General features: G+C 38.1%; 3 protein-coding genes across 5 annotated transcripts; 2 read left to right on the forward strand and 1 right to left on the reverse strand.

Moving 5' to 3' along the window:
• Nucleotides 1–7,368: 7,368 nt before the first annotated feature.
• Nucleotides 7,369–15,226, reverse strand: LOC134532981 (mediator of RNA polymerase II transcription subunit 19). Its single transcript, XM_063370079.1, has 2 exons — nt 14,812–15,226; nt 7,369–11,920 (listed from the first exon to the last, which is right to left on the reverse strand). Exons 1-2 carry the CDS (start codon nt 14,993–14,995, stop codon nt 11,385–11,387), a joined length of 720 nt encoding a protein of 239 aa, XP_063226149.1. The 5' UTR covers nt 14,996–15,226; the 3' UTR covers nt 7,369–11,384.
• On the forward strand, nt 15,160–42,430 carry LOC134532980 (pre-rRNA 2'-O-ribose RNA methyltransferase FTSJ3). 2 transcript variants are annotated; one of them, XM_063370077.1, is made up of 13 exons: nt 15,160–15,656; nt 22,657–22,809; nt 24,800–25,110; nt 25,865–26,158; nt 28,687–28,953; nt 30,544–30,705; nt 31,941–32,077; nt 32,890–32,963; nt 34,962–35,125; nt 35,740–36,058; nt 38,240–38,433; nt 39,696–39,883; nt 42,120–42,430. In XM_063370077.1, exons 1-13 carry the CDS (start codon nt 15,590–15,592, stop codon nt 42,358–42,360), a joined length of 2,571 nt encoding a protein of 856 aa, XP_063226147.1. In that variant the 5' UTR covers nt 15,160–15,589; the 3' UTR covers nt 42,361–42,430. The 2 variants fall into 2 exon arrangements, with proteins under 2 accessions (XP_063226147.1, XP_063226148.1); XM_063370078.1 differs by lacking the exon at nt 15,160–15,656 and adding an exon at nt 17,660–17,766 and having other exon boundaries at nt 21,527–22,809.
• A 4,560-nt stretch (nt 42,431–46,990) lies between these two features.
• LOC134533531 (locustin-like) lies at nt 46,991–50,188 on the forward strand. 2 transcript variants are annotated; one of them, XR_010075324.1, is made up of 3 exons: nt 46,991–47,100; nt 49,045–49,197; nt 49,883–50,188. XR_010075324.1 is itself a non-coding variant. In XM_063371055.1 (3 exons), exons 2-3 carry the CDS (start codon nt 48,909–48,911, stop codon nt 49,918–49,920), a joined length of 327 nt encoding a protein of 108 aa, XP_063227125.1. In that variant the 5' UTR covers nt 47,032–47,100; nt 48,903–48,908; the 3' UTR covers nt 49,921–50,188. The 2 variants fall into 2 exon arrangements, 1 of the variants encoding a protein (XP_063227125.1); XM_063371055.1 differs by having other exon boundaries at nt 47,032–47,100; nt 48,903–49,197.
• The last annotated feature ends 21,901 nt before the right edge of the window (nt 50,189–72,089 follow it).

The raw sequence follows: 72,089 nt of genomic DNA on the forward strand, positions 1-72,089 counted from the left end.
GTGTCTTGTTTTGATCTGGGAATTACATATTTTTTTTATGTATACACCCTAAGTAAACTAAAAACTATTACTAATCAATATAAAAAATTGTTCAATACACAGCTTTCATGAAAAGTAAATTTAATTTACTAGGACATACTGCAAAAATCTGGAGCATTAAAGACGAATAATTTTCAACTAAATAGATACCGCGTCCTTATTTGGGAATTTTTTTTTTTAGGTTACATAAGTGTTTTTTTAACATGCATATAGTTTCATGTACCACTAAATTACATATAAATTTACTTAGATTCCCAATTTTTCCCAGTGTAATTAAATTTGATTAAGGGCAATCTTAGACTAACTTCATGATACAGCATTTTTTTAATTTAATTTCTGAGCACATCTTATCAGTAGCCATTCAAACCCACTTAAAAAGGTTAAACAACGCACAATGCACTTAAAGAGAGACTATTTTTGTGATACGCTTTGCTGTACGTCCCTTTTCAACATTTTTCTCTTTTATTTTGGTCGTATAAATGCTGTAGCAAACAAATTTAATAACAAAAAAATTATGAAACAGACTTTAAAATATTACAAAACAAATTATTTAATAAACATATTTAAACTTTTTCCGAACAACACCTTGGCATGATACATTCATGAGCACCTAGTCAGTACCAAGAGTGATTCACAGTCCACAGTAACTCTGGATGTCCCATGGACTTCACCTTGGGCTTGTGTCTGTAACACGCAATGTAAAACACTACTAAAATAACATTCACAGTAAGTTAACTTGCCTCAGAATCTCAGTTCAAAAAACACTGCACAATGGTTTCATACATACCAAATATGATCATAAAAATTATCTTCAACGAAAGATGAACAGTATTATAGAAGAAAACTATTTTTTTCCTAAAATTCCAATATTTGTATTTTGATCTGAACAAAGTTTAAATGCAAATATATTAACACTCACTATAACCAATTTTTATTAAACTAGTAGGCAGAGATATTTCAATAAACACAGTTTTAGATAGTTATAAAAACCACAAAAAAAAATATTTCATAGAATGAAATATTGTATATAAATCTCATAATAAAAATCATCTTAAATAGTACTCATAAATTGTACATATGAACAGTGGTATACACAATGCAGTACTTATGTTCATAACACATTTTACTGCAGTAAAAAACCCAACTCTTTAATAATCACCATTACATGTTTGCATAGTCAACATACCAGGAAACAAAATTTTTAATAACCTAAGCTAATATAATAAAATAAGGGAGCTGCATTTAACAACTAACTACAGTAATCACAAACTTTGTAATGTAAAGAATCCAAAGGATATTTATTACCAACTTGCTTAGCAGTGGGGTGTCATTTCCTGCAAGACACAGTTTCCCTGTGCACAAGGCTATGCAAATGTTTATCCGAATTGCTGGTTAAATGACACGTGCTTATTATTGCATCATTTTTATAAGTGCGTAACTTCAAAGTTTTATTTTTGGCACTTTTACAATGATTTTTTTTTTACAGTTATCCTTTTGGTTAATCAGATTTTAGGACACGCTGAGTTAGGTAAAGACACATTTTAATGTGCATTTTTTTTTTAAGATGCCTGCAATCATAATTGGGTAAACTGATTCTATTTTTGTAATAATTTAGTTTCAATCCAAAACAACAACAAAAAAAGGCACATTATGCATTACAGTTCATGAAAATTGTTACAGTTTCAAAGAGGTTCATAATATGTCATTCAATGGTTGCAGGCAAAAGTGTATTGGTTGCTGACCAGTCAGACAAGCTGACATTGTACGTTCACCCACTATTTACCAACCAACAGTGCTTGTTCAATTGTGGGTACACATCACGGGAAATATATACCCCCTTTTTTTCCCACTTTTCCCAAAATTCCAGTTAAGAAGTACTTTTTGCATTAAAAACTTAATTTTTGGTTATTTGTCGTAGTATACTGTGTGCAAAATACCAGGTTTAAAACTGAAAACAATAAGGTCTAAAATGAACATTAAACACAATTATAAATTTTTGGCAGACAAGGCCAAAAAATTCCTAATGCAAAATGAAAAAAACTAATTATCTACGTCTCTGGTTAACGTTAGTGTCTGTTCAGACAAGTGAGCAGAAATATCAGCAAGTCAGAAGTCACGTAAGTTATGTGAGAAATAGGAATTATAAGAATTCCTTACACGAAGTTGTTAAGTTGCCGTCGTCCGGGGTCTCGGGCTCGAGTCCCGGTGTGGCTCCTAGTGGGAAAAGGCGGTTCTTGCTACGTATTGTCCGGGTGGGCGCCAGACTAGCTCGGTTCTAGTCGTGAGTTTGGGGGTCGTGGATGTATGTGCCCCTGCGTGGCCCACTAGGGCCGGCGGCGGTGTTGCGTGAGATGATTTTAAATAAGAGGCGTGGAGTTAAGGTGGTGGTGTCGTACCTTTTATTCATAGGAACGAGTCGTACACAATACAACACTCTACAGAGGTCCCCGGGGGGGGTTTACTCGTTATTCCGTGGCGCCGTATGGTTTGTGTTCCGCGTTACGTGGCCTCGGACGCTGCTACGTCTCATACGTCTCACTGGTTACACGGGTAACGTAATTTCGTAACACAAAGGCGGGACACAAAATACACTGAATTAAGGGGGTGCGCACAAGTTACGTGGCACTCGTTACTCGGGTAACGTAAGTTAGCAATACAAAGTACGGGACACAAAAATACACTGAATTAAGGGGGCGCGCACAAATTACGTGGCACTCGTTACTCGGGTAACGTAAGTTAGCAATACAAAGTACGAGACACAAAAATACACTGAATTAAGGGGGCGCGCACAAGTTACGTGGCACTCGTTACTCGGGTAACGTAAGTTAGCAATACAAAATACGGGATACAAAAATACACTGAATTAAGGGGGTGGACGATTGGAGACGGCCAATCCCGTATGCAAATGTCTCGGCGCGGGTGTTGTGCCCACTGTGGTGAAACACGCACCGCAATTAAGTTTGTCCAAGTTCCCTTGCGGGTTTGTGGTCAGCGCCGTGCGCGTGACCTTAAATAAAGTTCTGTAAGTTGCGGGAGGCGGCCCGTGCCGTATACTGAAGAGCAGCCCCGTTGACCAAGTGTGGTGCGGGGTGTCTTTAAATTGATGCGGCCGGATTAGGTCCTGGACCGAAAAAAGGGACCGGGTACTCACGGAGAGGTTAAGTAATAAAAGGGGTTCTGTTAATTAGTGACTATATTTACCGGACGTTACTTTCGATGTAGACAAAGGATGTTGCCTCTCCGTGGGACGTAGGTCCGCCCCGGTCCATGAGCTGCGCTGAACTGCCGAACTGGCATGGCGTCCGAGGGAGGCTCGGCCTCTCTCGCGCCAGGCGTGACCTCATTACGCTAGACTCCAAACGGGTGTGTCTGGAAGAGATTTTATTGTCGCTAAAATCCTAATTTAATGTTTTAGGAGGAATGGGTACGGTTCTTCTCTTGTCTACTCAGGTTTCCGCGGCTTTGTCTTTGATTGCTGTTCGGGTCGCCTGACTCGGGTGGGCCATGGCCAGGGGTGTGTTCCGTTAGCGGGAGCGTATACTGGCGGGTGCAGGTCGGGCTCTGGGGTGGTCGTCGGCCAGACGACGTCAAACGCCCCCCCCCTGTGAAGCCCGACCTTGCGCCGCTTATGGTCCCGCTAACATGGGGCCACCCCTAGCTCCGGCCACTCCATCCCGGCGTGGTTCGCGGCTCAGCAGCTGGTTGGCTCCGCGTACTGGACCTGGTGATCAAGGCCGACTGGGCCAACGTGCGCGCCGCCCCGGTTGCCGTCGTGGCAGGCGTGCCGGGGGCGGCGTCGTGGCGCCTGGGTGGGGTCAGCGGCTGATAGGGTCAGCGCACTGGACCTGGTGAACGTGGCCGACTGGGCCAACGTGCGCGCCGCCCCGGTTGCCGTCGTGGCAGACGTGCCGGGGGCGGCGTCGCGGCGCCGGGGCGGGGTCAGCGGCTGATAGGGTCAGCGCACTGGACCTGGTTATCGTGGCCGACTGGGCCAGCGTGCACGCCGCCCCGGTTGCCGTCGTGGCAGGTGTGCCGGGGGCGGCGTCGTGGCGCCTCCTAGCTCCGGCAACAGCCCCACCCGGGTGGTGCTCGCGGTGGCCGCAGTTGGTAGGGCCCGAGCACCTGTCCCGGGTCGTCCCACGCCGAACATCCGGGGGTCGACTCGTCGAGGTGGCCTGTTGACGTTGGCCCTCAGCGTCTGGTACGGCGTGGATGGGTACAGCCTCCTCTCCCGTTCCGGTGTGCCGGGCGGGTTTGGAGTAGAGGCCTCCTCGTCCCCGTCGTCCAGTTCCATCATCATGTGGGTGGTGTCGGCGTGGTCGTTGTGCGGTTGTGCCCTAAGCACCTCCCCGGACTCGTTCTCGGGGGGTGACAGTGGTTCCGAGTGTGGCTGCGGTGTCTTGCAGCGAGCGGCGGTGCGGTGGTGGCCAGGGTGCCGGCCGGCAGGGGCGGCGGCGACCAAGGTCAGGTGGCTCTCGGCAGGCGGGCAGCAAGCGCGGGCGGCGCTCGGCACGGCCCGGCTCAGCCTTGCTGACATGCGGGCGTTTCGCGGCTCGTCTTGCCAGACGGATGACAGGTGTCATCGGCCGAGTGACGGTCACGTGCGGTGGTGGGGCGGTCGGGCGTCCAGGTGCCGTGGCGTCGACCTGCATTGCGTCAGGCAGATGCAGGGAGCTCAGGCGACCCGGTAGCCGCGGTGACGTCACGGTGTTGTGGCGCGGCGCCTGTGGCGACTTGAGCGCGCGTCGCCTCGGCGGCTGCTGTGGCAGGCTGACCGAGGGGCGGCGTCGTGGCGCCTCTGGCGGCTTGAGGGCGCGTCGCCTCGGCGGCTGCTGTGGCAGACTGTCCGAGGGGCGGCGTCGTGGCACCTCTGGAGCACAGAGTGCGCGTCGCCTCGGCGGCTGCTGTGGCAGGCCGGCCGAGGGGCGGCGTCGTGGCGCCTCTGGAGCGCAGAGTGCGCGTCGCCTCGGCGGCTGCTGTGGCAGACTGTCCGAGGGGCGGCGTCGTGGCGCCTCTGGAGCGCAGAGTGCGCGTCGCCTCGGCGGCTGCTGTGGCAGGCCGGCCGAGGGGCGGCGTCGTGGCGCCTGAGCCTCGAAGCCAGGCGGGCACCGCGGGGCGAATCCAGGCGGCGGGGCCTCGCACAGGCGTCTCGGCGTCGTGGCCCTGGGCGTTGCCTTGTCCAGCTGCTGTTTTGAGACCGCGTACTCATGTGGCAGTGAGGCCGGCTGCATGATGTTGAAGCTAGGCGGTGGCGACGGTGTGGCGCGACGTGTCGTTGTCGAGTCTGGTGGCGTCCCGGATGAGGCGTGTGTCGGAGACGATGCGGGTTGCGTCGGAATGGTCCTTCGCGGCACGGTGACGGTGGTCAGGTGCGGTGGCGAGGCCATCCCGGCGTCGTGAGTTGCCTCCGACACGAGGCGGGTTCGTGACGTCGTGACAGACTGCGGTGGGACGGTCGGCGTCATGCGTCGTTCGGTCGGCTTCGGCGGGTCCAGCGTCGTCACAGTCATGTTGAGTGGCGTCTGGTCTGCGAGGGGTGTTGAGGCTGGTGGCTTTGGGCCCGGGGGTGGATGGAGCAGGATTGGCGGCGAGAGGTTGACGAGCGTCGGCGTCGGGACGGAAGGCGTCCTTGGTGAGGCGTAGTGCGTCGGCGTGAGTGGCGTCAGGTTGATGTAGCGTGGTCTCGCTGGTGACGGTGTTTCCGGACTTGGGTCGGGAGGCGTCAGGTCTACGAGGGATGCCGAGGTTGGTGGCTCCGGGACAGGAGGCGACGGGAGCGGGATTGTTGGCGGCATGATGAAGGTCGTCGGCGTCGGGACGGTTGTACGTGACGGTGCGGATGTCGTCGGGGCGTGAGTTCGTGATACGTCTTGCGTCTGCGTGAGTGGCGTCTCGATGTCGTGAATTGTCGCGGCGTATCGTAGGGGAGGAATTAGTAGCGCTGCTCCCGAATACTGCACTTGGGTGGCTCGTCCTGCGGTACATCGCGCGCACGTGAACGTGAAGGACTCGCGCCTCAAAGTACCTTCACGCTCGTTGGTGCAGTCACGATGCCATAGGTCGGTACACTCGTCGCAGTGGTAGCCCATGCTACTTCCTCCAGGACACGACCGGCTTCCACACATCGTCATCCCGTATGTGCGATACTCTTGACAATAGCCACACTCGTACCCCGCGGCGATCCTGCCGTTTAAGTACCATCTCGGGTAGAGGTGGTAACATCCACTGCATTCGTCTGCATCCATCTCTTGTTATCGTGCGTGTTCAGCTGTGTCGAGTCGTGTTTTTCACTCGTGGCTCTGTGCGCGCTGTGCAAGTCTGCGCGCGGGGTCGCGCTCGCCGGCTAGGCAGGTGCCCGGACAGCCGCACAAAACAGAGGCCGAGAATGGCCGCGGCATGGGCGGGGGTGCGGATGGGCGTGTGAGGCGATGGCCGAGAGCGCCCGGACAGCCGCACAAAGAGGAGGTGAAAACGGTCCGCGCGGGGTGGGGGTGGTGACGTCGCTCCGTTGCTCGCCTCGCCGTGATGACGTGTGGAGGTGGGGGTGGTTGGAGTGTCCTTTGTCCGCTCGCCTCGTCGCGCCGGTCTGTCTGGCCTTCGACCCTTCCTGTGTCCAAAATGGCCGTTTCGTGTCTCCGCTGTCGCCTGTTGGTGAATTTATTTCGAAAATGTCCAGAAGTGAGAAAAAACAAATTTTTCACGTTATTTTCTGCCCCACGCAGCGGGCGCCAAATGCCGTCGTCCGGGGTCTCGGGCTCGAGTCCCGGTGTGGCTCCTAGTGGGAAAAGGCGGTTCTTGCTACGTATTGTCCGGGTGGGCGCCAGACTAGCTCGGTTCTAGTCGTGAGTTTGGGGGTCGTGGATGTATGTGCCCCTGCGTGGCCCACTAGGGCCGGCGGCGGTGTTGCGTGAGATGATTTTAAATAAGAGGCGTGGAGTTAAGGTGGTGGTGTCGTACCTTTTATTCATAGGAACGAGTCGTACACAATACAACACTCTACAGAGGTCCCCGGGGGGGGTTTACTCGTTATTCCGTGGCGCCGTATGGTTTGTGTTCCGCGTTACGTGGCCTCGGACGCTGCTACGTCTCATACGTCTCACTGGTTACACGGGTAACGTAATTTCGTAACACAAAGGCGGGACACAAAATACACTGAATTAAGGGGGTGCGCACAAGTTACGTGGCACTCGTTACTCGGGTAACGTAAGTTAGCAATACAAAGTACGGGACACAAAAATACACTGAATTAAGGGGGCGCGCACAAATTACGTGGCACTCGTTACTCGGGTAACGTAAGTTAGCAATACAAAGTACGAGACACAAAAATACACTGAATTAAGGGGGCGCGCACAAGTTACGTGGCACTCGTTACTCGGGTAACGTAAGTTAGCAATACAAAATACGGGATACAAAAATACACTGAATTAAGGGGGTGGACGATTGGAGACGGCCAATCCCGTATGCAAATGTCTCGGCGCGGGTGTTGTGCCCACTGTGGTGAAACACGCACCGCAATTAAGTTTGTCCAAGTTCCCTTGCGGGTTTGTGGTCAGCGCCGTGCGCGTGACCTTAAATAAAGTTCTGTAAGTTGCGGGAGGCGGCCCGTGCCGTATACTGAAGAGCAGCCCCGTTGACCAAGTGTGGTGCGGGGTGTCTTTAAATTGATGCGGCCGGATTAGGTCCTGGACCGAAAAAAGGGACCGGGTACTCACGGAGAGGTTAAGTAATAAAAGGGGTTCTGTTAATTAGTGACTATATTTACCGGACGTTACTTTCGATGTAGACAAAGGATGTTGCCTCTCCGTGGGACGTAGGTCCGCCCCGGTCCATGAGCTGCGCTGAACTGCCGAACTGGCATGGCGTCCGAGGGAGGCTCGGCCTCTCTCGCGCCAGGCGTGACCTCATTACGCTAGACTCCAAACGGGTGTGTCTGGAAGAGATTTTATTGTCGCTAAAATCCTAATTTAATGTTTTAGGAGGAATGGGTACGGTTCTTCTCTTGTCTACTCAGGTTTCCGCGGCTTTGTCTTTGATTGCTGTTCGGGTCGCCTGACTCGGGTGGGCCATGGCCAGGGGTGTGTTCCGTTAGCGGGAGCGTATACTGGCGGGTGCAGGTCGGGCTCTGGGGTGGTCGTCGGCCAGACGACGTCAAAGTTTGTGTCTTTGGATGACCTGTCTACTCCATTACAAGTGTTACTTCGGCAGAGGCAAACGGTAGGCTGTATTGCCAATCCCACAGCTCCTTCCACAGATCTTTGCCACTTATTACAGAAGTGGCTGCATACCCATTAGCCCCACATAAAGCTATCATTTGAAAGTTAGCACAATATGACTGGATGCAATAAAGTCATTAAAAAAATACTGAAACAATACTGTATTTCCTTCCTTAAAGTCAATTTGGTGGCTGCCTACACTGTTAATCCTGGAGCAAGAGTTGCAAATGTGTATTTACGCAAGGCATATCACTCTAACATGAGCCATCATGCTGAGGGGTACTCGGTACAGAAGCAAGACACTTTGTGTCCATAACCACAAATATTAAAGCCTACGTTCTAATAATGGTGTGGTTTCCAATCCTTAAGTGCATTCCTGAAGCATATGCAGAATTTCATTTTGAGGGAAGGGATAACTATATAGCCATTTGGTAGCTTTCAAATTCTTTCCTTTGGTTGGTGGGAATGATACATTTTTAGAAGGTTTTTAGAGTTTCGGGGTATAATGGTGCATATGCCCCTGTACCAGACCACAAGCAATCTTAAAAAACAGCAGTGGACAAAATGTACAAGTGAACCAAGTTCATGGGAAATAAATACCCAATATATAGGGACATATTTTATAACTCTGCTCGTAAGAAATACTTCCTGATACATCATCATTGGGATCAAGATCCATAGCAAAGAACATGAACAATCTCCAATCAGCTACCATTCATTTCTATGCAAACGTGATCACATAAATAGAGCATACAATTTATTTTAGTGATTAAATTTTATTTTAGAATGAAAGCACTGTAAAAACTATGTTAGTGTATTTGGGGAAAATCCAGTCCAGAATTCTCATGTTCTAGCATTCCAGAAAAATTTAACATCTCAAGAATTTTGTCCACCCCTGCTGAAGGGTGGCTATATTTTTAACCTAACCTACCAAACTGCTAGATGTCAAAAAACTGAGAAGCTTAATCAACATTCTCGAACTATGGACAAAGCAATACAACAAAACTACATGGGCATATGCAAATGATAATTAAATGGCTATTCCTCAAGACAGTGTGTTACTGTATTTGATTTTATGTGTCCCAACAACGTAGAGCAGCTCATACAGACCAGGGGTGGCCACAGTCTTTATTGCTCACCTAGAACACCACTTGTATACCCGATGTTAATATTTCTTAACTTCAGCCTCCGAAGATTAAGAACATACCTATACCACCTCCTCCGTGGTGATATAATATATTCCAGCACTCTGTGACACAAGGTGTTAGTAGCAAGTCTAGGAACATCAGATTCATCATAATGTAGTGGATTTCAAATTGGATTTTCATCAACTGTATAGGTATATGAACTTGTTAATTTGTCAAATATGTTTAAATAATGACACAACCCTAAAAATGAGAGATACTTAACTTGGTAAGTTTAAAGACATGGGAGATGTTTTTTGTTATATATACACAAATGGTTTTGTAAAGAGTAACCATCTAGAAGTTACGGAATGAGAGACATGATGAACGAAAATGTAGTCAACTGTAAACAGATTACACAGCCACCGGAAGCACGAGCCTGGTTGCCTAACAAAATGTTTGCGACCAGTAGCGTAACACAACCAGTGACGACAAGTGTGTTTGTCGTGCGCAGCCAGCAGCAGGTGACCTTCAAAAAAACTGAAGAGTCTAAATTAGCCAGTCAGCAGAGCAGAGGAATAGGGGGGCAGTGACATAGGGAGCGACAGAGAAGACCACGAACGAGAGGGAGAAAACAAACACTGAATCAGCGATTGGGAATATTTGAAATTGACACACTGGAAGAGTTCGCGTGGTTGTGATAAATGCAAACTCTGTCAGATAGGGCTTCATAAGCCACTGTAATTATTCTGTCATGGGGTCAGTAGGTGGGAAGCCACGCTTCACCGCCACCAGGAATGACTACAATTGGTTAGTAACCAGAAACAATGGTTCAACGCTAAAGGTTTAGTAATGGCAGTAGGCTGATGTAGGAAGTAGACGAAAGGAATGAGGGACTTCTCCCCTCTGAAAAACTTCTCACCCAGGAAAACATGGGCAAATTTAAAAAAACTCTTTGATATTGTAACTTTTTAAACTGTTTAAGTTTGGTAAAGAAATACATCAATACTTAATTTAAAGTTAACATAAATTCACTCGCTAGAAAAGTATACACGGTAAAGTTGGTAGGGCTCACAAGACGAAACACTATCCACCGAAACAGAGGTGGTTAAGAATACATATACAGAAATGGCAGACAACATGACTCATTTATTTAATGTCTTATTCCTAATAGGGTTAGATATGGCTTTTAAGCAGATTATAGGGTTTAATGATTATATAAATTTTAGTCAGAAAGTTGTGTCAAAAGCCTAATATCCAGAATTATTATAATAAAAACTGTTTGTTGAATTTAAAATCACCCAATTCTTGTTTTAAGTATTAACCGCTTATTTATCATTGAAAAGGGACTCTTCACCTGCGCGCCCACTCTAGCAAACAGATGAGTGGTTGAGAGCCTGCTTTCTAATGTCCACTTAGGACCTTAAGAATATCAAAAATAATTCACTGACAGACAATCCTGGTAAATTAGCTTCCATTCCTCTTCCCCATCACTCTACATATTTATTTCACTATTACCTATTTCATTTCCACTTTTTAGCTTATTCTCATATTTACGGTCGACATAGGTTTTAGGAAGTCGACGGCCGTAAAATATGTATATGGTAGATTGCAACGAGCAAAAAAAAAATGGAAGGGTTTTTTTATATTTGGTCTCACAAAATTACATAACCAGCCAATAAAATGGAAGATAAGTTTTTGGTAAGGACTATATTGTGGACATTATGTAATATGTTCAAATAAAAGACAGCCAAAAAAAGCATCATAATAAGTTAAGAATACCTTATGTATTTATAACTGTTTATGACTATTTTGTATTTACACAGTAAATATGTATTGTGTTGCACTGTATGCTACCAATTCCCTGATTTATACAACACACTGTTCAAGTTATCAAATTGAGAGCAAAATAACTAAATATCATGTATATAGATTCTTTGACATAGTTTCGCAACGAAGCTCAACTTTTGTACTTATCAGAAATCAGTCTGGCAACCAAAGTTTCCCCTCAACCGGTGGAATGCTGACTCGGCGTGAGCCCGCCCGGATGTTCCGGGCTGTGCTTCTGCTTTTTGCGCTTCTTCTCCTTTTTCCTCTTCTTCCGCTCCTTGTCCTCGTCGTGCCTCTTCTGCTTCTTGTGCTTCTTCTCGTGAGTGTCCTGCCCCAGCTCGGCCGCCTGCGCCTCCTGGCCGGGCGTGTCGCCCGCCTTGTGCTTGTGCTTGCTCTTGTGCTTGCTCTTATGCTTGCGCTGCGGCACCTGGTTCACGTAGCGGTACTGCTCGGGCAGCGGCCCCGGGTGCAGGCGGAAGCCGGACAGCTGGAAGCCCGTCAGGGGCAGCAGCTCCTTGCCGCCGATGGGCGGCTTCTCGATGATGGACCGCAGGGAGCTGTTGTCCTGGTGGCCCGGCGTGTCGATCATGCCCGGCAGGTTTGGGAGGAACGAGGAGAGCTGTTCTTTCACCTTCTTGCCACTGAACTTGCTGTAGGAATGCTCCAAGCCATAATATGCCATCAAATTTGTGGCCCCAGTCAAATCGCTTTCCCCTGGAAACAATCATGGACAGGTGTTAAAATTGATGAGCAAAAAATGTTCATAATGCTCAAAGTAAAGTAGGCTACTATTTACATTATTATCCACAAAATGAAGGGTGACAAAAAAGTTAAATGTCAAAAGCTAATGTAAAACATTGTCCATGAACTGAACTTACATCAACAATATCACATCAATGTACATTTTTTAAAGATAATAACAAATATATTTCAGGCACACCCTAAAAATAACAGTTTTTTGATACATACAAATGCTATACACCCACTGTTGCCACCTTGCTGAACTGCCACAAAAGAAAATGTTCCATTAGTTTTTACTTAATAGGGGGGGGTGGGAGACAGGTTGAACAAAGGGGTGTATAGAGGGAGGAGGGATCATGGGTGGATGATTCAGAGAGAGTGGAGAAGAATGGAAAGAGGAAGGCAAGTATTCCTGGTGAGGTCAGAGCAGGAGTGGAATAGGATTGAGGGAAAGATACTGAATGTGAGAAGAGGAAAGGACTTGGAAGAGGCTTCATTAATTGGGAAAATAGAGGAGGGGGACTCCTTGCTGCCGGGCAGAAGCCCAATCGCAAGTCAATCAATCAATCAATTGTTAGATGAAATAATCGTTTGCTGAAAAAATTTGGGATCTCCTGTATATACAGCTAATAAAATTTGTGTGGGCGGTACGGGCAAGTGCACATAGGTGTGTGTGTGTGTGTGTGTGTGTGTATAGACACACTGTTTTTGTAGATACACACACACCACGCAAACTGTGTAAACTAAAATCTAGGTACCTTTATTGCATCCACTATGTATTTTTTGTATGTACAGGTATGTACAAAACTATTGGACAATTAATGTTATAAAATAAAAACAATAATATGACAAACAAATTAATTGTTCATAAAAACAAATATTTTGTATAATCTTTCATCTAAAACCACTACTGGTTCTGCAGCAGTGAGTGTAGCTGATCAGTAATCACTAGAAGTGCAAAAAGATTGACTATACACTAAACATGGCACGTGGTTAAGTTCTGGAATAATGAAGTCCTTTTCAGGATTATTTGGAGGAATGGGTAGATCAGCTAGCTCTACATGTAGATTTCTTATAATTTTTAACAGACAGAGCTGGCAAGTAGATTGCATCATATTTCTCGAAGTCACTGACAGCCATAACAATCCACTAACATGAATGCAACTTACAACTGTTACTAACAAGGCCACCTGTGAGCACACTTGCCCTGATGGTTCTGGATGGGCAGCTGACTGTCTGCACTACCTGTTCACTATTATCAGATCCATGATACTTGCAATACTTTGACAGCACGGTTCACATCTCTTTTGATGAGTTTTGTGCAAGTGATGTAGAGTGCAGTCTGAAATTGCATAATGTTTATACATAGATTGTTCTAGCGACCTTTCGCTGCCCTTTGAATTGGGGTGTTTAGTTTTTTGACACATTTGTGATCGCGGTCCTCAACACGGTAAATGCAATGGGGTTTGAGAGCCAGAACAAAATATACTAAAACTACCTGCAGTACCCAGCGTTGCCCGGGCTGAACACAGGGTGAAGGAGAACTGTTTAGAGATCAGATGTAGTTAGTAATTGTCTTCTTAATTTGAATGTCAAGTGTGCAAAATAATTTATATCACTTTCAGATCCCGATAGACGTTCTGCCAGTTTATAGTTATTTACCTGGTCTGTATGTAATCTAGACTCTATAAAGCAATATAGGAAAAAAACCTGAAAAATAAGGGATTACTAATATTGAAAAGATTCCATTATCTAGCTAATGCTCGGCATACATTGCAATGCCTCATTCAGTTTTGTTTTGTAATATGTTTGAAGTAGTTACACATATACAAATAATCTATCCATGTCTATAAATATATATTTATCTCTATCTACATCTATAGTCCTATATTTCTATGTATCTCTCTATCTGTATTTATCACTTTATATCTACATATATACCTCACACTATCTCTATGTATTCTATATGAGGGTACTGATTGCTTCGTTGTTAATATCACACGGGTGTTTTTTACTTGTATGGGAAAACTAAGAATGATAAGACATCTAGTGCATGGCAACAATGTTAATAGGCAATAGGAAATAAACTTCTAGCGCCTGCGGCATTGTCAACACACAATTCGTACGTGTACTGCATGTTGTATCTAACCCCCTTCAACACATTTGATTCTAAATTGGACTTTTAGTAAGGATCCCTAATGTTATTGATAATATAATATAGCCTATAGCCTTCCTCGATAAATGTACTATCCAACACTGAAAGAACTTTTCAAATTGGACCAGTGGTTCCTGAGATTAGCACGTTCAAACAAACAAACAAACTCTTCAGCTTTATAATATTAGTATAGATAGATACTTTTTTATTTTAAGTCTGCAGTTGAGCCTAGACTCAACCTTAACCAACCTGTTTTGTATTAGTATTTTTGGCGTAAAATTTAATATCCTTAAGTTTTCAATAAGCTCTAAGCAATTTCCAAAAACTAAAACATTTCTAAGGTGATAATGAAATGTGCCGCACCAATGGACATAATTTAGGAAATTCAAGTCTGAATGCTGTGTCTAAAAGTATCTTGAGGTTTATAACATTGGTGGTGGGGTAATTGAAGGCAAAGTGTTTTAAAAATCTTCCCTGTATATGAACCAGAGTCAACAGCAGTATTACAGTAATGTCTATTTAGATACTTCTTGAATCATCTGGCTATACAAAGTAGAACTAGGTTACACAAAGATTGCAGAAAACCATGACAAAAATTCTAATAATGCTGTGAAATGGGTCCAAAAAAAACCAACTGCTTTAAATTCTGGACATTTTCTGGCACAAAAATCAGGTTCTGAAAAGTACATGACAGGTACAGGTATCTTACCTGGGGGCTCCTTCATTAAATAGAAGGGTCCGCTATGGACGATAGACGGATTCTTCCCTAGCGAGATCGTCGTTTTAAGAGTTCCTGTAGAATCCTGACGTGAAACAACAGGGGATCGAGCCCCTCTGGGAGACGATTTTGGCGAATATTGCTCCCCCTTTCGAAACTGATCAGCCATCATCATCTTCCCTCATCGTTTAGTGCCATCCACAAGATGTTTAACGAGCAAGTACAATAAGCTATCAAGCTTTCAGATCAACCAAGTTGTCAGTGTTGTCAGCACTGACTATCAAGTGCTATCTTTTGTGACGCAATGGATCTATAATCAAAAAGCCATGTTGATATAAAAACAAACCCACTGAAACAAAATTGTCCCCCTTGTTATAATTTGAAAAGAAACCATGATTTGTTTAATTTTGTGATATTTTAAGGACACATTAACCAAAGTCTATGGATCATAAAGTTAACAGAAATCAAGTAAAAAAATTATCACAGTAAAAAATAATCATAAAGTCAATATTAAAAGATTTATTAAAACCTAGGAAAAATACTAAACTTTCTAACGTTACGGAAATAAATATATCTCAATATCATATACGTATTGGGTATTATATGAACACACTTAAAAATTAAATTTCTCTCTTTTTTTTGTATAGTTGGTGCTTCAGTTAAACGCATGCATGAGAATGACAGGTTATGTGAGCATGGTGTTGGAAATTTAAGTATTTGTATGCAAGTGTTTCGAATTGTACAGCGTGTGATTTTGTAATAAATAAATATGGGGAAAAAGACTAAAGTTGGAAAGCAGCGTAAAGATAAGTACTACAAACTCGCTAGGGAAACTGGTAAGTTATCAGGTTTATAGTAACTGTTTGTATTGTAAGAATGAATGACACAAATTTATGGTTATTTTAGAGTTTTAGATATTTTCTATAAAAAAAATTCACATATTTCTTCTGTAGTGATGTTAGTAACTGCTAATATCTGCTGTTTATGGATACACAACGGTGATGGAGATGGAACTGGAGCCCCAGTTTGTCGATAGAATCCAGGACTAAGTCATAAGTTTATATTATTTACTGATGGATTATATTCCAGTAATCTGTGATTACTTTCCAGTTGCCCATCTCAAGGATTTTGAGAAATTTTGGATTTGGCAATATTATTGCATTGGTGTTCCTTAGAAGGGGTTACACATGGTAAATGCTCATTTCCTGATGGTGATTGGCTTTTTACCAGTGACACAAACACTAGAAGCAACTATGACACATTTCCAAAGAGACTTTTCGTTAACCCAACACACACTACCAGAATGAAACTATAGGATCATTCCTGTAGAGTAGCAGTTCCTAAAAGGTGTTCCGCGGAACCCTGGGGTTCTACGGCAGGATCACAGGGGTTCAGTAAGTCAGGAGTACGTCATATCAAGCAGGTAGTCGACCCAGGCTGCAACATGCACAAAGTGTGGGAGGTGGAGGAAGTGTATATTTACATGTGTATCTACATAATGCACAGATGTACATACAAACAAGTAGAAGTAAATAATCTCCTAAGCATATATTCCATAACGAAATATGCTACAAACTATTTGAACATTACAACATTCAAACAATTAGGTATCAGGGGTCTGTAACAATGAGTAAATAAAATAAATTTGGTTTAAATGTTCACAATTATTTTAAAGTAACTTTCTTTTGAAGGAGTTAGGGGTTCTGCCTAAAGAAAGTCAATCATGGGTTCTCTGGCCTAAAAAAAATTGGGAACCGCTGCTCTAGAAGAATTATTCAGACCATCAAGAATCTGGATCCCTGTAGGTAGTGCTAGGGTGGTGAAGGGGTGGAGTAAAATGTAAAACCCCCCCCAACAGTGCTAATAATGGAAATGGGGTATGATAGTCTAATCAGTAATCAGTATCCAAGTTTATTCCTTGATCCTGATGGTACCTGTATAATATATTGATCTTGTGGTACATAATGCTGCCTGTTTTAATTTATTAGTCAAAAGATCGTGGACATAAAAAAAATGTGTGATATAACACTGAATTATGATTGTAAGTTAAATTTAAAAAAAAAATAGAAGTCGGACAATGAGCCAATTTTGGCTGAATTGGATATTGAATGGGAGGAAGGATGGGGAAAGCTGGGTCACGGAGTAGAGAAGGAAATCTAGAAACAGGAATGAGAAGTCCTGAAATGTCTTTTGAGAGCAAAGGAGAACGGAATGTGGGGAAAACTCTCTGGTCATAAGAATGATCTCAAATAGAATAATTTATGAATTGAGTGTGTTTACAAGGAATGTGGTACAATTCAAGAGGCCAACAGCAGCAGGCTATAATTCAATTAAATTAATTTCAAATCAGTAAGGGTGTGTTCTTTATTGATGCAGCCTTTTACAAAGCATCCTTTAAATTAAAAACTGTTTTCAGTGAGAACTAGACATGAAAGGATATCCCAATTATTTTGAGGCTAACACAACGTAGTGCACCAATAAAGAAATATTTTTTGACTGTCATTTGTTTGTATTAAAAAATTGTTGGCACTGTATTATAGGTCATATTTCAATTTTTCACAATTAAGTTAATAATTTGACATTAATAGATAGAGATAAAATTATGTGGACAGCAATTGGCTGGCTGAGCAGCAAACTATAGTTATGTACATTTTTACTGTACATTTTTACTAAATGGTAGCGCCACAAGAATGAATGAAAGGATGTGAATGACTCGCCCATTCACGAAAGGCAGCATTGGTGGTTGTGTAACAATCCTTGCAACTATTCAGAAGGTCAACAAAAATGGCTAATATCAGTCATTGTTTAATAATTTTAATAAAAAGTGTCTTTAAATTCTGAGAGATTTTCCCCACTGTTTTTTTTTATTATAAATTTGTGCTACGGTGGTCCCACAGGTTGCTTGGAGAATTCACCCATTTGCGGGCAAAATTGAACCAATTCTATGTTAACCTTCGACAAATCACCTTAGTTTTGTTACATATCTGTGCACTTGGGGCCTTTTGAGACCCCAACTTAAAATGTGGGTAAATGTATATAAGTTGCACATATCTTGTAATGTTACAAATTACCATGTATTTATTATCTATTTTAATGTTACACTACCCAGTGTTCTAATTACACGTTACAACAACATTTTAGGGCACATGGGGTCTTTTAGGACCCCAATAATATTTGAGATTTTATATATGTAATACGCCATGTAGTGATTTACATATTTGTACTCATAATATTTTACGACATTTTAGATGTTTCACTTTGGAAGAATGTGGACAACCACAGAAAGTTTTAATGATTTTTACATTTTTAGTCATATTTCTCAATCATTTGAAATGTCCCTGTCAAAATAACATATTTATGTCATTATAACACACAATGTTGTTGTTCTTGAAAATGTATGCTCACATAATTATATAGTATGTCTAATTTGCAGACATACAAAACGATTTTTATATTCACAATATAATTTTCAATCACTCTCTGCAGCGCAGCTAGAACACTTGACAAAGTTTTCACTATGCGAGCTGCATACATTGTATCCACAGGAGTTGCACACAGATTTAATTTTTTTATCTTTGGTTCTTGGACACAAGTGACATCGTTTTCTCTTGTTACTTGTAGGAATATATTCACTTGATGTTTGCTTTTTGTAGCCAAGTGCAAGAAGGCCACTTTTCACACCCTTCTGAATGCATTTACCATTCTGCAGCCTTTTTTCTATGTATGGATGAACAAGCTGGCGTCCCAGTTGTAACAAAAAATGACGCCTTTTGTGTTTTACATTTCCAAAATCTTCAGGGTTATAAAATACCCAAACAATAAGTGATGCAATACCAGCAACATCCAGGAGATTATAAAATAACAAAAGTGGCCAGCGCCTTGTGTTACGTTTGCAACTATAAGTAGCCACCATTTTGTCCAGTGTATCTACACCTCCTTTCTTTGAATTGTAGTGCATTATTATCTCCGGCTTCTGTTCAGTTCCTTGTACAGTTGTGGAATGGTGCATTGACGAAATAAGTATAACTGAACTGGATTTTTTAGGCACATATGACACCATAGTTAGATTACCAGCAAAACCAAATACAGATGAATGGATTTCTCTACATTTATGAGGCAACATTTCCTTAGGAATTTCCACCTTATTTTTACGCAGTGTCCCCACGAATGTTGTGTTCTCTTTCAATAACTGTTGAACCAAAGGAATACTAGTAAAAAAATTGTCAGCAACAATGTTTCGTCCTTTGTTTTTCCATTTTCTGACTAGTTCATTGACAACCCTAGAGCCTTGGTTTTGGTCTCTCGTACCGTGTGTGGGCTTGCCCAGATATATTTGGCCATTTAGCGGAAAAGATGTATCAGAGTCACATAACCACCAAATTTTGACGCCATATTTTGCTGGTTTGCTCTTCATGTACTGACGGAAAGGACATTTTCCTCTAAACCCAACTAACTGTTCATCAACTGTCATGTCAAAACCAGGTACATATGACTCTGAAAGTTTCTGTACAAATGTATCCCATATTTCACGCAAAGCTGCAAGTTTATCTTCCTGTTGGCGTGCCACACGTGTTGCCTTATTATCAAAACGAATCATCTTTGTTATCTCTTTGAATCTTTTCAAGGGCATAGTAGCTCGGAATATTGGCCTGCCATGTTCCTCATTCCATAGCTCACTGAGCTCTTCTCTGTTAGCACGATACACACCAGCACACAACAATAGTCCAATGTAAGCCTCAATTTCCATTTCGTTTGTATCTTTCCATATTTTATGTTCAGTGTTCGCATCTGATATATTACAATCATTCATAACTCGTTCCGCTTCTCTATTAGTTTCCCTTACAATAGTACTGACCATTTCTGGTGTCACAAATGTCCCAAATGCTTCTTTTACTGAACCCGGGCGATTACACTTCACTCCAGGTTTATCACGAACTATATTGTGCTTCAACGTTTGCCTTTGTGTTGGTGGATCCCTAAACCATTTCATTCCATTTTTAGCTATGTAATACTGGCCAGACAAGTTACTTTCTATTTCCGAGTCATCATCTGATATTTGTAAAGCATCATCTTGATAATCTTCATCTTCAAGTGCATCACTTTCATTTTCAGTTGTTGGATTACTGTCACTTGAACTTGAAATATTTTCACTGTCACTTATCTCTTGCAACATCTTTAGTAATATACTTCTTCCTTCTTCACTGGAGTGGCGTTTGCCTTCAATTCTGAAATAAACAAAAACATTTACCCTTATTTTCAAGGTGAGCGGATGCCCACTGTAGATAGTTACTGTGAACAAAATACAGTATCTTAGTTTTTGCAAGGAAGGAATAAGTGGCATTGTATAATATACCAAAACAAGTTTCTTGTATTTATTACTAATACTCGAATGCAGGGATGGACATTTTTATTGGTCTGTTTATTGCTATTTTTATGCTGTACAATATAAGTGTAATATATATATATATATATAATATAAAATAATTTATTTATATTTTGAATTTTTCCTAGAAACAGCATTGGCGTTATAAAAGAACAACAAATTTATGGGCATGGAATTGGAAATATGGACATTGAGGAACTTCAACTATTTTCTGGAATGATAGTTGCAAAAACCACTATAATGCACACGACCGAGAGCAAACACACAACCTCCAGAGTTTGCATCAGATATTGTAAATAGTGAAGTGTTTGAACGTTATTATTGTAAAAAAATTACTGAACACAATGTAGCTAGAGAATACGATTTTTTATGAACTTCCCATGCCTGTGAAAATTAGTAGGCTATAATAAACAAAAAAGGTATGAAATGTTTCAAACCGTAGAACATCAAAAACGATCCACCGCCCGAGAAAAGCAAATGGCACTTGAAAAAAACATTGTAGAGTGTAAATGGACGCTTTCTCTATGAGTCAAAACAAGCTCACTTTGTTACATCTGCTTTGAACTTTTATAGGGCACGACGACAAAGATGCCCAAAGCGAACACATCCTATTGATAAAATGTATTGAAAGCACTAGTAAACTTTTGCTCGTAAAATAAAAAATATATAAGCAGCCTAGGCCATCATTTTGAATGATAAAATGCGCACTAAAATTGTACTGCTACTTACATAATTTCTTCATCCATATTTTATGTTTTTCTATATTCTTCTTTTACGATTCATGTTTCGTGGAATATATTGTTCCTAAAGAATATGCAATTTTATAATCACGTCTCCACAACTTGTAAAATATAACGCTAAATAATGATAGTTCAAAACTAGTAACACAATCGCTCCACGCAACAAAACTCATGGGTACAAATACAACTGCCGAGCAGTTGCGATAGCTGATGCGCCAAGAGGATACCATTAGCGCTATCTGTTTACTCATTTAGGAACTGCCAGTAGAGTTATTTCTAGCTCCGTTGTCTCAAGCAATAATATAAAGATAAATTTTTTGAAAATTAATTTTATACATTAGATATAAGTTATCTTTGAGTGGGGGTACAAAAGACCCCAAGTGCACTGTGAAAGAGACTTAAAGTTAAAATATTTATTACACAGATATTTTGAAACCAAACATTTCCAGAATTTGAACAAAGCACCTAAAACACATTTTAAAGAAATGTCCTAAAATAACATAAGTCACAGGCTAAACATATGAATGCTACGAAGTGAAACATTTTCGTGGGGTCCAGAAAGACCCCACGTGATGTGTCGAAGGTTAAATTATCTAATCAGTAAGGAGAAAAAAGGGATAACACATATGGTAGATGGATATAGCCTACCTATGCTCACTCCATTTGCGCATCAGGAAGCAGAGTGGCATAGATTTTTGATTGCTATTGGGAAGTAGTGGTATTAGTTTGAATTTGAAAACATGCTTTTTCTGAATACAGTAATACCTTGAACTTACACAATAGTGGGACTGAGTGATAACCGTGTAAGTCGAATTTGCATAAGTAAACCTAATATAAATTATGTTTAATTGGGACCGGAAACTAAAGAAAACAATAATTTAGAAGAAAAAAGTGTAATAAAATCTTAAAAATTACAACAAATTATTATGAATTGCAAAAACGTAAACAGACGTTATTTTGACATAGAATACGTTTAATCTACCAAAGTTGTCTGATGTATCAAGGATTTTTTTTTTCCTCACACAAAATTTCTTTGTAGCATACTAACAGTAAGTAGTGTGGATGGAGTGGAGAATCGAGAGTCACAAGATTTTTAAACAAAAGACAAACAAATTCACAAGATTTAAAATTTGCCTAACTCTGGATTTGCTAAAGACAGGGCAGCATAAGTCGAGGTGTTACTGTACAGTAAAACACTCTTAAGAAAATCCTACTTAAAGATTTCCTGCTTAATAAGTTTAAAAAATTAAGCATTTGAGCTTTTAGGTCAATAATGTTATTTAAAAAACTTAATTTTACAATTGTCAGATAAAGATAAATTGGTTTAGTCATTTTACCCTCAGTACATGTACTAACACCCACTTCTTCCCTGCATTTCTCTTGAATATAATCCTAGAAAAGCTATTATGTTGTTCTCAGAGTCACAATAATTGTGTGATATTTACAATGTATTAGAGTTCTCGACTGATTTCAATCACAACGGCACAATTGTAATGAGTTTAGATTTTTAAGTACCTTGAGAAACTTATTAACTGGGATTTACTGTGTTATTAATAACCTTTATGTCACAATATAATTGTTTTCGGTTAATTTATTTTATAGGGATTCAGTTTCTTCATACTAAAAGCAAAACTTGATAGCTTAGTACATTCAATTAGACTTTTTTTTGCTGAAATTAGGCACTGTACATGATGGACTTGTGCATGTTTTAAGGTTTCAGGTCCAGAGCTGCCTTCAAACTGATACAGCTGAATCGCAAGTTTGAGTTTCTTCAGAAATCACAAGTATGCGTCGATTTGTGTGCTGCACCGGGAGGCTGGATGCAGGTTGCCAAACAAAGCATGCCAGTTTCCAGTATCGTCATAGGTAAACACATTAAATTTTTTTTTTACTAATTAGATCTTTCATTAGTAATTTTGTGTTGTTCCGTGTGCCATTTACACTCGGTCGGAGCTGACGAACAGCATCTTGGGCTCGAATTGGGGCCAGCTGCTCTCTGGGTGAGAGGCTGACCTGACATTCACGACCCACTGATGACTAAACGACTTGAAGTGGGTCTTGGATGTGGAGTTGTCACAACTTATTTGGTGGGGTGGTTAGAAGTACACAGAAAAATCACTAGCCCACATCAACGTCTTCTATATTTCCCATGTTTGAAAAATTCTGCGAGAGACGAGTGGTTATCATGGTGGTGGCGGCCTATTATAATAAGTAGTTCTCTGGATTACTCTAATTTTGTAGTTTTTCACCTTGTTTGGTGAATGCATACAAGTCACTTGACTCTTGAAAATGATATTTTAATATGAGGCCACAGCATACTAAAAGTAAAAACCTAACTTTAAATGGTTGTTTATTTTAATAAGTTAGATGATTTTAGTTTGTGTTAGTTCAAACAATTGTATTGGACAAGTCATGTAATACAAAGATAACATGATAATAATTTAAATAAACACTGTAATGAGTGTAGCTAGTCAATATACTCCACGTGTAAAATGATATAAAATAAGTGTTTAACCTTATTTATTGATATATTATTCATCAATAATTTAAGAAGTGTTTTAATAAGCTCATTAAATATTTCTGTGTTTGATAAACAGGTAAGTTGTAAGTGCCAAGGCATCTTGTTGTGTGGTATGGGCCCAGAATCTTATTAGCTGTTAGTACAGGGGTGAAGAGCATGGGAGAGTAGAGGAAAGGAATTTGTATCAGCATTCTTCCTTTGTGTGCTATTCCCATTCAGAAGATGTTGATGGTAATTGTAGGAAAAGCAACATAATGATTCTCACCAAGAGTGTAATCTGCTATGACAAAGCAAAATAAATAAAGTAACCATGATGACAAGGTAAATACAAATGTATAATGATTCAAAAATGGCTTTTTTTTACCCAGAGGGATTTATACCATAGGTTGGCTAACTTCGGACCTAGGATTAAATATCAGCAGTATTGAATATGTGAAACATTTATTACAAATCTTGTGCATAAAAGAAGCAGTCGTCATTTTTCATTAATTGTAATAATTAGTTTGAGAGATAGTACCAGTATGTTCGCTAGTTTGTTGAGGGAAACTGTAAACTAGTCAGACACTAATCGAGTATGAAACATGGGATTCATGCCCAAATATTCGCATAGAGGAAGCATGGAGAATGACAGTGAAGATGTAATTAGGTACATAAAAATTTACTCAAAAAATTATTGCGGATAAGTTATGCAGGGTCTGACAGAGGATACACTAGTTTTTAAAAAAAACTGCGAACATGTCGGTGGCATTTATTTTAGTCAACCGACATCTTCAACTGCTTCCGGCTAACGGCCGGGTCGGAAAAGTGAAATGCCTCCATTTTCCTCTTTGTCACTTCACTGTTCCTCCTCCTTCGCTCTGTTATGTTCTTCTCATCTCCCCTGTACTTCATCTCTTTTATCATTTTCCTGGTCAGCCTGTCTTTTTTCCTCTGTCTGCATATGGACCATACCCAGTGGCATAGCCAGGATTTGTGTATGGGGGGGGTGTTAAGAAGTATGCCCCCCCCCCCCCCCATATTAAAGCGGGGGGGGGGGGGGGGGTCCGGGGGTCTTCCCCCGGAAAATTTGGATTTTTAAGGTGTAAAATAGTGCTATTTTAGCAGTTTTCGGTACTCTTAAATTTAAATATTGTAAAATTGTAATGGTAAAAATTTTATTAATTTTAATATGAAATTTGTTTGAGTGATGAATAAGAAATTAATTAAAGATTTGGTGCTAAATGGGGGGTTTGAACCCCTAAACACCCCTCCCCCCCCCCCCCCCCCCCCCCCGGCTACGCCCCTGACCATACCAATCTCTTGCCGAGCCTACCTCCCCTTGTTGCGTCGCGCCAGGGGTGGACCTGTACCCCATCAAGCCGGTGCCGGGATGCATCAGCATCCAGGAGGACATCACCACGGACAAGTGCCGCGTGCGGCTGCAGAGGGAGCTGCAGACGTGGAAGGCAGACGTCGTCCTCAACGACGGGGCCCCCAACGTGGGCAAGAACTGGCTGCACGACGCCTACCAGCAGTCCACCCTCGCGCTCGCCGCCCTCAAGCTGGCGACCAGCTTCCTCAGGCCCGGCGGCTGGTTCGTCACCAAGGTGTTCCGCTCCAAGGACTACCACGCCCTGACGTGGGTTTTCAAACAGCTGTTCAAGAAGGTACTGCTACGCTCTCTTCCTTTCTTTAATGTAGACAAAATTTTCTCTGGGTGGTAAAATAATTTTAAAAATTAAAAAAAAAAAAAAATTCAAGTTTATTTTGGGTTGGTTATTAATAGGTCAATAATGTGAAGTAAAAACTTAATTTTACATTAGTCAATTAAAAATAAATTGGCTTGGTCGTGTTATCCTTAGTACCTGTACTAACATCCACTTCTTCCCTGCATTTCTCTTGAATGCGATCCTTGAAAAGCTTTTATGTTGTACTCAGTCACTATAATTGTGTGATGATTCTTACAGTGTGTTAAAATTGTGCCGTTGTGATTGAAATCAGTCGGGAACTTACCACTTTGTCAGCGCTGTTAGTTTTCAATGAGAAACTTAAATTTCAACTTAATTATCTGAATTAAAATCTCAGCATTCTAAACCATGAATTTTACTTGTATAGTTGTTAAAATTTAAAAGTAAAGGCTATGAAAAATTCATTCCTTAATTATTACCATTGCTTTTTTATTATTATTTTTTAATTTTTAACTTGCAATGGTAGAGTATGTCATATTCTTTTGTTAAGAACCTGCATATTGTTGTAGAAGGAAAAAAAAAATATTGAATTTCTTTGGGGAATTGAAATTGATGTGTAATATGTAATTTTTTTTAATTAGAGATATTGTTATTGACTTACTATTATTTTGCTGAACAAAAATAAATCAGTCCCGTATAAATAATGTTCTGAATTTTTATTTTTTACCCTCAGGTGCATGCTACAAAGCCACAAGCATCTCGTTCAGAATCGGCCGAGATATTCGTTGTCTGCCAGTACTACCGAGCTCCTGACAAACTGGATTCCAGGTTCCTGGATCCCAAGTATGTTTTCGAGGAACTGAACGTGGAGTCAAAAAACAAGCTCAGCGTGTTTCACCCTGAGAAACAGAAAAAGGCCAAGGCGGAAGGTTACCCGGATAACATAACGTCGCTGCATCACTCGTTGCCGGCATCTGAGTTCCTGGCGAAGGAAAATGTTGTGGAAGCTTTGCAGGGTGCTTGGGAGGTACGTCACAATAACTTTTGACATGTGCTACTTTGTCAAAAATTTCATGTTTGGATTTTCTCTTTGTATGAATGTAAAAGGTACAGCAAAACCCCTTATTTGCACTTTTCATGGGGACAAAGTAAAAAAGTGTAAAAAGCGGGAAAGTGTAAATAAAGGGAAAAGTATAAAAAGGAGTACAGTTTACCTTATTTAGAATTTTTTTCCTTTTGTTTAATAGTACATACTACAATGCAGGTACAAACACACTAACAACAAATTTTACTTTAGTATTTAATCAATTATTAATTTACCACATTTGACAAAAATAAAAAAAGAATGAAAGCCAAAATGTTTTTCTGATTACTTCCTAAAAAATAAATTTTAAATTTTCTTCTGCTTGCTTTTTTAGCTGTTCAAGGAGATTATTTGCCTCTCCAAATTATAAATACAGTTGCAACCGGCAGGGTTTATAACAAATACGGGCTACATACACATTGCTCACAGTAAAAAATTTTTTAAGAAAAGGCCGCAAATTGATGAATATTTACCGTCAATAGCGCGCCAAACGCGGAGAAAGGTCATTGTACTCGGTCAGCTGCTGTAACGACGCGGCGGCGCATGCGCACTCTATGCTCCGCCCAGACTCATGACGCCATCAGCCGCCAACCAATAGATGCGAGCTTAGCGGAAAAAAATATAAGCTCCACCTCCCGTGTACCAATTTTATCCAGTTCTAATACCAGTTTATTGGTATACGCACCAGTTTTCTCGCTGCCGTGACATGTTCAAGTTTACGTTTATCATGATGTCTTGATACCAATAATTAATTATTTACGATCCCCAGAAATAAATGGTTAGTTTAAAACATATGGCGTCAACTGTACAATACTTCCCAAATTATAAAAGACGTATAAAACAGTTACCAAGAAACCGCTCATTTTATCTTGTGAAGTTTATGTCTCGTACCAGTATTTCGGCTAAGTTGTGACATAAATACAGTATCAGAACTTACAAGCAGCGATGTTTGTACATTCATGTTTACGTTTTTCCCTCGTGCATTTTAGATTGTCTCCTGCTATAATTACTCGTACTTTTACACGCCTAGGCTTAAATTATTACATGTTTAGAAATAAAAGCAACTTTTCATGTTATAAAATATGTATATTTTGCTATTTAAAATGTTCATTGCCTACTAGCTCCACGGTATTTTCTGGTTGTTTATGGTTGTTACGTGACGTAAATAGCGGGATTGATTCGATTTTTGAGACGTAATTCGCGGGAAAGTATTGTATTGGACTATATGAGAACCAAACGGGACCTGAAGAATATAGTGCAAATAACGGGAAAACGTAAATAACGGTAACGTAAATAAGGGGTTTCGCTGTATATACAAATTCAATGATAATTGTTTAATTTGCAAATTGGTTGTTTGATATTAGTGGGTCTCATAGCTTAGTTTTATTAAAATTATATTTAATTGTACGTATACAATTCATTCACATTGATGGAGAATTGGTACAGTCGTGAAACTGAGAGTTGGTTCTGTCGTTATGTTTGTTGAAATGGGCGTGATGTCGTGGAAACAGTAAATTAAAAAAAAAAATTATTAGCTATCTCAAACGTAATTTTTTTTTTAATAAAACAGATAAATAATATATTACTTGAGAAAAAATTTATGAAATGTAAATTTTGCAATTTAAGTATTAAAAGTAAGTTGTGAGGGTCCTCGGTGGCTAATGCATTGCCGCTCGTGGGGCAAGGGTCGTGGGTTCAATCCCAGCAGCCCGGCATGATGCACTGAGTCCACTGTAATCTTGGAGCTTAAGCTTCTGTGTGTAACCCTCCAATGTTATATACTTATACCCAATCAGTAGGGACTATATTACATGGCGAATCACGATAAAACCAAAATAACACAGAAAAGAATGTCAGAACGTTGCATAAAACTGAAATGCACCTAAATGCTAGTTGTATCATGGAATTAAGTAGCACTTAACTAAAATTTAATTCAAGTCGTAAATAATGCGTAAATCTTTTAATGTTTAAAATTCAAGGAATGTCGTTTTTTCCTGACAAAAAATTGTACCAGTGCTTTTATCAGTAAAATTGCTTTATTTTTAATTCTCGATGTGTGTGTGTTTTAGACCAATTTATTAAAAATTATTTTACCGTAAAAATTCAGCATATAAATTTTACTTTTTTTTTTGTAGTATTACAAAACATATTTATAAAAATAAAAGTAATAACACCAAAATCCTCTGATTTAAAAATGAAATTGGACTAAAAGTAAAACCATAAAATCTTGCTACCTATCAAACAAACTAATACATATACATATGTTAGCTTAGCTGTTACTGGGCAGTTGTCAAGTCTGCCCATACATCACATGGGCTTTAATGTTATTTCTTTTAAGGTATTCTGTATGTTTTGGGAGTGATAAAATAATTATATTTTGTGTATGGGAAGCTGTTGGAGAATGCATATCAAGTGTATGAATAAACTACAGGATGTTTAATTAATCCTATGAAATATGTCCTTTCTTTCAGATTGTCTTCGATGACAAGGATATAATAAATCATCCTCTCACGACTCCTGAACTCAAAGAGTGTTGCAAGGACATCAAAGTGCTGGGGAGAAAAGACTTGCGACTGCTGATGAACTGGTGGAAAGCAATGCGGCAGGAAAAAGAAAAAGTGAAGGATGAGAAGCAGGTCTTGTCTGATTCAAACGTAGACAATGAAGAAAAGGAAGAGAAAGTTGATGAAGATGATAAAGAATTGGATGATGTATCAAAACAAATAGAACAGTTGCAAGTAAGTACCTACGTGACAATTTGATTTTTCGTTACCTTTAAATCAGATTTTTAATGTACTTTGTTGCTATAAATTATTAATACACTATATCAACTTATTTATTGCTGTCATAGACACAGAGGGTGGTATTTTCTGTAAAAAAAATGTCTTCCAGTTGTAGCAACCTAGATTACCACCCTTCTCACTATTTAAATCAGTACTGAACATTAATTTGGTTTTTATTATTAGAATTAATACATTGAAAAGATTTTCTATCATTTTGTAAATAACATTTGTTTATTCTTTTGAGATTTATTCATGCAATTGCAACATGTTTTATGAACATACTTCCCATTAATTTGATGCTTTTTAATAATTCTGTTCGTTTACATTATTTTGAAAAAAAGGTGTGAAGATACTTTTACTTAATTTCTCTTACTCATTTAAGTTTTATGTGTGTTCATGTACTTTTCTTTTGTATTTTTTGCTGTGATCCTTGGTTTTGAAAGATGGCTGATGCAATAGTTTTGCCAGTTGCATAAGCATTAGCGAGAGACAGAAGTATTTTGGGCATGGGAAATATAAGGGTCAGTTTTCATAGCCAAAAAGTGTTTTGTCATTGTTCAAAATTTTAGGCTACTCAGTGATTGGTTGTTAATGGCATCACGAGTGTAATGTTTTTGTCCCATTGGAACAAAAAGCTGTGTTCGTTTGTCACCATGTTAGTCATCACTTGGGCAAATGTGAGCAAGTGTGGGTGGTGATTTGTTAAATTAATGTTTTAATGTAGCAAAGAAAATAATTTCACGTCTATGGTCCCGACCTTGCTGAGGGACATAATTTCAGGCAGTTTTGCAATTAGAAGTTTTCAACCACAGGCTGCATCGTAGGCCCAGTTGGAGCCTTTTTGGTAAATCTGTGGCCACACTGAGCAGAAAGTGGTCTCTCGGCCATTTGTACCGTGCGTCGCAAGCGACCATGGGACTTTCTTTAACGAACTGTAAGTTATATTGTGCCCAAGTAATGAACAAATGTTTGAGAAGTTTGTGTGAACATTATTTTTTTATGTAAATGTTACTGCGTTGTAGAATTGCAGCCATGAAAAATATAAATCTACAAACTTTATTTGTAAATTATTTTATTTTTACAAGACCATTTCAAAGTAAACAGACTTAACCCCAAAAAGTAATATTTTGGGGTACTTAAATTGTCCTCTGCACCCTACAAATATGTCTTCAAGTGTTTATATATATATATGACTAGCGTAAGTAAGGGTACTTGTAAGGGTAGTTGTACTGCATTTTGCATTCATTCAACATATTCGAAGTAGCAGTCATCAACTTCATTATGCATGTAAGCTTGCTGTGAAAGTCTGGTTTTGTTCATTATTTAAATTCTTGTTAGAATGCTGCCCATTTATATTGTACAGTAAAACCTTCTTAATATGTTATATTATTGTAGTGTTAAAAGATAAAATACATATATTAGAGAGAACTTATGAGAAAGTTTAAAGTATTTCTTGTTTGCTTTTTCTCCACTGATTTCTTAGTCTTAAATTTACATCTCACAAAACGTGTATTGTACTGACTAGTTTATTTTGTGATTTTTAAGGAGGAAGAAAGAAGGGATTTGAAACGTAAAAGAAAGCTAGTGAATAAGGAGCGAAAGAAGTTACAGGATCGTCTGAATCTGAAGATGGTGCTTCGTGGTGATGAAGGGCCTCAACTTGAAGGAGATGAAATGTTTAGCTTGAGTCAGGTTCCAACCATAAAGGTAATAAGAGTCGTAATGATCTACAAATTCCTTGTTGTCAGTGGTTTGATTCTGAAGTAACCTTTTGAGGTGCTCTACAATATTTTTTGGTACTCTACATATTTAAATAAGTACTGAATAAAATTAAAATGATTTAAGTGGGTTTTAAAATTATGCAAAACTAAAAACTTTTCAATTTTACCACGTTTTTATTAACTCGCTTTCTTGTCTGTCTGTTAGTCTGTTTGGTACCAATTTTTCAGTCAATTTTAAACTAACTTCCCGATGAGCTGGAGATAGCTCAGAACATAGCTCTGAACTGGATAAAAACAGACAGACAATCTATTTAATGTATATAAATAACAGCTCACTAAGAATTTATTTCACTTATTCATTGTCTTGGTCCTCCAACTTGGTTTATTACTTTAAGCTGTAATGATTTGAATTGACTTGAAATGTGCAAAGCTATTTTGATTGCAGATGGCAGACCCAATGAAGATCCTAGCCAATTAAATCTTCATGATGTGTAGCTTTTGATTGAATTGTATCCTATAGTATTGCGCCGACATTTTTCCAGCCTCTAATTAAGATGTTTAAAATTGACTGTGAAATTTCACACACACAAGACTAAAAAGCAGAAAATAACTATTTAAATAAAAAAATGAATATACCACATTTTTAAAATGGTCTAAAAAGTATAAAATAATTTCTCCTAGCACCATACTGATTTATAACACCTGAAAATTTGTGATTGTTATTTTTAAATAAGTATGGAAATACGGTAAGATTTAAAATTAAAAATGTAGGGCACATGCAATAGATGTAGTGATGTAGAACATTCAGAAACAGTACACATAACAGGAATCAATCATTCACATTGATGACACAAATTTGCTGTTCGTTTAAGGTCGCAGAACCCTGTGCATTTTATTTACATTAATTTCCAAGTTGGAGGTGTGAAACAGGAGCCGGGAGGCAAGTCCGTTCAGAGGCAGATCCAAAGACGGGTTTTTGGGGGCTGAAGTCTTCTGATTAAAACTGGATAAAATTGAGTTTTCTCAGAAAAACTTGGAACTTATCATATGCATTCACTGTTATGTTCTCTTTTAGTGTGGAATTTGAGTTGTGGCACAAAATTAAAATTATAATTGTAACTTATAGGATTTTAAATTATGTAATAATATTTCAAAAGAAGCTGTAGCCTGTGATGTGTTTTCACTTCCATGTACTGGTGATCTCCTCTGTTTCCGTGACAGGATTTGGACAAGGTGGTGGAGCAGACCCCGGATGAAGTAGCTGTGTCCGACCCAGAGTCCGACGACGAGGCTGCTCCAAAGAAAAAGTTTGTTCACTTCGAGATAGATGGCGACGATCACTTAGATAGTTCTGGCAAGTGAGTGTCTCCAACCTTCATGGGAGTGTCTGTATTTAACTTAAGCTGCGTACAAATGTTTCGGTCTAATTTAGTGATATGTTAGGAAATTTGATTTTTTTTTGTATTTTTTTTTGTTTTTACCAAAAAATAATGGCTTGGTTGGCATGGTTATAATTGGTAGGCAATATGATAATTTGCTTTTAGTTTGTGTACAACCTTTTAGTCGTACTCAAAGTTGTCAAGCAGACATCATTAGGACTTGACCTTTCCCAATTAGCAATTTTTCCATATTATCAAATGTCAATATAATTTTAACAGGTATACCACATAGGTACATAGTTTAACATTTAGTTTAACAGGTTGGAATATTTGTTATGATTCTTTAGTGATATTATATGGAAACATCGGACCATTTGTTATTCAAATGCAGTATTTATTTCAGATAATATTTAAGAAGGGCATGAACAATGTCTCTCAACACCAAAGGTAGCATGACATTGAGTCGTGCCAAACCTTTGAGCAGCTAGCACGTAATTAGTGATGTTTGTTTGTCCTTAAACATTAAGTTTGGTCATGATTCCCAGAACTCCATTACCTTGCTACTTAACAACCTTCGAGAACTACATCTTCTAACAGGTGACTCGAAATCTTTCTCCACCTTGTACTATCTACTCTGAAAAACACAGCAAAAAAAAAAAATTACTTTGCTGACTTTCCCTACAAAAAAATATTGACTAAGTGTTCTGTATTTAAGCTAAGTATTTTTGTGTGTACACATTAATTACAATTTGTTAATTAACAATGTTTGTATACTTATTGTTGTATTGTAGGTACTACAGATCAGATGAAAGTGATTTAGAGAGTTTGGAATATGAAGACTCTGACAGTGGTGCAGAAGGGCTTGGTAAGATTTTGCACAATTTTTTTTTATTGCTACCTATGTGTAATGTGATGTTTTTAACATTTCTTCCATCGTTTTATATTTGACTGGAATACAAATCAACATTGTACATTATTTGGTGTTTTTATTTATGAATACTTTGTACAAATTTAGCCTGAACCCCCATTCCAGAGGCCAGACTGGCAATCCTAATTAGTCTAATTCCTTTGTATTGGTTACAATCTATTTCTCACCCAGTATCCTTGATATGTGTGGGTTTCCTTCTTTGAGGTCTGTTAGGTCAACAAGACTTAAGCCCTAATAATAACTTCATTTTTCTCCTAATTACTATTTACGGTTTGATATTTAGGCCAATTTAGTTTTTAAAAACAAAGAGATTTTTTATTTTTTATGAACTTTGTTTATTCATAAAGATAGTATGATTTTCAACACTTACTTCAGTGATACTTACTTTTACAATATAATAATTTGTAGTAAGCATGTCTAACTATGGGAACAATAAAAATATCTCAGCAAGTATTTGTGTGTTTGAAAAATGTACCAATGGCAAAATGTAAAAATTAGTTACTAATAACAGTTGCAATATAATTTTCTCTGACCTATTTAGTACATATTTTGGTATTTATTTCATGCTAAATAATTTACATTCATTGAATTCGAGATATTATTAGGTTAGGGTTTTGTAATTTGAGTTGAGTTTTGATTACATATGCTGATTATTTCATGATTTATTTTTCTTTTCATTTTGGTTCTTTTTGGTGTATTAACATACTTTTCACCGTATAATCTTGTCTCTGCTAATTGCCTATTTTCGTTGAAGTTCTGTTCTTTCCCCTGTCACACAAAATGGTAAACAATGGTGCAGTGAAAGGTCTATGTTTGGGCATATTCGGTAACCCAGCGCCAATCAAGCCACTAGTGTTCAGATGTTTTCAGGTGGTTTCCGGATGATAACCTTAGCTGCCGGGGTGCATTACTGCGCTGCCTGCCTGTTTAGTTCACTGAAAGTTTATCCTTACTGTTCATTTTCATTTCAGTATAGAGTTCCTGTTTTCTAGTGGGTTACATTTGATGTTTGGTATTCCCATTGAAACTGTATTGGCATTCGATAATACTCCAGCATGGCTGTAGTCCCGGATATACTGGATTAAAAGACCTTTCACTGTACATCAGTATATTTATTGTTTTTGTACGTGAAAAAAGAAACCATTATCTACAGACTTTGCTGTTAACAGTAATATGTATATAAAAAAATAAATCTGAATCTTATTGAGCTGATTAGACATTAAGATTTAACAGTAAAAATTTAATCAAAAATTCTTTTATTCAAAATAAAATATGTATATGTAAGCTAACGATTTGTTGTGACACTGCAGTATGATGAACGCTGTGCTATCTCTACATTTCAATTTTAACTAAGGGTAATAATGCCAAGATTCTAACATTTTTTAAGTGGTCATTATTTCTTTTTATGACTATAAATTATAACATAAGTATTAAAGCATATTGTACTATTATAAAGTTTTATTTTTTAATACCTATGCGCTGTGTAAATTTTGCTATGTTCACGAAAGCAACATATACGGATGAATCACATGGGTCCACCGTCTTTTCGAGATTTCTGAGACTTTCTCAGATGGCAGCACGTGGTTACACATTTCCATTCATTCTTCCATTCACAAAATAACTCGTATGAAATACTGTGTACCGTGTGAAATGATGTTACACATCAAAAAGGGATTTTGGTTTTTGAATAATCACTTGCATCCTAAATTTTTTAAGAGTTTTATTTAGTTAGTTGTTTTCATGTCCTCGTTTACTGTGACCTTTTTTAGTTGTATACTGCACAGTTATGTGTCTAATTTTGTTTTGAAAAAATAAATTAACTTCCTATCTTTCTGCATTTTTATTTTATGGTGTTAGTTTCTTTGGTGTATTTGTTCATTGGTATGTGGTACCCAGTTATTGAGTAGCATTTTCTCTTATTGGGAATTGTTGTAGGTTTGAGTGATGAGGATGACAGTGAAGTGGAATCCAAGTCTAAAAAGAAGCATCGTGGAGAAACAAACACCACAGCAAATGAAGATCATCCTTTGATAACAGATTTAGATCAGCGTAGCAAGAAAGAAAAGAAATCCCACAAAGCTGAGCTGTGGTTTGAAAAGGTTTGCTTGCTTATCTGTTTTTGGGGGTGATTCCATGTCAAATCAACCAGTGATCTGACTTTGATGTCTCAGATTGCCATGATTTTTGGTTCTTTCATTGTTCATATAAAGTACAGTAATAATATGTATTACCCACATTTTTTGAAAGAACTTTTTTATTATTATTTTTAATGAGAAGCTATTTTTGGTCAACATTGGTTCACAAAAATGGCTTATTTCCCATTTTTTTTTAATTAAAACTTAAAACATGCTGTAAAGCTGATTTCTAGAAAGTGATGTCACAGCACCATCATGTTGAATCAAAGTTTAGGTATAAATTTGAAATTAAAATTTAGTTTTTTTAATAATTACTTATTGTAAGCATAAAAAAATTAAAATAAGTTGTAGAGTTGACAAATCGTTAAAAAAAATTGATACAGGCCCAGTTACACACAGTGTTTAACAGTCTGTGTAAAACTCTATAATCAGCTGGCTTTAGAACGTTATCATACCTAGTATTTCTTCATGTTTAGTATCTGACTGATACTGTATATAATGTAATATAATCTATATAAATTCATATACTTTCAGTCCTTTGTTATTATTTTAAACCAACATTCAATTTTTATTTACAGGATGTTTTCAAAAATTTGGAGGATGAAAAAGATGAAGATTTTGAACTGGACAAAATGGTTGAAGATTGTAAAAGAAAAGGTGTTGAACTTCTGGAAGAGACAACAAGAAAACATGAAGAAAAAGGCAGAGGAAAAGAAAACATTTCCAACAAAAGGAAAGCCAAATCCAGTGACTATGAAAGTGATTCTGATACAGACGAGGATAGTGATTATGATGTAGAGGAACATTTGGGCCAGCATTCCACAGAAGAGAATAATAAAAAGAAAAAAGAAAAAGTTGGTGGCAAAGAAGGATTTGAGGTTGTCCCAAAAAATGAAGGTAAGTGGCTTTTTTTCATCCCTAGAGGATTTAACTGTTAATTGCTTTTGATTTCCCACCAGGCAAGATTACAATAAGAATGCTTGTGTAAATTAAGTAAAACCACCTGGTGACCACTATTTTATTAAATCCTTGAAAAGAAATTGTCCTTGAATTTTATCTGTCCTTGGAAAATCGGGAAATGTGCTTGAATTTTTTGGTTTAATAAAGTTATTTTGTCCCATAGCGTGATTAAATATTATATTCAATCAATGTTTTATTTTGAGCTGTGTGTCTGTGATAAGCAATAACAGAGATATTGATACATGTGTGATGTGCATTTCTTTATTTCAGTATTGGTACATGTATGTGTCCACACATTGCTGTGTTCAAAACAGTGTTAAGGTTAAAGGTTTCTTTTAAAACTTTTAGTGGATGTTAGTATTTTGATATATGTTCATGCTTTAAATTATTTTCATTGTTTTTCTTTTATGTACTGAACCTCAAAAACACAACTTTGATCCTTGCAATGTCCTTGATATTTATAAATAATATTTTTGTGGCCACCTTTTCTTAAAATCCCACTTGAATAAATTTCATAAATATATGTACAAAATTTAGAACTTATCTATTAATACATAAAATTTTACCATTTTAGTTAGTTTTACATTTTAAAAAACAAAATTTTTGTGCTTTGAGAAACTTTATAACAGAATTTTGCTGTATCCATATTCAAATAACTTGGAATTTTAAATGTCATAATTATTTAAAGATTAAGGAGAAATTATTTATGATAATTTTTTTTTCCTTGTTTGGAAAATTCTTTATATTCTCCATTCTCCACACACACCTGTAATGTATTTTTTTTTATACTTTAAACATAATATATAATTAATTTTATTAACATAAGTAGGGGTTTGTTTTCATTTAAAAATAAAGATATAGTAAAGGACTCTCATATGGTATTTAAAGATTATTTAAATTAGTGATGATAATTACAGCTTGTTGTAGGAATTTTTACGGTACCAAGACATTTACCAGGATATTCAGGAGATTCAAGAATATTAGTAGACAGAATCTAAGAATTTCGTAATGCCATTGAAATAATTTCATGGATGTACTATTTATGTATTTATGGAAAAACCATAGTCTTAAAAAGTTCTTTACATCTTTCCTCTGTGGTCAGCAATTTAAAAAATGTTTCTCGAGTTTAAATTTGTCATTGAAAATACATATCTAAGGTCTCTTCCAGTGCTAAACAAAGGGTACTTGAATAAATTATGGAGAAGAAATCCAGCAGTAGTGTTTCACGTTACGTGGTTGTGCACAGAGGTTTAGGAGATGAAACCTAACAATTACAGTAATCTCTGACTTGGAGCTCGAAAATTTGAATCATGACAGCAGTTTCAATCAAACCTGCATTCCTAATTGTATGGGTACACACAAGGAAGTACTACATGTAAATTTTTTTCAGTAGTACTTGAATAGCTTATTTTTGGAAGGGGAGGTCATGTGGTAGCTAAAGACTTTATGGATACTTAACACATAGGAACAAGATTATATGGTGAATTACAATAAAACCAAAATAACATGGCAAATCATGTCAATACAACAATATAACACACCATGTAACACCAAAAGTAACTAAAAACTTGAAATAAATCAGCATTTTAACAAAACTTAAATTGCGCGTGCATCTTTTATTTGTAACGCTTTTTACATTAATGATGTTGGCACAATTTAAATTTTTTTAAGTAGGAGTTCTTTTAGAAGTAGGTTTATTAGTTATTACTAATGATTCTATTGTAATTGCGTAAGTGCAACATGTGTCAGTCAAAATGAGATCTAATTTCATGTTTGTAGAATAATTCACTATTTATATGAATAAAGATAATATACAAAAATAAAAACATTTACTTCCAAATCACCTGTTTTAAAAATTAATTTGACCTAAAAATCAAACCATGAGATCTTATCCCTAATATATGTATTGGGGGGATGGTAGTGATGGTTAGAGAAGCATGAGAGCTCAGTGCTCAAGTGCCTCCTACCAGAGAGATCCTGGTACGATTCCCAATGCAGATGGGTTTTCTCAGAATGCTTCCATTTTCCCTGCCCATTCATTCTCATCTCATCACCTCTCATCACCCCAGTTTTGATAGGATCTTGAACCCTATTTTTTTTTTCTTCTAATTTATTCAGGGAAGAAAGTTCGTAAACGCAAGTTGGATGAAGAAGGCATGGCCTTGGGAGCACTCATAGTCAGTTCTAAGAAAGTGAAGCGCGACCTCATCGACGGAGCTTGGAATCGATACACATTCAATGATGATCATCTGCCTGATTGGTTCGTGGAGGATGAGAAACAGCACATGAAGAAAGAAGCACCTGTCCCCAAAGTGAGTTGAGTGGGTGAATAGGTATTCTGCAATTATCGACAAAACTTTCATGTCAATAATTTTTTTTATTATTATTTTACATGATTTGCATGGAATTGTACATAAACGAATAACTTGTAACCACATAGATTTTACGGATGTTACAGCTGTCAGTTTTTGCATGCCCTCAATATGACAAGGGTGCTACTTTATATGTTTTATTAAATATTTATCTAATTATAAAATATATTAGAATAATTGTTACAAACTCACTGGGGGATATAAATGAACCAATTTGACCCAGTTATTTTTTTTTTTTTAAGGAACTCACAGTTTTTGATTTCTCTTGCATAGATAAATGGCTCTGTATTTATGAGTATGCAACTCAGTAGAAATGTGTTGCAGTCATTTTCTCTTAAGAAAAAATCTGTTTGTAAAGTTCTCACTGTGATTCAGAATTCCTGGAGAAGTCATTAGATTTAGGACTTAAGGCTCCTGCCTACCCAGGCACATACCCAGTGCGCAGAGCTTTGAAAACTAGTCAAGATATCCAAGTGGGATCTGTTATGAAAAGCATTTAAGAATTTGCTGAGGGCCGATAAGTAGTTTTTTTCTGGGTTAAGTTTTTAAATTGTATTTTTTAGAACAGTTAAAATGGCTAAAAGATATGTTTTCAGAGTAATTTTTTGGCATAAAACAACCAGTACATTTTCTTGAAAGCACTTAAAGGACTTGCATTCCACCTTTATGTTCATTTCTCCATCATATAATGTTAATGTCACCATTCAAATATTATGGTTGTCCTATGCACGATGAGAAGACTGCACACCAGTTCAGAGCCTTGCACTTAAAGGACTTACCGCGCTAGAAGCACCAGCGAACGTCACACTTATCATCATGCCTCACTAACAGATACACCTCTGTCTAGGCAGCCCCTTAAAAGTGTGCTACACTATGATTGTAGTAGCAAAAATTTGGCACAAAAAATAAATTTAATAGTAGTTAAAATATTGTAAAAACTTATGTAATAGTAGAAATAGACAAATATACTACTAATACACAGATCATACTATGTAATCCTTACTGGTGATAGTTTACTGAAAATCAGTAGTCTCTTAAAAATAATTTTTTCCTCCAGAATACATTTTTATGTATGCATCTTACCGACTATTATTGTCAAAGATAATGTACTTTGTAGCAGAATAATTATACTGGTATAATAAAAAATGGTTTATTTTGTATGATTTGATTAACGATGTATGTCATTGTCATAATATTTTCAGGAATTGGTAGATGATTACAAGCAGAAGTTGGAAGAGTTGAATGTGCGGCCAATCAAGAAGGTGATAGAGGCCAAAGCTCGTAAGAAGAAGAGGGCTGTGAAGAGATTAGAGAGAGCTAAGAAGAAAGTTGAAGCCCTCATGGATAATGTTGATGTTTCAGATAAAGAGAAGGCTAGGCAAATCAAGCAGTAAGTATCATTGTGGTGGTAACAGAGCATTGGTACAGAGTTAAAAAAAAGTTAGCAAAATTTTCATTTGTGTTCTTTACAGTTAAAATTTGGTTACAAGGTAAACAATTTTTTTTTGTAGTTGCTTGGAGATGGTTCCAGTATAATTTAGTACATATATCTCCGTTTGAATATATAGTTCTCTGCAGGGGGCTGTCACTAGACAGGGGCTATGAAGCTGTTATTGAAGACTGCGATTCTGTTTATACCAACATCAGTGGTGTTAGATGGGTATTTATGTAAATACGTAAATATCACAGTTTTAAGAGTCAAAGGAGGTTATCATGAAACAAATAGGTTAATCTGAAATCAGTTCAAGACAAAACTAATTTCCTTTGGTAGTGTAAGAAATAATTTGTGACCAGTATCAGTATTAGTTTAACCTGGGAGTTAAATTCTGTTTATTTTTATGCTTCCTGGCTCTCTGTGTATTACAGCAATCAAAAAGTATACAGTCAAACCTCTATCGATCTTTTTTCAGGGGACCAACAAAAAAATTCAGTAGATGCGGACATTCAATAGATGTGGACTTCACTCTTAGATTTTGAAAAAAATATTTCAACCTCAAAATTAGTGTCAGAAATATATCAGTTACTTGTCATTAAAGTTTAATCAGTTGAAAAAAAAATAAAAATGGAAGCATTTTACTTAATTCAATTTACACTTGCAAAAAAAAAACATACGCACAATAAACCTACATGGAAATTAAAGTCATTTTCAATATCCTGGAGTCTGAAATATGTTTACTCATGTCATCAAATTTAGAGCTGTACTGAAGAAGCCGATTTTGCTAATATTTAGTTGAATCGGCATTTCTGCCGACTTCCGATACACTTGTTAATTTTCTGCCGATATTACTGAAAAAACGAGAGAGACTGCCATAACCTAAAAATCCACGAGTACCCTTTTCACTTTTCGTAGTAGTACTGCATTCTTTCAGATCATATTATTTCTTCGCAACATGTGCCAACCGTACATATAAAAATTTAACATGCTTTTTTTTCTTCAATAATGTTCTTTAATTTTAATATGTCATAAATAAAAAAATTTCCATCACGGTAAATATACATCTCGGTTGTTACGGTAACTATAGTGCAAATGTGGCAGCTGTCGTGCTTCTGTAGTATTATGGTATCTACAAAGAATCTTTAGTTATTTTTATGGTAATTATCATAAGATAACAATTGGGTTTGTACTTTAGTTATGGTACATCATCCATATTTCTTCGTAAGTTGTTGTTCATTTGTCTTTTCTTCATGTTTAAGTGCTCCATTACTTGGCTGCAGATTGAAGGTGACTTTTACTTACTTCTGTATATGTACAATCGTTACTGTTTTTATGACGGTTTCTGTCTAAGAAATGGTTATTTCTGCAAAATCTTTATGGTTAAGCGATCATCTATTATAATTTATAGTGACGGGACCACATATTTTGTACGATCAATGCGGACAAAACGATAATTCGAACATCGGTACAAGTGGACTTTTTTAACCTTAGTTGTATGGCAATTTTGCCGGGACCGTAGAAAGTATACGATAAACACGGACAATTGATACATGCGAGTTCGATAGATAGAGGTTTGACTGTAGTAGGTATTAGAAAATATTTAAGATTCCTTTATTATTTTGCTAGCCTTTATGTAAGATTGATTGATAAGTACATTTCTGAAGTGTAGGTTTATAGTTGTTGAAAATTCTCATTAAGTAAATTATGATTAGTAACTAAAATATCGCATAGCACAGCATCATAATATCACCATTTTTAACCACCAAATTTAAAAATAATAAAAAAGTGTTGAAATTTTGAGTATTTCCAACTTTTATGCCTTATGGTGCATATACTTCTATTTAAAAAAATATTAATTAGTTTTAATGTTAAAGAGTTCCAGCATGAGTAATTTAATAATATTTTGATTACCATTAAGCTTTTGGGAAATCATCTACAAGTTTTTAATATGATTTCATATACTGCATTTTTATGTGTAGAGAAAATGAGTTAAACTGTGGGTATTGATTGGTATGCGCTGTTGCTTATTGCTTGGCCACAGAAGTATGGTGCTGTAGCTCAGCATCTGAGGAACCAATTTTTAGAAATTAAGTGACTGGCTGATAGTCAGTGTGAATCTCGTGTTAGCTCTGTAGACATTTACTTCTGCCATCAGTGATGTTTCAGTAAAATTCTAATTGTTAATCTGCAGGTTGTACAAGAAGGCAAAGAGCACACCGAAGAAGGAAGTGACGTACGTAGTCTCCAAGAAGCACACGACCGGCAAACGAATCCGCAGACCAGCCGGGGTAAAGGGTCACTTCAAAGCTGTGGATCCGAGGATGAAGAAAGACAACCGACTTGCAAAGATAGATTTGAAGAAAGGAAAGAAAGGGAAGAAAGTGCAGAAAGGTCATAAAAATAAAACAGGGGGGAAAAGGACCAAAAAGTAGTGTGTGGTGCTCGGAAAATGTTTGTAAATATTTTGCAATTTTTGTGAAATAAACGTGATTTGTTACAAAATGTTATTTTTTTCCTAGTTAGAGAGGCTTAAAAAGAACTCTAAAATATTTAATATTGTGTCTTATGATGACTAGATAATTTCCTATCACTACATTAGCTAGGGTCTTTGTTTATTCAAGACATATTTTCCTATACATATTTTTATACACGTGGCAGTAAATCAAGTCATCTGTAATCTAGTGTATTTCTCTGCCCTTTCACACATTTATATTTTTCATATTTAACCTAATATATTAATCTTTATAATTGCTGACTGGAGAATCCAGAAGCTTGTAAAGAAGAGACTCATATTCCCAAGCTAAATATTTTGCCCAGAAAACATATTTTTATCCTTGATAAGTTGTGATCAGAAGGAAGGATGGGAGGTGCATGAGCCACTCTGCACTGAATATGCCCTGTGTTGGACATTACTATCTTCAAAAGTTTTATTAGAACAACAATACCAATGACATTGATCCAAAATTCCTGCAATCAAGTTGCATTCAGTGGTAGTAATGGAATGGTGCCTGAGTGCACTAGAGCACTGCTCTTGTACTGCTAGAAGCACACACATCAATTTGACCTTCTGTAATCAGCAAAAACTATTGTAAATGGTTAAGGGCAGATTTCTTAGCAGACAATGTAAGGTGCTCTGCTAACTAACACAATAACATCAAACTACCTATTTCCATGTATACTTCAAATCTAACGTAAAATTTGAATCATGCTACTTGTGTAGCTTAGAAAAAAATGTAGTTTTGATTTAATTTGAAAGATATTCTTACAAGTGGGAAAACAGGCTCGTAAAGGATAGCCTAATTAATTGAATACAGTTTTATTTATTACTAATATTTACACAATTAAAGTACATTCAAATTTCTGATCGCAAATTAATTACTCCTTTGTTCAGTTCACAGTTCGTTCTTGCCACTGGAGCTCTGCTCCACAGTGGCTCTCCCTACCTCTCGTTTCTTAATTCGCACCCATGTCCTGACACACTGTCCCGCACCACTCACTCATTTGCGCAGCGACACAGTCCCCGACACACCAGTCTCCGTACACTAAGCCTGTCGCTTGTTCGTCCAATTATCGCTCATCATGGGGTCACTCACACTCTTCACTTCACTTCACTTCACTTCACTTCACTGGCTCGGAGGCTGGCGTCGCCGATTTTATACCTCTCAGCCTCTTCTGGAAGGATCACGCACCCCTTTGACGTGTGGCGTCATCGGGGTCGACCCGACGCCCGAAGCTCCCAGAACAATGCCATTCTAGTTATGTCACTCCACGCGGCGGTTTCGGGAGCCCGCAGAACACTCCATATGGGCTCAGTGTAGATGACAAGGCACCGCGGAAGGAGGTAGCGAGGCCAGACCGCTAATCCGCGAAGGTATGCTCTGTCAATAAACCCCCCCCCCCCCCTTCCCCGATCGTTGGAAGATCTACTGGCCCACCTCGCAGCCGTACTCCCAGTACGTTCGTTACAATTATAAATTTATAAGCATGGTATTAAACAGTTATGATTTGATACTTTTGAGGTCAAACTAGTTTAGTGTGACGACCTAGACATTTTTGACAGAGTGTTGTGCGCGCGCCTGAAGAGGACAGAGAATTTGATAATGCTTCCACACAGTTTTATGTGCGACTACACCACTGCACTAACAAAAAAGTATCAAAGTAGGAACCAAATTTTAGTACCTACACACCCCATCTCGATTGTTAATATACGGACAGTAGTCTGATGGATTTGGAACACGTGGAGCTGTTAATAACTGTGTTTTATAATATTCTGCATTTGAATCATTCTGTTACTGGTACTGGAGTCTGATAATCGCGACGCGCTACCAAATAAACACAGGCACCTATTACAGAAATGTTCTGTTAGTCAGTTCTCCGTTAATTTTTCTCAGTGCATCCGACAGCTGGAGCATATTGTTTGATTTTCCCAGATGTGAACTTCGGCATTGAAGGAATGGTCAAAACGAAAATCGAGCTCAGGCTTTCCTTTAGTCAGATATAACGTAGTTTAACACCCGATATAATTCAGCGTGTACTACGCCGCATTCTCTGTTTTTCTCAAGTGTGTTGAGATCTATACAAGAAGAGCTGATTTTTTTTTTCACAGGTGCATCTTAATTGGTTTTAGAAGCTCGAAAGTTGTTAGTAGTCAATCAGATCCACTTCAATCGAATTCCTTTGTTACTGCGTATTCCTTCCTTATCTCTTTTACTTATTTACGAGCAAATACCTGTTCCAAGGATAGCCTCGTGGTACAGATAAGACCTCGCTTCCAGGAAGGAATGCGGAAAACGTTTTAATGGGAACAGATCTGGCTGGCTTGTTTTAGTTAGAGTTTTGTTTACCGCAAAATGACAATGGGAGCGCTAATGACAGATACAAGTGTTTGTGCTTTAAAAAAAAAAACTAGTTCATTAGTATTTACTTTATGAGTGCTGCAGTGTGAGGCAGCAGCGTGGAAAAACTTTTTTTTTTTTTTGTGAGTTTCTCTGCCTTTGTACAGCAAGCCAGGTGAAAGACTAGTTCTACAATGACACAAAAACGTACCTACACGGATGACGTATGCGGACACGTAAATTTCTGAAAAGCGTATCTACAACGGCCCGTTTGCGGATACGTACGTGTACGGATCAGCTGTGAAACTCCCATTTCTTCAGTTAAACGTGATTCCGTGTCACCAACAGAAGCCGAGTACTTTTTTTGCCGCGGTGCTAGCCATTTTTTTGCTTTAAATTATAAATACGTTAAATATTATTTAAAGTATGAGAAAATTTTTGTCTACGTTCTGGACTCTCAAATGCATTTTGATTACTTTACTATTTCGTAACCATGATATTCGAGGTATTTTCATAGCATCGATAGCTATCCTTGCCCTTCAAACTAGAAATAGCGCATTTTTTACTACAGTACTACGTTAACAAATAACCTGTACTTTAACATGAGCGGGTAACTTTGTCTTGATTGTGATGGTCACGAATTTTCTAAATCAGGCTCATTGGTTGCCATGCGCTGCGGAATCGGCAGACGGACATTAAAAAAATTAATATTTTGCTCTTCCGTTTTCCGTGGCCGCGTCATTGTGAAACGAGCATTAGGTACGCAAGGAAAGCAACGACGCAACAACGAAACACGCAACCAAACGCAAGAAAATCAAGGTTTTTTTTGAAGAATGTAAGTCGCAAGACGTCACCAACCGTACAACTCAGAATTGCAAACTTTCTTCCCCAGGGTTTATTTCATAATTAATTCCATAATTCCACCCCCACCCCCTGTAAGTTGGCCAAATATTTGCAAAATATCTTTGAAGGCAGTATGTTATTTTGGGTGATGCTAGGTTGGCTGTTGCGACACCTACAATTTCAACTGTGTGAGAAGCCACGTCTCTTAATAATATAAGGATAATACTGTAGGCTCATACACAGGGACTAGAGAAATTCACGGGGTCAATGACCTCCAGGATAGACTCCACAGTCCTCTGCACACACACGCAAATACCGTACAATCATTGGCTGCTTACATGTGAGAACCTATCAGCTGGATAATCTGTGATTCTTCAATCTTTTGGTTGAAGGTTTCTGATTGGTCCAGAGACCTCCATTAGAGTGTGATCTAATCGCAGAAGCAGCACAAAGTTATGTGTTTGGATTGTAGCTTATCGCGAAATGAATCCGTGAATTATTCCAGTCTCCACTAATACATTAGTGTGTTGGTGTTAAAATATTAATTTTTTGACGTGACAAAGTCTAATAAATCGATGAACGCCGGCTGCGCGCACGAAAAAGTGTCCCGTTACGCATCCTGTCCCGTTACGCTGTGTCCCGCTACGCTCATTGTACGCTTGCGCCGCATCTATCTATCTTCCACTCGAGTTAAACAGCCATCGATGACTTTTTCGAGGCACATTAAACTTGAAACACTCCCATTCGTTTCCTACTTTTCCTATCATCGTCCTATCCTTAACAGAATAACACAGATTGGAAGAAGATAAATAGCAAACATGTATAAAAATTATAGTTAAAATAATCTCATCGTTAAAATAATAAACATATTTGAATTAATGAGTGCAAATAAAAGTAAATTTATCAATTAAATTGTATATTTCATTTCACTCATTCTTTGTATCCATTCGAAATAGTGATAATTCAATAAAAATTATTCAATTTTATTCATAAAATTATGCAATCATTTCATCAATGTTTTGTTATGACGTCACGTTAAACTATCGTCCGTAAACCGACTTTACAGACAACCAATTTTTTTATATATTTATTTAATTTTTAGTTTCCTCCCCCTCTCCGAAAAAAAAAAAATCTCCGTATCCGCCACTGAAAGTGCTCATTGACCGATACCAAGAGGCGTGTTGCACATAACTTCGGTGAGCACTTCTCCTTGTTTGTTGCCGGCCCTGGGTCGTCCAGGGAAGCAGAAAGCAGATGCATGTATAGCCGGGCTCCAAGCGGGTCGCGGTCCGCGGGTTGGTGACCGCGCCTGCTCGGGAGGGGAATCCCTGCAATGAGGTCGCCGCCGCGCCGCGCGGGTGTCTGGGAGCCCGGCCACGTGACACTGACACTCCGCGCCGCAGCGCCGCATATAAGGGGCCGGCCGGCGCGGGCAACTGCATCGTCCTCCGCGTCGACAAGCCATGAAGACCTGCCTGCTGATCGTCGTGCTGGGTTCGTATACAGCCCGTCCACCGTGCTGAAGGATAGCATTCTCGGGTGATTCCTTCCGTGGGCGTTGATCCCCCCCAACCCCCCGGAACCAAGAAGCCCCTCACCGAGGGGGGTCCAAAATTTCTGTATATTCTGTTTGTTACATACACACAGGCCAACACGTGGGCAGTCTACAACATACAAGCACCCTATCCAGAGATCATGGGCCTCTCTGTCGGTGGGGATGGGGGGGGGGGGGACATGTCCCCTCCAAAAATTCCATGTGGAGGGGATACAGAGACAAATTTATATGCTGTTTCGATTCTTTACAAGTTTCTATTCTGTTTGAGGTAAACTGTGAACACTGCATCACAGAATAAATAAGTACCTAACAGAAGCGACAAGGCATAGTTTTTATCTAACTTGTTTTCTCTTTGGAATTTCATGGTTTTGTGTCATGTATACCAAAAAACAATTCTTCATTCTACATTACATTATTATCATTACATTGTTACTATTATTATCATTACATTACATACAATACATTCTATTTGGATATTTTTACTTCTATTCGCCAAATATATTTACATCCCATGTCCCCCCCCCCCCCCCTAAATTTACTTACCAGAGAGGCCCATGCCAGAGATGACTCGTGTCTTTTGAAACCAACGCGCAAAACTCTAGGGCCGCGCCTGCCCTGCGATATCCCAACAGATCTGCGCCCCCTGATTCCTTCTACGTACGTTTCACTTTACAAAGCACGTACGACTTAACGTCTAAAGTGCTTTCCAGGACTGCTATACGCCTTTGAAAGTTGGAGCCGAACCATATTTTTATTAATAATAAAAATAGTTAAAATGGGACACTTGGGGTAATTGATCAAAGTTCTGCAACCACCTTAAAACTTGTCGCTGTCGTAAAATAATTTCATTGAAAAATGTATGGAAAATAATGTTGTTACCCGAACTTTTTTTTTTTTTGTCGTGATGAACCTACGGTCTAAGTTTGTCGGTGGAATACTAACTCAAACAACCTGTATTAAGCATTTCATGTTTTAAGTTTCGTTGCAAATTTTTTCGTTCCATTATATGCTAAAATCTATCTGCTATTAGTATGAAGTCAGGCAACTATTTATGATTAGCAAAATACATAATGTGTTTCAACGCATACTTCTAGCTAAAGAAACAGCGCTATTTTTTAAAAAAGCACGTGGAGGCCATGTACCTATAACAAAACACTTTGGGAACTAAAATAAAATCGTTGTCACTTTATCTGTTATATACCAGTATCAGCATATTAATTTTTTTAAACAAAATTTACAACAGGTTGTAAAATTTAATTTCAATAAATACATGCAGACATAACAAACTTAGGTAATTTACGAAACAAAGGTAGAAACTTTTAGATTGCACTACATTAATTTGTTTGTAATCAAGTGTAAAAAATTTACTGCTTTCAGATAAAATTTATACTAGGATTAAATTCAAGTATTGAAAAATATTAATATTAAAAATCTCAAGCTTAGTAATACAAAAGCTGTTAATTTGTACGCTCTGACTTAACGAAGACGAATTTACTTTAAATAGACATCAAAACATTTATTACCTGAAAAATGTTTTCACTTGTTAAATACGTAGCCTACCTTCACCGGCGTTCCTGCCATCTTTCACAAAATTGTTTTTTTAAACGATAAACCACATTGTGCATTACGAGTAGAAAAAAGAAAGTATGTTAAGTGTGATTTTGTGTAATCGTATTATTAGATATAATAAAAGATTACATCAAACCTTATTACGATATTTTAAAATTTTTGGCTGTGACAGATAATCATGCAAGAAATCTACACTGAGGAGTGTTTCGTGAGATGTTTAAATGATGCATCTGGAAAGATGGCTGCAAATGGCGGCCGAAAAGGGAACGACGCGCCGTCGCACCGTGCGCTGATTGCGCCGACCTGTCCCGCAGGAGTGCTGGCGGCGGGCGCGTGGTCCGCGAGCTGCCCTTGCCCGCAGTGCATCATCGTGCGCCCCGTGTGCGCATACAGCTACTCGACGCACCAGCGGCGCTCCTTCTCCAGCGAGTGCGAGATGCGCTGCTACAACAAGTGCTACGACACGGGTGAGTCCCAACCTGGCGGATTCCGTCCCACTAACACTTCCTAAACCCGGGTTTTTCGGGGTTGACTGGTATGAAACGCACATCATAAAACGAAAAATTTTCCGAACGATAACGCACTCATTTTATCGGTCACTTGTCATTTTGACTTTCTTTTCCGCCATCTTGTTTTAAAAAGGCTGATTTTTAGTTGTGAGTGTTGTGACGTGTGAAGTGAAAAGGTGTCTAAAAAGCTAATGCGCTTTGCATCGCGTTAGTAGCATTATTTATTCGTAGCATTATTGGTTAATTAGCATAAATCACATAAAATAAAGGTTATGTACTAACTTTGGAACTAATTTTATTATTAATTACAAATGTGAATAGTAAACAGACAATATTTTCTTGCAGTTCAAGGTTCTTGCAACAAAATTATTTCCCACAAAAAAAAATGAGATCTTTTACAATATATACATAATGCATAAACAGTGGGTGTAAATGAACTTTGCACCACCATCTCCTATTCAGATACTTTAAGCTGTAAATTTTAATCAGTAAAGATTATTAAATGTTTCATAAAAACAAGACAGCTTCTAACGAGCCAGTTGCGAACCAGAGACCACGAATTCAAACCCTAATTCAAATTCATCCTTTTGAGTAAGATTTTTATGCCATATTTGATGTACAGTTTCTCTGTCTGTGCTTTCAGATTACTCCAAGATTTCCTACGGCCTGAAATGCGTGTGATCAAGAACTCCTGCCTGTCCATCTGGGGGGAGAGAGAGAGAGAGAGAAAGAGAGAGAGAGAGAGAGAGAATCACTATCATTTTTGGGCTGCCATGCACAGTCTTTGTATGCTGAAATGGTCACGATACCGCAACATTTACTTTGTCGTGTATAGGATGATGTTTTACGTAAACATCGCTGTTATGTTAAACATTAGTATTTAAAACGAATTATTATTTTATGTTCATATCTTTACATTTTATTTGATGCAATAAAAATATTTTTTATATGTGAAGTTTTTTTTACAAGCTGTTAAAATAAGACTTCAATTCCCTATTTTACATAGTTCCCAAATCCAGCTTCAGCTGAATATTTTGCAGCCTAAATAAACTTTAACATGAATTGGAATGAGGAGGAACGAGTGACTTCTTTCCGTCCAGACGAAAGCTATGATGTACCAAACTTTTGCACTGTTATTATTGTGTACTGACTGGATGATACAACTATTTCAGTGACAATAACACTTTTATACGTAGCCTATATTAGGTAGATCTACCTATTGTAGCCGTTACCTTGGCGCGACTTAAGGAAAATATTTTTATAGTTTTTCGTTTCATGGTCCATAGACTCCAAAACTATCGTCAACTCAAAAGTTTATTAATATGTGTGTGTGAATGTATCACATTTTTATGGATACAATAACTGCCGTAATTTTGAACAAATCACTTCCAAACTGATACATAGTAATGGAAAATCTCTGTCGAGTTCGTTAATGGGCAATATCTCACCAAAGGGTTAGAAATTGAGGTTTTTTAAAAACAGAAAAATCGATGTAACTCCTATAAAATGACAATTATTATCACATTCGTTTGAAAAATTTATAACTCGTAGGAGTAATAGCAAAAACTTTTGTCCAAATAAATTTTTGATACTTCCAACCAAAACTGCAAGTAGTAGAAAAGGAAAAAAACAAGTATGAACTTCCTTCGTATGTAATTCATAAAATTCGTTCAATTTTTTTGTAAATCTTATAATTTTTATCTAGAACTTTTGTCTGAAATATAAGAAAGTAAATAAAACTTCAATACCATGTACACTATCGAATCCATTCGAATATTTTCGCTGCATGGAAAATGAGAACATGTTAATCGATCATTTGTAATATTGAAGAACATAAAGATGTTAATTACATTAAGTTCTTGTGATTTACCAGAAATTTATAGAAATTTCCAAAATATTTCCAGAAGAAATAGGTTCTACGCAATCTACCTACGCCTGTAAGTTGTGCCGAAAGGGTAGTTTTTTTTTTTTTTTAGTTTGTCTCAGACAGCGGATTTAAAAATTATTTAATAGAAGTTAATACATTGAAGTTATAAATTTTATTGGGATTTATTTTATCAGTGCAATAGTGCAGTTTTCACTTTTTTTTTTTTAACTTTCTTGAATAGGAGACCGAAATCATTCGGAAGAATTTCAAATACCGTATTTACCCGAATCTAAGACGACATTTTTTACCATAATTTATAATTCAAACAAAGAGGTCGCCTTAGATTCAGATACACTGATTTTTAGGTAAACATATATAAATTTGGGGTCAATGATTTTGGGTTGTGCAGTAGTTATTGGCTGCACATGTTACGAAAGATGTTTTTGGAATGTTCTATAGCACAAGATGGCGTCCATCTTATAGACTAGTTTCTTGTACAAAAACATGCATCAGCATAATGAAACTCTTAACAGTTTCCAACAGTTACAGTGCCAGCCATAGATATAGGTATTTATTTCTGTTTGTACATAAACTGTTAACAGTATTTCAAAAGTGGTGGCTGAAATCCTTTGAAATATTCACATTTTCAATTTTATATCTAATTTGTTGGCATGTGTTTAATACAATATATTTTTTTTTTCCTGAAAACATGAGGCTGTAGTTTGGGGGTCGTCTTAGATTCGAGGTCGTCTTAGATTCGGATTCCAGAGACGTTGGTTCTAAAATTAAAGAAAATGTGTGAAGCGTGCTATTGTAATAAATGTTGTACAAGCCCGTGAAAAGACTTGAAATGAAAAATTAAATCCAGTTACGCATCTGTCCGAGTTTTGATTTAGAAAATGCTGCAGCAGCTGGGGACTGCTACCGGGAAGACGGCCGCTGACGCCAGTTCAAAATGTCGCCAACCGCCGCGCAGACGCCCGCGCGCTCTCGCGGGTTATTTTTATCTGGAGAGTTCGTGGAACTCGCCGCCACAGAGGTTCTCGCCGCATCGGCCACGGAGAACGGATTTCTGAAGTGAAACTTCTCCACGGTCGGTAGGGTTAAGTTGAGGAAATGACGTCTTCAGAGCGCAACGAACGAGTTTAAAGCTGGGTTCACAATTTAAAAAATAAAAAAAAAAAAAAAAACATAAGCGAGTGCATAAAAGGTCATGCACACGCCTGTGCGCGAGACTTGTGCGAAATTGGTTTCCAATTGATATCTTAATTTAATTTTAGCCAGTGAAAATTCACAATGTATCTGACATCTGTTGGTAGTGTTAGTATATCAACTACCAAATGATTATTCCACAAAACATTCAAAAACTGTTTAAGTCCACCTTTGTTTAGAAACAAACACACCACTCGAAAGTCGAAATACGGCGTAGTTTATACGAAGATTCAGTTATTTGAAATTACGAAGAAGTCTTCGTTTAAGTGAGTTAAATTCTTCGTTGAAAAGTCCATTAATTTACAGTAATTTCTAACAGTGTATTAGGCGAATACAAGCTAACTGATAATAATGTTGGCTATTGTTTACAAAAAAAAAATATTATTGTGGAAACGCTGACTGTCGCAAATTTTCACAAATCACTTCCAAACTGATACAAAAATTTGGTAGTGGAAAATCTCGGGTAGAAAAGGGGAAGTTTTTAAAAAACTGAAAAATTGCTGTAACTCCCATTACATGGAAAATATCACATCCGTTTGAACATATTATAACTCGTAGGAGTAATAACAAAATGTTTTGTCTGAAAAATTTTATACGACCAACCACAACTGCAAGGGGTTGAAAAAAACAAAGATTGGAGGACAAAAAAAAACAGAACTCCCTTCGTAGGCTCAACGTTGAATTCGTTCAGATATACTACCAAATCCATTATAATTTATTGTAAACTGTCTAAACTTTATCTAAAATCTTTGGCTGAAACAATTTTTTGACTATAGGTACGAACTATTATCCTAAAAAACAGGGGTTGAAATTAAGAAAAATTATAACTTTTTAGTATAAAATTCGTCGGAATTTATCAATAACCATCTTAATGTTACCTTAAACCTTTGTCAAAAAATTTTATACAACCATACATTAGTGCAAGGGATGAAAAATAATGCTTGAAGATCAAAAATAATTGCATAACTAGGTACCTTAGTAGGGATAATATGAAATTCGTTAAAACATTCAATGCTGAATGCATAAAGTTAAAAACATTAAAATATTTTCGTTGCATGGAATATGAGAACATGTTACATAGACCCTTTTATTCTTAATATTGACTAACATATATAATGTTATGCAAGCTACATTAAGTTCTTAAAATGTTCCAGGAGTTTATAGAAGTTTCCAAAATATTTCCAGAAGAAATAGTTACTTCGAAATTTACATAAGCCTGTAGGCTGTGCCGAAAGGGATTTTTTAACATTCAAACAGTTTTCGATTAAGATTGTCTTAATACTCTTTTTAATAATAGACAATGATATATTATCATATTCAACGACGAATTTCATTTCCTTTAATTAACTGTGTTTTGCAGAAAGGTACATAGTTAGGCCTACTTATAACACAGCCCTAAAGAGTAGAGATGGGAACCGAATAAAAAATTTTTGATTCCAACCATTTTAGGCCATAATATTTATTTGAATTTAATTTTTAAAATTTGGCTTTGCTGAAGCATACTTAGTACATAATTTTAAAAAATTCCTTAAGTTGATAGTGACTAGCAACTACGAATAGTTTCCTAAAGTTATTCACATTTGAATATTTTTTTGGGATGACTAGAACTATAGTAATACTGTAAATAAACATTATGTAATAGTATTAAAAAAATTCTTAATATGCAATTTCTGTCTTAATGACGGCAACTTTTCGATATTAAACATCATAAAAATTGTTAAGGCAAATAACTATGAAATCAGTATGGCGTCTTTCGGTTCATATTTATCCTCCTTAAAACTCGCAATTTAGTCGTACTCTCAAGACATACTGGCATAACCGATCTCCCTCTATCAACTGACACATCGGGACAAGTAGTTTGCTACTTTAACGTCTAAAGCCCCTATCACACGACGGAAGTTTCCTTGCAAGGTGTATGCAATATTTCCCAAGTTAATATTGATAATTGAAAGTGAAAATAAAGGAAAATTCCACCCTTTTTTCCCCACAGCTTTTGTTATAATGCTAATGTGTTGTTAGACGCCATCTTCACGTGGTGTTAAGTCTATTTTATCCTACCGCATGAAGGTTTTTCAGTGTGTATAGTTTGAGATGAAAAGATGAAGGTGGGGTTTTATGTGGTTACGCACAGAGACGGAAGTCCGAGATTATAACGTACTTATAAATTCGAGTCGTGGTGGGAGGGAAGAAGGTAAACTGGGGTCGAACCCAGGATCCACGTCGCGCGAGCTGGGCAGCAGTCCGTGGGAAGGGGAGGGGGAGGGGATAACGCCTCATTCACAAAAAGGCCAGTCTTTCCCGCCAAAAACGCCAGCCCGCCGCCGCGCCAAGGCCGCAGGGCCGACGAACCCTTCTCCCGCTCGACCGGTGCTGCCGCGCGGCGGAGCGCTGCGCAACCAACACGGCGCGGCGCCCCGGTGTCAAGGCCCGCTGCCCCGAGGGCAACGACTCCTCGCCGGCCCTTTGTCCGTCACCCCGCCCGGGCGTCGCACATTCCGGGACGTAGCTGGATAATACATTACTAACATAGCTGAGTAACAGGCGATTTGCCTAAAGGCGGTTTGCCTAAAATGTAACTATGATGACAAAACCTCGTTTTGCCTAACGGCGTTCTGCCTAACGGCGTTCTGCCTAACGGCGAATTGCCAAACGGCATTTTGCCTAACCGAACCTAATCTAACCTAACCTAACGGCGTTTGGCCTATCAGCGTTTTGCCTATCAGCGTTTTGCCTAACGGCGATTTGCCTAACCGCGATATGCCTAACCGCGATATGCCTAACCGCGTTTTGCCTAACGCCGAATTGCCTAATGGCGTTTTACCTAAAAGATGAAAAAGCGTTTTGCCTAAAGGAGTTTTGCCTAACGGTGTTTTGCCTAACTCCTATTTGGCCAACGGCGTTTTGCCTAACGGCGATTTTCCTAACGGTGTTTTACCTAATGGCGTTTTGCTAAACAGCATTTTGCCTAAAATTAAGCAAAACTCCTTTAGGCAAAACGACACATGCCCACATAGCTACACTGATTGCGAGAAGTACTGCATAAGCTATTTATCAGGCAAACAAACCAGTGAGAAATAATTCTCCTAAAGGCCAGAACTACACCATCCCGTCGGCTCCGTCCGTCCTTCATATGTCGGTCCGTCACGTGACCTGCAGCCAATCTGGGGGCTTAGAAAAATTGCATCCGTCGGCCCATCAAAAGTTTCTGCAAACTCATACATCTGACGGACGGATGGATTATATCTATGGTTTTAGCTGCGGCAGTCAGTCGTCACTGGAATACGGGCCTGTGGTGTTTGTATTAGGTCGTTCAGATGTTTTGTATAGTAACATTTCTGTTCTTGAATCTCATTTTCAAACATACAAATCACGACTCTGAATTTTACCGATGATACGCTAATACAATAGTACAAAAACACGACGTAAATAATTAACAATATCGAAATATTTTTCTGAGAGAATAACACTTGGGAAAATATTTTGACGGACGGATGAAGTCGTGTAAATCGCTTGGGTAGCTGCGTGGCTTTGACGGATGACGGACGGAGGCGACGAGTTATTGTAATTCCGCCTTTATTTATATAGAACATTTTTTTTATCACAAAACAGCATGAAGTGATTCTCGCGCAGTTTAAGCAGTTATTTGACGAGTAGTAAAATTAACATAATAAAACTAACATTTTGGATTTGACCTCCCGTCAGAGATATATTTTTTTCTTTTTTTGGCTAGTAGTTATGGGCCCATCCAACAGATAGCGTCACATGTCACGCAAAACGTGGTTTCAGTTTCCACTGTAAAGAGTCGCACTTCTGTATTCTCTCTTTGTTATAGCTATGACTCGCCGCCGAGTATAGTCTGTTCCAGGGAGGGTGTGTGTCCTTAGTGTGGTCATCTTCCTTCATCTTCCTTGGGACCTTATTCCTATTTACTTGTATTTTATATTTAATTATAATACATTTTGACAACTGTGCACATTAGGATTTTTTTTTTAATTTTATAAAAATATTATGATCGCTGCAGTTATGCACTGTGACGACAGTACAGTTGCAGCTTACCCCGCGGCGGTGTTGCCTGATTGAGCGACGAGTCTGGGCTAGCTGTCGAACGAATGAGAGAGTCGGCAGAGCTACCTGATGTGCTCGTGGCAGGGCGTCTTTGTGACAGGGAGCAACCCCCATCTCGTGAATTGCACCTTCTGTACGCCAGCGTGTAATTAGAGGAGAGAGAGAGAGAGAGAGAGAGAAAAAGAGAGAAAGAGAGAGAGAAAGAGAGAGAGAGAAAGAGAGAGAGAAAGAAAGAGAGAAAGAGAGAAAGAGAGAAAGAGAGAGAGAGAAAGAGAGAGAAAGAGAGAGAGAAAGAGAGAAAGAGAGAGAAAGAGAGAAAGAGAGAGAGGTGGCCAGCAGAAAGGCAAGGAATCGTGTCTTCCAAAAACGAAGACCCACACCGTGCGTATTTTGACTGGCAGCTTCCAGTCGCGCGACTCAATTCGTGGGTCACTTATTTCAAGAGACAAGTTGACGTTCACGTTGATAGAACTCTTTCTCGCTGTTTCAACTTGATTCATAAAATAATAATGTTACGTAAAATGAAAATACAAAGAATTAAATTCGAAGTGATTGTGGTTTTCGAATCATTACGTACGTTTATTTTCTTGTTAGCTATTTATATACCTAAACCAAATATAACGTTGAAAACATGTTTGTACGCATGTACAAAATTATCCATCTTAAAAACTGCTCGTGTTATTGACTTGAAATTTACATACGTTTTATATAGTAATTCCAGAATTTATTTAGTTTTTATTTAATGTAATATCTCTAACGTTTCAACTTATGATAATTATATAACAAAAATAGATTTACTTAAAGCATTATAATGTGGAGTTATTAATTTATTCCACTGAATTATTGATTTATAAAAGCATGATTATAAAATATTTTCGTTTAGATTTGAATATGCAAAAAAAATTCTACAAATGTATATATAATATTATAACTTTGGAGAAAATATGACAACTCCAAGGCTTTGCATGTTTCGCTTGGCGAAAATAAAGAAAGGCTTAGCTTTTTTTATGTTTAAAAGTCATCCTTTAGCTATTATCAGTATTCAGTAACTCGAGTCATTGTGGATTTTTAATGTGTTGGCTAAAAATAATTATTTAAGCGTTTTAAAGCTAAATAACCTAATTGAATTATCCTTCTACTTGAATGAAGTCGTGGGCTCAGCTAGGTTACATTAAATTTTAAAAAAATCAGTACGTGCAGTTTAAAATTATTAATAATGAGTGACGATAAAATAAATAATACGTAGAAGCAAATGACTAATTTCTTGATTTATTTAAATTAATATTTAGTAAAATGAAGCAGTATACACTAATAGGTTTATTTTTCAATTATCTCATAATCAGAACTGGTTTATTATGTAGTCATCATCGCAATATATTTTGTTTACGGATAACGCCTGTGAACCTGCAACCTGCCATTATCCGCTGCCAGGGGAGTTGCGTGGCCAGCCAACACAGGGGCAGATTGTGCTGCGCATAGGTTGCAACGCCAATGAATGAACAAAACTATCAGTCCGAACACGATTTTATTTTTAACTAGCTGCAGTACCCGGCATTACCCGGGCTGAAAACAGGGTGAAGGGGACCTTTTTAGAAATCAGATGTAGTTAGTAATTGTCTTCTTAATTTAAATGTCAAGTGTGCAAAATAATTTAAATCACTTTCAGATCCCGACAGACGTTGTTCTGCCAGTGTAAAGTTATTTACCTGTATATATCTAAAAATTGGTGGTCTGTATATAATTTAGAATCCATAAAGCACTATAGAAAAAAAGCTAAAAAATAAGAGATTACTAATATTGAAAAGATTCCATTATCTAGCTAATGCTCGGCGTGCATTTGCAATGCCTCATTCAGTTTTGTTTTATAATATGTTTGAAGTAGTTACACATATACAGATCATCTATCCATCTCTATAAATATATATTTATCTCTATCTACATCTATATATATCTATGTATCTCTATATCTCTATTTATCTCCTTATATATACATATATAACTCCCACTACCTCTCACTCTTCTATATATAAATCTCTATATAGCTCTATACATATATATTTATCTAACCCATTTCATTCTCTATACCTCGCTTTATCTCAACTTATCTCTCTGTCTCTCTATCTCACTATATATATATATATATATATATATATATATATATATATATATATATATATATATATATACACATATATATCACTATCTCTGTCTCTCTTTTATATTTAAATAAATTGTGTCATGCGTGCGCACTTATACAACAAAAAAAGACGAAGTGCCACTATATAACATGAAATACACATTTTTTGAAACGATTCGTGCTCAAACTATCAAAATAGTTATACCGTCTCTGAAACCTTCACGGGCATGCGCATAACAACTCACCAAAATTTCATCGCAATCGGATGAATGGTATAGGAACGCATACGGCACAAACAACCGAAAATTAAAGACATCAAACGATGGTGCGTTTAAAATTCAAGGCAACTCTATCTATTGACGAAGTTAAGAACAAAACTGTTATTAGCGCCTTCATTTTGCTAGCCGCTGCGAGCTCCACTAAGCGGGCTGGTCTCACCAAGGAGAAAAATATGAATTTGCCAGACCTTACTATGTGCATGATCGTGTGGCAGATATAGAGAAATGACACTCACTCACTCACTATTTGTATGACTATGACCTATGATTTTTTCTGTTATAAAATGAAATTATCACTTTTTCACTTCCTTAGGGATGGAATTTCATATTAATATGTGGTCTATGTGTTAATCCAGGTTATGAGCTCGCTGTTGGCCAAATTTCATACACATCCGTTCAGCCGTTCTGGCGTGATTGAGTAACAAACATCCATCCATCATCCATACTTACAAACTTTCACATTTATAATATTAGTGGGATGTTAGGAAACAGCAAAACGATTTGCATATTTAGTTCATTAAAATCCATAACCTGGTTTTTTATTCTCTGTGTGTGTTTGTGTGTGTAAGAAGTTTCCTCGATAGGAGACAGAGCTAAACAAAGAACGAGTGTCAGAAACTACCCTACACTGCAACGTCCTGTCAGCTGTGAGCAAAGAATGGCCCCGGATAAAGATTACAAACGTGTTCACGACTCTAGAAGACCACTAGCTGTGTTCCTCTGCACAGAGACATTTGAATTTTCCGTACTAGGACGGAGTTTTCTAGTTTTAGCAAGTATCACGTTATTTAACTAATCAATTCTTCTTTTAGCTTATGGTGGAATTGTTGACGGAACTTATTCTTACTAAGAAGATATTAGCAACCTGGTTATTATTTTTTTTTACCAAGGGCTTAATTATAAGAGCTAATATTTAAGTGAACAGCAACTTTATATGTTTTAATCACTGTTTGTTAAGTTATTAATGTAAAGTGTCGCTTGTAAATCTATCATCAACTCAGACCATGGGCTCAAATATGTAGGATTTCCATGGGGGGTTTGGGGAGATAACGTGTATCATTCCCATTTCACAGTTACGATTTTTGCAAGTGCAAGTAGGCTCCCTCAGAGAGGGGGTTTTTGATTCTGGGGGGGGCGCGGCCTTCTTGCCCTCTCTCCTCGATCTGCGCTCATGACTCAGACATTACTAGAATTATATTTATTTAATTTAGAGGAAGCAACGCAATTGTTATCACTGTTGTTCTTTTGGGCGCAAGTCAATTCCACCTTTGAATATATATATACTGTATAGAAGTCGCCAGCCCAGGTTAAAATTTCTAATACGGCTTTGAGGTAGTTGGTTAATTCACCGCCGCAATCGCCACCATCTCTAGGGCATCGACTTGTGGTGGTCCCTAGCGGACAAGTGTCGAACTCTTCAAACACCCCTTCCCCCTCCCGTTGAACTACTTTGAGCTGCAGTAAATGATAGATGGGGGGTGCGGGGAATGACCGCGGGCGACAGTGCTGCGCTCTAACGTGTAAATAACAACTAAGACGATACAGGGCGTTACGGCTGCGCACTGCAGCGGTGAAGTTCCCAAGCTGCTCATCAAACGCTTCTGAAAAACGTAGAGTCAATCCTATCCACTCGCGACTTCTAAACAGTATATATATATTCAAAGATTCCACGTTGGGCAGATGCCGCGTCTAGGACATGGCGACGCGGCCTCCGGAGTCGGGCAGACAGCGCCCGCGCGCGGGTCTCAGGTCACCTCGGGCCGGCGCAAAGGCTCCAGTCACCGTCACAGTCACCGTCAGCGCCAGGCGCTGCCTATGACTAGTCACCGCGGCTGTTTGAACCCGCCGAGTGCAAGGTCAGCCCCGCGAGCTGTCACGTTACTGAGACTCTTGCGTCCATCTCCGGTTTCAAAAACGTCAGTGCCAGTGTTGCCAGACGTACGAGAATTCTCGTATTTGTACGAGAATGTAGAACCTGTGTACGTTGTACGAGGTAAAGTTGGATCTCGTACGCTTTTGTACGAGAATTTTGAAGATCACTATCACTGTTGGATTTTTTTTTACCCGGGTTCTAGTAAGATGTATTAGTTTTATTGTATTGTTTTATTGTATTCGTGTATAACATGGGACTCTGCTTTCTTCTGAATGTATGAAACAAGCGGGGAACTGTGTGAAATTCCAGCCCACTAAAAGTATGCTCAACAAAATGAACAGTGCCAACCTCTATTTGTCTAGCACAAGAAATGATGACCCAGAGTCAGAATAATGTTAAATTAATAACCCCTAACTCACAATTTAGAGTATTTTTGTATGTTAAATTAACGAAAATAAAAAAATGAATATTTTTTACGAAATAAATAATGCAAAAAGAGTGAATGGCATAAATAATTGTATTGTTGTGAAAATTGTTGTTAATAATGTTTTACTTATGTAATCATAGGATTGTGAAAATTGTTTAGTTTAGATTTGTTAGGCTTGTAACTCAAATGTCAAATATATAAAAATATTGTAGAAACACATTTAAACTTTTGCTTTTACAATACCATTGTGTACGAGATTATTTGTGTGTCGTACGAGAATTTTCGCTCCTTGGTACGAGACATTGACATTGACAATCTGGCAACACTGGTCAGTGCCCTATCGTAGTACGGAACCTCCAAAAAGATGGTACGCTGCATTAAAGTAATGTTACATCGACACAAAATAATGGTACACCATCACACAGTAATGGTACATGGCACGAAGTAATGGTACATGGCACGAAATAATGGTACATCGTCACCACATTACGTTACATCGTCACATAATATTGGTACACGGGTACACAATAATGGTAGGCCACCAGTAAATTCCATATTTGTGAGGAACTTCACTCCTAATCCCGTGTGGATATTCATCGTAACACTCCTTACCTCAGTGCACTTAATCCCAGAACGCCAGACGAACTTTCCCCATATGAGATTGAAGTCTTCTATCTTATATCGAAATTAAGGTGTAACCCGCGTCGTCTTCACTGATTTGCGTCTCGTCGTCACAGACACGGCTATAGGAAACGGACAGACTGTAGGTAATCGCCCTAATATTTGCTTGGAGTGGTTTCAGGGAAGCCATGGAGAGTCAAATGTACGTGACGGACCATTACGAACCTGTCCTTCGGAACGCCAATGCAGCGACTTGACTGTTTTCACTGAGCCACGTTGCTTCCCTAAGCGATTTCTGTATTGCATGTGTAAATATATTTAACTGCACAATCTTGGGGTGGTTCCGTTATTATTCTAAGAAGAGCGCTTTACTGATCAAAATTTTCAGCATTTCGAATTATGGGAGTAATAAATTTACGAGTACCATTGGTTTCAAACGTAATTTGCAAAAAAAATCATGAAGCTAATCTTCTTTAGCTGTTAGTTTATTTCTATAGCTCAATTGTATGTAAGTCTTATGTCCGTAAATTATATTTTGCTTTAAATCCAGTGTTTCGAGGAGTAGTATGAAATGCTTAGGGAGAAAGAGAACTTTCTCCCATTTGTTAAGAGTTATAAAATGTATATAGCTTAACCATTCATTATCAACTTATTCTTTGAAATAAGACATTTAGAATGAAAGGAAGGCTTATATTTTATATAATTAGATTTGAGCATTGCTATATGTACAATCAGACATTTTATTTTATTTTTTATAGTAATGGAAGAAACGGTTCATGCAAAATTATACATAGCTTATGTCATAATAATACGATACAATGCATAATAGCCTATATGTATTACTGTGTATTGCTGCAAAATCTTTTTTTTTTTTTTTTTTTCAGATTGTACACGTGCTTTCTTCTCCGTCTCGTCTCACACACAACTCGAATGACTGTAATGTCGCAAATGTCACGGTCAGTTCAGTTACGGTACTTAAAACCGCTCTGTGCTCATCACGAACGGGCCAAGGATATTCCAGGGACGTGACACAGGATGAGACAGCGAGGTCCGTGGCTGAGGCTCGGGGAAGATTTCTGTGCCAGCCGACTTCAGTCGTTTCGCAGTTTTCACGAACTGTTCATCCTCGCGTGAGCTAATTGACGTATACGCGTCATGGGGGCAACGCTTTTAGACACTACAGCATACACTTCGTTCTTTCCAGCGTAAAATGCACCTCATTTAAACGGTGAATTCATTGTTCGGTTTGAGGCGTACTGGGTCCCATGAAAAAAACTTAATGTCGCAGAGAGAGTCCTCTGTCCTTCACCACAACGCGAAGGGTAAACTTATTCGCCAACGAAAAGCTAATCAATCAATTAAAATGCTGGTAAATGCAAAAAAATTTTTTAAATATAATTTCAACAAACGATAAACATCAACTCTTTGTCCTGACCCCAGCCAAATGTAAATACAGACAAATTTCTGACAACAGATTGGTGGTGGTTACGCAAAATTAAGAGGCACAAATTAGGTACTTAGCAAAATATGCAACCGTATCATATCTAATTCATACTTAAATACCATGAAATATTACATGACCTCAAAAACTTAGCTGAATACACGATTTAGCACGTGATAATAATACCTATCATTATGTAAATGCGTGCACGCAATTTCATAAGAATTCATTAACAAGAAAGCTAGCGGAAAAGTTAATCGTCAAAAGTCCAGTGCGTGGGGCATATTTACTGGTTGCGTCAGGTTCTACTCGTATTTAGCTGTTCTCCGTAGAAATTAAGTCAGATTACCAGTCCTAGTTCTGTGTTCCGGTCCAAACAAGGTGTGCGTGCGCGAGAAAAGAAGGGAAGTGTTTTCGCTGCGGAATTAACCAGTTTTTAATTATTTATATTAATTTTAGTGCTAGTCAAGTGACATTGTCTGAAACAGGCTGACACTATACATAAACAAAAACAGAAAAAATATACAAAAACAAACATAGAGAGGAAATACGTACAGAGACATACTGTAAGAAAAGTTATAAAATTAGAACAGTAATGAAATAAAATAAATTGTTTATACACTAGGAATTTCTAGCAACTAACAGTATTTATCATAATTATGATTGCAAAAATAAAAGTCTTAACAAATTTAATTAAATTGTAATATTTTGGACAATGTTACAAAGGTAAATAATTTACTATAATAAATCTCTGATACAAAGTCTATGAGATTTTATAAATTAATTAAAATATTTAATACAGTTATTAGTATGATAAATGCACTTCATTAATATGTCATATAATCTTGGAGAGGCGAATATCTCGTCGTTGAATGGCAACAGGGTTAAATTTTCAGAGACGTGTGCTCACTTACCTCAAAACAATCATATTAAAAAAATCTTAAGAAGAAAGTACGCAACTAAAGCTTTAATTCTTGCTTAATGAAAGTGATAATATGTATATTATATATATATATATATATATATATATATATATATATATATATATATATATATATATATATAGAGAGAGAGAGAGAGAGAGAGAGCCTACTCTGAAATGTTTGAAAAGCTCCTCTAGAGTCTAGACACTATAATGTTTAAATTCGACCAACTGCCATTGATCGATATAACACTGGGCTCGCATTCGGAAAGTTTCGGGTTTGAATTCCTGTACATATATTTCGACTTGAGTTTTACCAAATTCTGAGATGATTTCTTACAATAGGCCATAGCCGATACCTTATCCAATTCCATGTGTTTTTCTGTCCCTAATAACCTAGTTATGGTTAAAACATAAAAACCAAAATTATTTTTTTAATAATTTGACCTAGCTACGGCGAGTATAGTTTTGCTGGATGTCAGGCGAAACGAAATATTGCAACAATCCTTGCTTTCGAAACAATGTAACGAACAAAACAACAATCAATGTCACCGGTTCGTTCGTTTTTTTTTTTTTTACGATTTCTTTGCTGGTTGAACATCTAAAATTAGTCATAGCGAGTGTCTCGTGATTAACTCTGGCTTCCGTGAAGTTCACAGTCACGGCCAAGGTTTCTCTAGAAAGTCAACTGTTTAATGAGTGAATTCCATCTGACTCATACAACGTTCGTAGTCATACATTCTGGCTCATACAGTCAAAATTTAATACATAAAATTGTATTTTTTTCACACTTGTAAACAATAGCCAACATTATTATCATTAAGCTTGTATTAGCCTAATACACTGTTAGAAATTACAGTAAATTCAGGGACTTTTCAATGAAGAATTTAACTCACATAAACGACGACTTCGTAATTTCAAATAACGGAATCTTCTTATAAACTACGCCGTGTTTTGGACAATATGGGAGTGTTCTTGCTGTAGACTTAAACAGTTTTTGAATGTTTTGTTAATATACCAAGAATATTCTTTTGGATTCAAGATCAAAATAAGTTAACAATTTTTTTTTTTTTTTCCTAACCTAACTAAAACTAAGTGTATTTTGGAGGGGTCCGGGTTAGGGAGGGACCTAGGTGCGTCTCAGGCCGAAGCCTATACGCCTAGTCATGCTGGGATTAGCCATGCAAGGAGAGGGTCGCATGCATCATGTGCTAGGAGGGGATTGGCCAGCCATGGCAGCGATTGGCGCCATGACTAACTCCCCTCACTCTTAAATCTAGACTATAACTAGAGATAGGTTGGGCCCAGGTAAAACCTGCATAGACACAGGGAAAACCCTGGGCACATTCATGCGGGATGCAAATTGGCATGCATTACGTGTAGGAATTTACAGGAGACAGAGGATGGTCTGGATGAAGTGTTGGACAGAGTAGAAAAGAGTCTACCATGCGGGGGTTGGGCACTTGGACTCGTGGTCCGCTTTTCCAGTTTTCCAGTACTGGATTTAGTGACCAGGGACGCAAGCGCTCCTGGTGGTGAGTGGTTGCACTGACCACTCACTCCGCCGCCAGTCAGCACGAAAATATAAGTTAACACAGTGTTCATACACTGACGAAGATAGCCGTAAATTTACGAAGATTCCCGAATCATTTGTATCCAGGTTTCTGCGTAAATTGAAGGTGAACATTTTTAACAGTGAATTAATATTTTAATGATAAATATTTTATACTTGTACCCTTTTTATTTTAGAATTAAATGCATTACTATCCAAAATATCAACTTCGAATACATAACATTCCTTTAGATTTTGGTTTTATTTTTCTGTTTTATTGCTTTGCGGTGCATTGTTATATAACGGTGCTGAAAATATTTTTCAGGAATTTCCTACTATGATTATTTTTTATTAAAAAATTATTTCCGAAACCTTTTAGATTTCTCTAATTGGCACAGTTCTATAACAACATTAGTTATGATAAAGTAATATATAATTTGGGTTTATTATGATCATTCATAATTTAGTCTTTAAGGTGAACCAAAAAGTAGTTAATTATATTTATATGTAAGTTGTATGTCAGTAAGCATCAAGCATGAAATTTTAAATATTTAAACAGTTAATTTGCAACAGGAAATACAGTATATTGGATATGCTGAAATCTGTGTCAATCATTATGAAACGTGTTAAACTCTCATGTTTCACTAAGTGCAATTAAATTTTTATCATGAAAATGTATTGATACATATAACTAGGTTTCTAAATTTAACTGCGTATTTTCCATTGGAACTGGCAACTAACGTGTCATTGCGGACACAGCACACAACTTGGTACGTTTTTTTTTTTTTTTTAAGATTAATAAAATCTCGTAGCCTATCGCTTTGTTTGTCCAAGTTTCAATGCAGTTGGTTTTTTGATATTTTACTATAGGTTAATTGTACTTTGGTCTGCGACTGATTGTTAGTTGAAGTAACATTCTAAACAAATTCACGTGTCAATATTTTATTTGCAACATGTAGTTCCGACAGCTCCGATGGCAATTCGTAAGCCAATGTTAGCCCCGTTCCCAGAAGTCAAGGATCGGTGTGTATTACGTATTCAGCGCATGATGCTGCACGCCATATTGTTTGCTATCCTTGCGGGGCGACGCGGAAACGTCACCGCGCGCAATGGAGGCGGGCAGAGCGCGTTCAGTGTTGCCACATGTTGAGGCATAAACCTCCACATGCGAAGAGATTTTTTTTTCGCGTAAAAAGATTGAGGGATTATGAACTCGGGAATTTTTAGTGTAAGGGATGTTTTACGTTATTTTACGTCTGAAAAAAAATCTACGTAGAAAAAAAATCTGCTTAAGCTATTTTTTTTTACATGTAATTAAAAATGGATTTAGTGCAGCACGTTTACGTATTATAGAAGGTATAGAGTGTAGCTAAAGGCGACCACACTGTCAAACGTTTTCTTCCAACACCTTCCAATATGGTTGGTCAAATAATATTGGAGTGTTATGTCGTCACCGAAAATGTCACTAGCGCTTTGACAAGTTGGATGACTTAAGTTTCCATTAAATATTTTGCACATAGAAAGCAAATGAAATAATTGTCTACAACTTTTAAAAATCTCAAAACATGTTTTTTTTAATTATGTAACGAGTTTTAATGTGAGTTAAATTTCTAGAGGTTTTAAAAGTTAATATTTAAAATTTCAATCCAGCACTGTGATAAATTATTCAAATTTCAATATGAGATTAAAAGAGAGAAAATGTTTAGACAGCTCATATCAAGATTAAACTTTGAAAGAGTGACATGATTTAAAAACAAATTTTAGGTATCTGTTCGAACTTCATTTGTTGTAGAAAATTGGAAGTCTGTTTTCTTCCAATATCTCCCTTCCGAATATATTTAAAAGTACAGCTTTGTTTCTGTTGAAGTTACGTTTTAATCGTGTGGGATAACGGAATTTTGAGATAGTTCCGCGGCGTGCAACCGGGAGCGCGCGGCTGCCGGTCCCTCGCCCTTGGCACTCGCTGTCGCAAACAGCGCGCCAAGGCCTCGCTCGCGGGACCGCGAACGAGCGCAGTGGTCCCAAGGTCAAGGTCGCCGCTTCCTGGAAGCGCCGCCCCGTCCTCGTCGCGCCCTCCCGCCAGGGTTGTCAGACATACCCATTACGTGCCTACGTGCCTACGTGCCTACGTGCCTACGTGCCTACGTGCCTGTATTAACTAACATAAAAAATACGAATTACTTAGCATTTTTATTTTTAAAAAAATTTTATACTCTTTAAAAATTAACTTTAATTTCCACCAATTAACATTGCAATTATATTGTTTATCAATATTTACTTTAACATTAGGTATTAAGTAATAAAGCTTCAGAGTTAGTATTATAAACAATCAAATTTTCATTATAAAACATATAATATATTCTCTTTTAACTTCTATCAGTCTTTTTTTACACATTATTTTGAATTTTAATGTCTTAAATAATCAACTTATTTTAAGAAACTAAAAATTATCACTTTACACAAACAGAAACTTTAGTCTTCTCGTGAACACATTCTAAAATCAATATTTACTTGTTACATGATACAAACAGTGTGGATGGAACAACAGTGGCAGAAGGATACATGACCACTGGCACTACTTTTGAGAACTGTCGAATTGTTGACAAGTTACCTGACACAGACTTCAAGTGTATTTTACAAGGTAGCAGTGACAAATCTTCAGTAGATTCGGTATACAGGATGATCTGTATACGTAGTTTATAACAGACTATAACCCAACTTATAGCTGTTTCTATATAAACAGTCTGGAGGTATGTGAATACATGGTTTGGATTCCAACAACCGTACTTTGTTTTTCAGTGTAAAAAACAATTTTTATGGTTGAATTTTCATTCGCTTTCTTGTTCTGAAACTAGCCAAATTCGGTGCTATTAGTTATTTTATAAATATTGTTTATTAATGTGATATAGAGCAAATGCAAAGATAAACTACAACACTTTCTGAAATCATGTGAATAACACCTCTCTTAACATAAATTCACCATGGAGATGGAATTAGATACAAAAAACTGCCTTTTCTGGGGTTTCTCGGTCCTCACAAGGGGAGAGAAGAACCACATCGGACTCAGTGCTTACAGAAAGCCAACCCACAGACAGTTATATGCAGGCGAGTTCACACCATCCACCATCTTAGACGAGAACAGTTATTTCCACTTTGGTTAACCGAGATAGAGGCTTTTGCGAAGAAGACGAACTTGGGGACGAGATGAAACACTTAACAACTGCTCTTCAAGCAAATGCATAATCAAAATCCGAAATAAGGAAAGCCATGAAGTCACTCCAAGAACAAAAGAACAAGGAGCATCTTCATAACAAAGCATACATTCCTTACATCAAAGGTATCTCAGACCAAGCGGCCAGAATTCTCAGAAAGCACTAAATACTAACAATGATTAAACTTATAAGCAAGATTAAGGGGAACTTTGCATCGGAAAAAAAGATAAAACTCTATCCGAAAGTCTAGCCAGTGTGTACATGTGGCGAAGTGTACATAGGAATAACTGGCAAGCGAATCATCACTAGGTTTAAAGCACATATCAGCGACTATAAACTTGAAAATCTACGATCAGACATTGCAGAACACTCCATGGAAACCAGCAACAACATTGAATTCGACCAATTCAACACCATAGCCAACACTCCCCTTTACAAGAAAAGATACATTCGAGAGGCAGTAAGAATATTAAAACATCCATCAAACATAAATAGAGATGGTGGATACAAATTTAGTAGAATATGAGAACCACTCTTCATAAATCCTCAATACTTAGCTATGAATTCAACAAAATGAGATCGTCTCTGATTTGCCAAAACAGCCCAGCCAATCAGAAGAGAAGAGGCCACTGATTAGCCAGCAGGCCCAGCCAATCACAGATGCCCAGCTCCGATTGGCTAATCCAACTAGCCAACCAGAAGAAAGGAAGGCTCTGATTGGCTCACAGCTGCAGCGAATCAGGAAACACTCCCATCTCAGACGAGAATATTTAAAGGAAGAAAAAATTCCAAGAATCTCAGTAGGTAGGTAACAGTTGCCCTGATGATGGCGACTGCAAAGTCGACCGAAAAGTCGGTGAAATCTTCGCCTTCGACGCGGCTACAGTCCAGAATGCTTAAATTTTTTCATAGGACGAGAAGACCCTGTAGATCTTTATTTATTTAATTTTTATATTTTTTGGATTATTTATTTAAGCCAATCAACTCCAGACAATGACCGCGAGAAGCGTGCGATCTTTATAAAGTAGACATGTAACAAGTGAATATTTCATAAATTTAGACTGTGACATGCCGAAACGTGAATATAAGTTCAGGTGTGGAACTATTTCAAGTATATTATTTGGACTTCAAAAATTTCAAAAAATCAATCAGCTAAATTGAAAATTAATTCGCGAACCTTGGAATAGTTTCTAGTTTCTTTTTATATGATTCAGAATAAAATTAATAACTTTTAAGTTATTTTATCTCCCTTTCAATGATGCTGTGCTGTCGATCTCACGGAAGTTTAACCAAAGTATAATCATTATCATTACTAATCAATGCGTAGCAAATTGGACTTGTTTCACTCTGAAGAGTTACTTACAGTTTAAAGACCCGGAAAATTATTGGATTCTTTTGGTCACCAGTTAGACTACAAAGATTTTAACATGTTTTTTTGATTGCCATCATTGATCACAATGATTTTTTCCTCACTACCTTCTATTCCTGTGAGCCAATAAAATAATCATGTAGATCCACAATAAGAACAGTAAGAAATCAGTCAATAGGAAAGCATATGTGAGTAGAGTGTACACAGGACTGTGAATTTTAGCCGGACGCCGAATGAATCCGCGACATTTCCTGACATCTACTTACAGTGGTGCTCTTGAAACGACCTTGACGAACCTGGGCCAGTTATAAACAAGGATAAGAAGTGGTTAAGCAATCACGCGTGACCCGCCAAAGGACGTGACCTTGTTATCGACCAGTGAGTAAAGGCATGTATTCTTCGCGGAAAAAAAAAATCCAACCGAACATTGCACTGCAATAAAGAATGCTTGCGCTATTAAGGACGCGTTTCCTTCCGCACTGGATGACTATGAATTGTAAGCTGACAGCAGAAACGTACCTGAAATAAACCCAGCCAACCACAACACAGACAATGCTACGAAGTTTTAACACACAGCTGGTCTTGAGATCTTTTCGCGAAAAATGTATGACCCTACCAATGAGTATTCTAAAAAGTCTTGAATGTGTGCATAGGTAAGTTGAGTCTAGCCTGGAGTGAAATGATCACGCGAAATAATCGTAACATTGCTGACTATTGTTATCGTGTCAATTAATACTTAGCGACAGGGGAAAAAAAAATTCGCGGATTAATTTCGTGATGGAATAAAATTTTGGTGTGTGTAAACCTCTACGCTGCTTCCGTTAATGGCGCACAGTTTATAGGGAATGATACTGGCCAATGGGAAACCCTCGACTAAAGAATTAACTAATCTCGGGCTAACCGGTTGAGACTTCTTACCAGTAGCCACTGAACAGGTGAACATTAACCTGAGCGTACCAAGGATTGTGGAGACTATTCTTAAGGTCGCTGAGAAACGCTAACGGAGCCCCGCCCTTGGGAGAGGGGGGGGGGGGGAGCGACGGGGAGCAGGCCGCGGCGGCTTGGCAACGCCGCGCGCCGGCAGATGCACAGATGCCCCGACCTTGTGTCCGCAGCCCCGCGGCGGCGACGTGGGTGCCGGTAATGGTCTCGCTCCCCTCGAGGTAGGAGGGGGAGGGACGCGGTCCAGCCAATAACACTTGTTAACTCGTCACGCCCGCCGCACGACAAAGGAAATACGAGTCTGTGAGGACTCCGCCTTCGCAGCCTGACGTCAGTTCCAAGTTGATACTATTTCTGACGTGTAACATCTAAGCTCCCGGTATAAGGCATTTGGTAGGAGTCATTTCGTGAATGGAACGGAAATCGCATGGAAAAAGCCGGCGTTTAGTATTATTTTTTTTCAAGTCTGTTTCGTTTTAATCGGAACCGTTTCATTATATAGTTTTAAATTTCTGTTCGCTAATCAAATGATCGACGTAGCTGCTCCGGCAGCGAATTCCAGCGGCGGGTGTAGTAACTGAGCGTGGTTTGCGTCCAGGAATGTAGTTAAAAACACTACTTGCGTCTATATTTATCACGCTCGACGTTATTTTAAAGAGTTCTACGTTAAACATCTTGTCCGAGTTTCGTATTGTAAGTGCATCTGCATCATGAGAACACATGAATCTTCTCGTTACCGAGTTTAGATGAGATGTTCTACACACACACCTCTGGCGAGTACTGAATGACTTGCCACCATGTGGTTTTTTGTTTTATCTGAAATGTTTTGAATACATTTATGAAGGGAACTGTAATCAAGGGCGCATACCACCTCAAAATTGAAGGATCCAGAATGGGAGCATTTCCTTCGGAATTTAACCTATTTTATGAAG

This window comes from Bacillus rossius, chromosome 6 (genome assembly GCF_032445375.1).
Source record: "Bacillus rossius redtenbacheri isolate Brsri chromosome 6, Brsri_v3, whole genome shotgun sequence".
NCBI lineage: Eukaryota > Metazoa > Arthropoda > Insecta > Phasmatodea > Bacillidae > Bacillus > Bacillus rossius.

Coding starts and splice junctions, on each gene's coding strand:
- LOC134533531 (XM_063371055.1), top strand. CDS start 48,909: ATGCAAGAAATCTACACTGAGGAGTGTTTCGTGAGATGTTTAAATGAT. Junction 49,198..49,882: donor CAACAAGTGCTACGACACGG/GTGAGTCCCAAC, acceptor CTGTGCTTTCAG/ATTACTCCAAGATTTCCTAC.
- LOC134532980 (XM_063370077.1), top strand. CDS start 15,590: ATGGGGAAAAAGACTAAAGTTGGAAAGCAGCGTAAAGATAAGTACTAC. Junction 36,059..38,239: donor GGTTGTCCCAAAAAATGAAG/GTAAGTGGCTTT, acceptor TAATTTATTCAG/GGAAGAAAGTTCGTAAACGC. Junction 39,884..42,119: donor AAGGCTAGGCAAATCAAGCA/GTAAGTATCATT, acceptor GTTAATCTGCAG/GTTGTACAAGAAGGCAAAGA.
- LOC134532981 (XM_063370079.1), bottom strand. CDS start 14,995: ATGATGATGGCTGATCAGTTTCGAAAGGGGGAGCAATATTCGCCAAAA. Junction 11,921..14,811: donor TTTAATGAAGGAGCCCCCAG/GTAAGATACCTG, acceptor GATTGTTTCCAG/GGGAAAGCGATTTGACTGGG.